Source organism: Emys orbicularis, chromosome 7 (assembly GCF_028017835.1).
Source record: "Emys orbicularis isolate rEmyOrb1 chromosome 7, rEmyOrb1.hap1, whole genome shotgun sequence".
NCBI lineage: Eukaryota > Metazoa > Chordata > Testudines > Emydidae > Emys > Emys orbicularis.
The window spans coordinates 12,989,562-13,061,650 of record NC_088689.1 but is presented as its reverse complement, the minus strand read 5'-3'; the positions used below and the strand labels follow the sequence as shown (position 1 = coordinate 13,061,650).

General features: G+C 43.3%; 1 protein-coding gene across 1 annotated transcript; it reads right to left on the bottom strand.

Moving 5' to 3' along the window:
• Positions 1-23,556: 23,556 nt before the first annotated feature.
• TRUB1 (TruB pseudouridine synthase family member 1) lies at positions 23,557-68,866 on the bottom strand. Its single transcript, XM_065407947.1, has 8 exons — positions 68,594-68,866; positions 66,198-66,293; positions 58,331-58,386; positions 36,055-36,136; positions 29,512-29,584; positions 26,771-26,910; positions 25,495-25,551; positions 23,557-24,513 (listed from the first exon to the last, which is right to left on the bottom strand). The coding sequence occupies exons 1-8, from the start codon at positions 68,748-68,750 to the stop codon at positions 24,299-24,301; spliced, it is 876 nt and encodes a 291-aa protein (XP_065264019.1). The 5' UTR covers positions 68,751-68,866; the 3' UTR covers positions 23,557-24,298.
• Positions 68,867-72,089: the final 3,223 nt, after the last annotated feature.

The following is a 72,089-nucleotide window of genomic DNA, read 5'->3' as shown; positions in this document are numbered from 1 at the left end:
TTGCTGAACTTAAGACCCTGAGGGGAAAAGGACACTGCCAAACTTACTTGGGGGGGGTGGGTCTTTTGCTCATGGTCTGTGTTATGAATCCTGTTTGTGGTGTTTCCCCAAAATAATGCTGCATTGTTTCCCTCCTTTATTAAAAGGATTTTGCTACACTCGGACTCCGTGCTTGCAAGAGGGGAAGTACTGCCTCTTAGAGGCGCCCGCGGGGTGGTATGTAATTGTCCCAGGTCACTGGGTGGGGGCTCGAGCCGGTTTTGCATTGTGATATTGAAACAGAACCCCTAGATGCTGAACCCAGCCCTTGTTGCTGCCAACTCAGACAGGCAGAAGGGTTACGTATGTAAATATCTCCCACCACCACATCCCGAGTTTACAGATAGAGAAGCTGGGGAAGAGAGGTTAGATGACTTGCCCAAACTCATGAAGTCTGTGGCAGAGGTAAATAGAACTGACTAGTAGTTAAAATAGGTCGAAATGATCAAAAGAAGCTCCCAGCCAACGCACTGGGCCCGGGTTCTCCTAGGCAATTCACTTGGCACTTCATGAGGCCTCAGCCTGCTTTCCCTCTTGTGAGCGCAGTGTCACAGTTCAGCTTTAGCAAATGAGAGAAGCGGGCCCTATGGCCCACTGGGAAAGGGGGAAGCCACAACAAGGCGGCAACTGGAGCAGCTACCTCAGGAACCTTTAAGTTCACCTATTCTGTGTTCTCAACTAAATCACTTCTGTCCCCTCCGTTCAGTTTCCCCTTCCCCGCCTGACCCAAATACCCTTTTCTCGCTCTGGAATCTTAACTGTTCATCCCCGGTCACTGTGCACAGTAGTATGAACACAGAACACTGCAGGCCCACCTAGAAATGTTAAGGCTGCCCTAGTTCAGAAGACCAGCTCTTGCTTCCCATGAGATGCTGAGCACCATTCTCTAATCCTCAGGTCCCTGGCAGCTGACAGTGCCTGGCTGTATTAGACCTCAGACCTGCATCCACTTTGTAGCAGAGTGGAGCATTCTCCCTAGAAATAACCCAAGACAGGTGAGAGATGACAATGCAGTTGAGACTGGTTCTGCTTTCAAAAACACAAACTGAGACAGACATGAGCCATTCTTTTGGCTATAAATCATCATGTGAATTTGGCTATGTTCAGAAAAAGACACTTCACAGCTGCTTGATTAGAGGTCTCATTTTGAACATAGCAATAGCAGGCTTATTAATAAAACATACCAAATAAAAATAAAGGCTAGGATTTAAAAATACACTAAAGAACAGTGCTTACCGCCACAGTTTTAGGTACCAGCCCTGCAATCAGATCTACTAGCTAAGCCTCATTGATTTCAAAGTTGCATTACAAACATTGAGAAGAATTAGAAAGCTCCAGTATCAAAATTTACACAAAAGCAAATTAACAATTTTTTTTTTTGTCAGTGATGACAAAGCTAAATTTTCCAAGCATGCAAAATGACAATTTATCAGAGCCAGAGCCACAGCTGGAGAATTCACAGTTCCTGGAATGCAAACAATAAAACCCTTAATGGAGACAAGGACAACAAATAAAGCTACAGATTCAGAAATATCCTGAATGTCCACACTTACCCAATTAGTCATCTGGCAGGAATTTGAGCAGCTTTCTTCAGCCCACTCTGCAGAAGAAAAAGTAGCATTTAGTGCATGGAGAACAATCACTTAAAGTCATTACACTAGGCCCTAACTAAATACACACACACAAGCAGTCTCTCTCTACCTCTTAGCAAAGATCAAGCAAATGCATTTACATTATGGCTTCCATTATTTTTATAAGAGATATCCCGATACTATTACTTGTGTACTATAGAGTACTGCAAATAATGACGCCTAACTGCAATTGACAAATGAGAAAAATACATACGCCTTGTTGTTTTTGTTTACTTGGGGGCAAATCAATCCCTACACCTCCGAGATTGAAGTACACTTTTTTCTCCACAACAGTGCAGGATTTGGGAGCCTCCATAGGGGAGGCCCCCAGCCCTGCAGTGAGGCAAGGAGTTATTTCATGCAGACAAAACAAGCAAGCAATTTTTCAGTGATACTGTGCTGTGACACTTTTGTATTTTTAGGTCTGATTTTATAAGCAAGTAGTTTTTAAGTGAGGTGAAACTTGGGGTACACAAGACAAATCAGACTCCTGAAAGGGGTACAGTCATCTGGAATGGCTGAGAGCCACTGCTCCAGGCCACTGTATAGACATCACTCCAGACCACTGCAGGCTTTGCTCCTTGCTTCCTAATTGACAACATCCGCCCTGAGCACAAATTAGCAACATTCTACTGCATCTTTAGCTGCTACACACACAATTAAATGCCATGTATTTCCCAGAACTATAGCTCACTGTCTCCAGCACTGTTCATGGGGGTGCAGCTAACGTATAAGCCACGGGGCATGTGGAAGAAAAATGCCGGTCCACACCACTAGGGGGAATCTGACATAGCAGCCTGAGGACTTCAAGATGCCAGGTGGGCAGCATAACGAAATGGAATTAACTCACAAGTACTTTCTGAAGTTACTTCTGCAGCTGCAAGGCATATTAGATCTAAATAGCCACCCACCTTCTCAACCTTCTTTCTGCTATCCCTAGGACACTGGATGCATGCTCCTCTCCAGCAGATCTTATGACTTAAGCATGCATAGGTAACAAGAGATCTTCCTCCCTCCCCCTCCCAAAAAAACCCTTGTGGAAATGAAATTCAGGTAGAAGCCTGTAGGAGGGGGCAAGATGCCCTATTCCTGACTCCCCCAGGTCCCACTGTCCTTCATTTATCCTCTCCACTCCCCCAGTGGCTACATTTGGGGGAGTTCTCTAGAGGAATTGCTCCCTGGCAGAGGGCTGGTTCTTCTTCCTCCCTTCCCCTTACAAGGGAGGAGAACCTGTCTGGAACTGAAGCCAGCCTATCAGTCAGCCCCTAGAAAAGGCTTTATGGGCTCAGTCTCTGAAAGCCTATTGTCCCTTCATGGGGTTTCCCTCCTACCCAGCTTCCTGAGGCATGTTGCTTGGCTGTCAGCTGGGGTGGCTCTGGAAGCAGCCTGTTCGGTGGCTGTCTCCTCTTCCACTGGCTTGCCTCTGTAACTAGCAGTCTTTACATGGAGCAGCCTTCCTCCTGGTCACTACCCCCTTCCTATAATAAGCTTCCCCGTTTAGGCCCCTTCTCCTCCAGGAGAAACAAGGTGTGCAGGTGCTCTTCATTAGTTAGTGCAGCACCGGCCCAGAGGAGCTCGTTAGCCTTCCGCCCCCACCGCCAGTGGGAGAGCATGTCCTTTCACAAAGCCCCATCATTCATCAATAGTTTGAGTACATATCATCTTTCAAAAATATTAGGGTTTATAAAAAGCACAGCCCTCCCCTGCAAAAAATAGAAACCTTGGAAATTCAAGCTTAAGGTTGCATCTGTGAAATAAAGCACCTGAACTACCTTAACTCAGTCCTCGTAACAGCAACCTGAGCACATAAGAAATACAGATTGCCTTATCCATCCCTATCAGTTTCATATATCTGTGATCACAGCAGTTAGATCACCCTCCTCTTAGTCATGTAAGGGTTGAGCTGCTTCCTGGCTTTCTTTATGAGCAGCACTTCGCAAAATATCTTTATGAAGTCTTAATTAAACAAACTGCATGCAGAAGGCAATTATTACCCACTATTCATTAAGGCTCTAATTCTGCAAAGCAACCAGCTCTTCACAGGATCAGACCCTATGTGGCAACCAAGTATCTGTCATTAGACACATTCTGTTCTATATAGGTTCTTACATTATGTTCATCACTGGAGTATCTGAGCACCTTTCAGTCGTGCATTAATCAATGTGACTAATGTCACATGTTGTTTATTCTCTCATCCTCTCCCCAGGGAGGAGAAGCATGTGCAGTGAAGTGTCATGGTTTAGTAGGGTTTTAGGTTCCCCCCATCCTTCCATATAGGTGCTGTGGGGAGCACCCATGGAAAAAAAATAGTGGGTGCTGAGCTGTTTGGTAGCACCCCCGCTTAACTAATCGGCAGCGCTGCAGAGCTTGGGGGAGGCAGGAAGAGGTGGAGCAAGGGCAGAGCGGGTGTGGAGCACCCCTAGGGAAAAATAAAAGTCAGCGCCTATACTCATATGTCCAAATCATGCTAGTAGGGCACTCACATGAAATAGCAGAAGTTAGTGTGGTACAAAATCATCACACTGGGGCTATGTCCACAATGGGGGGGGGGGGAGATGTATTTTATCATGTTTTAGTTAACCTATGTTTAAATCTTAGTGTAGACAAGATAACTGTAGTTTTAATATGTTAGTTGATTGAGGTAATCCCTGGTGGATCCTTTGGTTGACCTTAACTAGCTAAACATATTAAAACTACAGTTTCCTTGGCTACACTAAGATTAGTTTTAGCTAATGTGTTGAAATATACTTTTTCCTCATAAAGACAAGCCTTTAGTGTCAGAGACATCCATGTAAGCAAACAATTGTAAAACCAGTGTTCGGTGGTACATGTTTTTGACACTTTGCATCCAGATAAGTAGGAATTATCACAATTTTATTATTTGTCTTGCAGTAGCACCTACCACCGTCATGAACCAGGAAGTATTGTGCTAGGTGCTGTACAAACAGAACAAAAAGAGGATTCCTGCCAAGACCAGTAGGGTAGAATTAAAGTAGTTGGGGGAACGTTTTGTGAAGGACAGCCTTAGCTCTGCATTTCCTAGATTTTTCATCTACAATATAATTTTTAACTCTCAATTTTCTTCAGTATTTGGTGTGGGAATGCATTATAAATAGCTTAACCTCCTAGTTTCTAGCAGTGAGATAATCTTTGGGGAATTACCTGGTGAGAACAACTGTTTATTTCTTACTATTTTAAAAAAAAGTATTTATTTACGGGACATTAAATAGGGAGTATCAATAATTATCCTGTTACAGCAATTACGTCACTCAAGTATTACAATAGCATTGGTTTGTAATTCAGTTGACTACTTTCCTAAATCAAGGTTGCAGGTTTGGACCCAACTATCTGCCTGAGGACCCAATTTTATCCCCACGTTTTAGGGCTTTTCTCTTATATTATATACCAAACATCCATTGGTTTTGCACTGTGATGCTTTCTCAATCTATTCCTGTGCTGTTGGTGTATTTCCTGAAGATCTGATATGGTATTTGATGAGAAGTGTTACTAGTATAATTTTAGAAGTCAAGTTTCCCTGGCAACCGTTGCTGACATCTCTAACTCAAACAAAATTTAAAGAATGCACCTCTCTGGAACGGTCATAAGAGACAGAGACCCACTGACATCATTGCAGTTAGGGAGCTTTTCAAACTCACCTCTAAAGATGCAGCAAGTTGAATTTTTAAGATTGATATCCTCAAGGCAGAGGGTCTTGGCAAAATCCCCTCCCTTGTCAGGTGTGCAGAGTGATTGGGGGGAAAGGAGGTAAAGGAATGACTTTGGGGACTGACCCAGGGAAGATAAAGTGAGATTGGGCAATGGGGGAGAAGGGGAGGAAGAGTAGAATGAAGGTTAGAGAAGAATTATGGAATAGAGAAAAAGATAGAGGAGCTCCAAGAAAAGGAAAAGGATAAGGGAAGGGATGGGAGCAGTATGAAAACTAGAGAGAAAGATGGGCCCCATTAGAAGAGGGAAAGAGATGGTAAAGAGTCAGGCAGACAAAGAAGATAGAAAATAAACAAAAAGGAAAGAAGAACAGAGAAAATGGAAAATTAGAGAGAAGGGAGTAAAGAAACATAAGGGGGATTAAAAAAAGATAGAGCACACTTTACAGTTATTAAAGACTACTTTCGCTTTAGAGTAAGTAAATACAGTATTAGGTTAGTTTTTCATGTTCCTAGATACCAGGCTGAGTTTTAGGAGCAGCTTTTGGGGATGATTTTATCTATAGCTTTTTATTGTTGTTGTTGTTGTTGTTTAAAGTTTCCAGGGAGCCATGTAAGTTAGCAGGCAGTGAGGTCTTGTGGATACAGCATTGGCTTACATGTCAGGAATCCTTGGTTCTATTCCTAACTCGCCACTGACCAGTTGTGTGACCTCAGGTAAGTCACAACCTCAATGTACCTCTGTTTCCTCTCCTACCATGTATGTCTTGCTATTTAGAATGTAAGCTCTTTGCAACAGGGATCACTTCCTACTATAGTCATACTCTGGGGGGAATTCTAAACCAAGAAATTAAAAATTCAGCGCACAATATTTTCAAATTCTGCAAAATTCTGTATATTGCCAAAACACAATATAATCACACCAGCTTAAATTATTTTGGTAATTTGTTTCAAATACCTGTCAGCAACCATGTCTAACAATACAGATGACAAAAAAGATTCAGGAAATGTTTTTTGACAAATAGATTTCTTACTAGGCACATTAATACAGAACTTTGAGTAACTATTCATTCAAATTACAATACATAAATTTATTTCCTGCACCCCTAAGAAGCAGTGCAAAGACTTGAGGGAGTCAGGGGTCACAGAGGAGCTGAAGGAGAGGGAAGTAATTGCTGGGAATGACCCCGGGAGTGAACCTGGAGGGTTGTTAGGGGGTTTTTTGGGGGGGGGGAAGGAGTGTGAGTTGGGGAGCCTCCTCCATGCAGACCCTGGCTGACCCCAGCCTCTCCCATTCAGTCAGGCATATATGCCCTGTCCCAGGTGTCCCTGCACCCCCACTCCCATTCAGCCCCTGGCTCAATGCTGTCTCCCCACTGGCTCCCGTGCCCCTTTCCCAATCTGTCCCCCCATTAGCCCTTCTGTACCTGTCTGTGTGACACCCCTGTCCTCTCCATATCCCATATCTCCATATCCTTCACCTCACCTGGTCCTGTGATCAGGGCACTGTGAAGAAGACAGCCTCTGCCCCCTTCCACTCTGTGGCTGGCTGTTCTGGCCTGTGAGCCTGCTGCCCTCTCTGGTGCCATCTGGGGGGGGGAAAGGTGTAACTGCAGCTTCCCTTCACCTCTCCATCAGAATCAATTATTCTGCAAGGAGGAAAAAAATCTGCAGGGGACATTAATTCTGCAATTGCACAGTGGCACAGAATTTCCCTAGGAGTAACTCACATGAGAGATGCTACTCAAGTACACCCTGTTATACAACAATAGTCCTTTATGTCTTAGCCACCGTTAGCAAAGACGGAGAGGCGGACTGGTGGTAGGAACACGTTAAGGAATATTTTGTTCTCTTGGTAGGTGGTTTTCTTTCTGTTGAAGGGAAAAAAACTTGACAGATTTTAAAATTTCTTCTGGAGTTGTGAGGAGAAACATTTTTATATCAGAAATGACACTGAGCTGGAGCACTTTAACAATACCAGAGCATTGCAATTTAAGCCTTGCTATGTCTGAAAACAGACAGAGGTCAGGACTGGTTGTATTAGCATAGTGTTCATTGAAGTGCAGGAATCAATGACAGAGACAGCTTTGCAAAAGACACTATATATTTAAACCCTATCCTTTGATATGCTTTTATATGTATAAGGTTTCTTTAACAGGATTGCACAAAATGTATCTCTCTGAGTTTCATTGGCAACATCCATGCCTGAGAATAGACTGATTTAATGTAGCTCTCGCCAACAACCTGCAGAGATTAGTCAGTTGCTAGAAAGATGTTCCTGGAGGCTCAGGACTTCGTTTTTGAAGTAATTCTGAAGCGACAACTAATGGGGTAGCTTTCCAACATTCTGCAGCTATAGCTAGGTGTAACAGGAGAACAGCCAGTCTTAAGGGAAATTCAATTTTAGCATCATTTTTTAAACTTCATTAGTGGATGTCTTTGCGGTTCAAAATTCTCTGTGCCAAAATGCTGCTCTCAGTTATACCACTGTAAGTCTGAAAGAATGTCACTATACTCAGTGGAGATACTCTGAATTTATACTTATCTGAGGCCAGAATGGGCCCTTGCACTGCTGTTGATAAATACAAACACAAACATCACAGTTATTTTGTATTCAGTTAAATGCAGTAAGACAGTGTGATGCTCTGTATCTTGGGGGGACACCTTGCACCCCCATGTTCATCCTTATAATATGATTGTGTGGTATCCAATGCAAAGTTTGTCATGTCGGGTGTCTTCGGAAGGCTCACGATGCATTAAGCATTGTTGTTATAGTAATGTTATAGGTTGTAATTTCATGTATATAGTTATGAGGCTGAAAATGTGTCCTCAAGGCTTAAAACAGGCCCAGGCAAAAACTCTCCAGGAGCAGAGGGCCAGTTCACACCTCATCAGGCATGTATGGTACAAACCCAGCCCAGCCTCACAGGAACAAAGGACACTGGCCTAGGCAGCAACAAAGGATCTGTTGTACTTTCGAGTTAGTCGCCCCCCTTCCCTTGGTCAGTTTGGGACTACAATGAGGTAATGCTCACCTGACTCTGAAGGGGGGGGCAAAGCCAAGAGGGAAGAAAGGACATGATAAAAGGAAGACATTTGCCGTGCGCGCTCACTCTCTCTCTCTTCCACCTCCATCTACAGACACCACCACCATGCGACTTAAACGCTGATCAAAGGGGAGAGCCTGGCTGAAGGGCAACCAGCCTGCCTGTGGTGAGAAGCATCTAAGTTTGTAAGGGCACTGAAAGTGTTAAGATCAGCTTAGAATGCGTTTTGGTTTTATTTCATTTGACCAAATTTGACTTCTTGTGCTTTGACCTATAATCACTTAAAATCTATCTTTTGTAGTTAATAAATTTGTTTGTTTATTCTAAGTGAAGCAGTGTATTTGGTCTGCAGTGTGTCAGAGACTCCCCTTGGGATAACAAGCCTGGTACATAACAATTACTTTGTTAAACTGACAAACTCATATAAGCTTGCAGCATCCAACAGCATTAACTGGAGACTGCAAGACGGAGGTTCCAAGGGTCGTGTCTGGGACCGGAGATATTAGCTAGTGCTGTTCGGTTGCACAATCCAAGCAGTGGCTGGCCAAAAGTGCTCACTCACATAGCTAGGAGCAGCTTACTTGCTAGAGGCTGTGCGTGAACAGCCCAGGAGTGGGGGTTCTCAGACCAGAGCAGGATAAGGCTGGCTCCCAGAGTCGAGAATTGGAGTGACCTAGTAGATCACCGGTCCAGATAACACCAGGGGAACATCACAGACAGCCACACACATTCCTGGAAAAAGATGGTATTTTGATCAAGCTTGCTTCATTGTTGCTTTAAAAGATGAGTAATAGTGTGTGAACACTTCTGCTAAAGGCTATTTCTGGGGCTTAACATTCCTAATCCTAAAAATAATGGGAGGCAGTATCGTCTAGTAGCTAGTACAGTGGTTTGTAACTCAGGAGATCTAGATGCTCTGACTAGGTCTGTCACTGGCCTGCAGGGTGACCTTGGGCAAATCACTTCCCCTCCCCATGCCTCAGTTTCCTGATCTATAAAATGGGGATCACAACACTGACTTCCTTTGTAAAGCGCTTTGTGATCTACTAATGGAAAGCATTATGTGAGAGAGGTATTATAATTTACCTTTTAAACAGAGCATTATAACTTGCTCTTCAAGGATTCAGTGTTTGCATAACTGTTTACGGAGATGTTACACACCAGAACAGATGCAGTTATGGAAGAGGATGAGTAGACCAGACCTGCATATCATGTCTGTTTCTGACAAAAAGTACTCAGCAATTCTCCACATTGTTACATTCCATAGCTTCAAGTTCGGTCAACCACAAGGACTTAAAACATCGCCATTTCCATCTCCCTTCCGCACCAAACTGAATGGGGGACTGCCAGGCTGGGGCAGTTTCAATCAGCAGGGTTAAGACTAAGTTATAGCTTAATAAATTTTAAGCACACAACAGAACTCCCACTCTCTGCTTCACACCTTCTTCCATGTAAAGGTTTCTGCGTGGAATGCTGTGTGTTCTGATTAACTACCCTCATTAACGTGAGTTATCTATAGCCAGGTTAACACCTCTCAAGAGCAGCCACACTGCGAAATAACACTTGAGCTCCACAGAGCTGATATGTTAGCGGCTTACAAATTGTGCTAACTGGAGCTGTAACCCTGAGCCCTGATGGGCAGCCACCTCCAGTTAAATGCACCACCTCACTCAAGGTAATGGTTTTTTTCTGTGTGGATGGGACTCGAGCTGGGGCAACCCTCGTAAGATAACTGCTATGAAGACAGGCCCATAGGAACACAAGAACTGGGAAACCAAATCAGACCACTGGGCTATCGAATCAAATACTGCTGCCCATTGGTATCAGAGGATTCAGAAGATGGTCCAAGAAATGATGGAGAAGAAATTTTCCTTCAGGAAAGTTTCCTCCTAACCCCAAGAAGTTAGTGTTTGTCTTATTTCCTGAAACAAAGGTTTATATTCCTTATAATATTTTTTTTGTCCTGAAGTATCTATCTTCTCTCTTTCAGATCCCTCCATGAAGTTTGCTTCTTTTTTGAGGCCTGCCATTGTTAAATCTAAATAAACTGCACTGCTTGGTTTAAACCTTCATTGTATGAAATTGGGATCTTCAGTGCAAGTAGCATATGTTTGAACTGTACGCTCTGCATTTGATTCAGATTGTAAGCTCCTTGAGGCAAGGACAGCACAAAGCAGTCACTCATAAAATAAAACCTGCTCTCTTTTCCTCTGTACAGCACAGGGGGTAGGGTCAGTACTATACAGCGTTTAAAACACAGTATTTTAAAAGGCATTATAACACGGAGGAATCATTAACTAGCGACCGTGTTCCAACAGGGTGAGGAACTGGTAAGAATTCATTAACAGTTGTAACCTACAACATTTCAAAGCTGCACTGAGATGTGCCGTTAAACTATATACTGCCACTGCAATTCTCTGGCATCGGAAGGCACTTGGCTTTCAGCCTTCTCATCTCAAAGGCAAGAATTTGGTATAACTGCAACGGTTTGTGAGATATTGGTTCTATATCAGGGACCACAGCCAACTCCCACTGAAATCAGTGGAAATTCTTGCCTTGTAGACTGATATAGGCAGAGGTAAAAGCAAGCCGGTCCAGTCCGGCATACTGGCAAGAGCCAGTACGCCATGGCGGACCGGACCAGCTTCTCCAGGCTGGTGATTTAAAGGGCCCGGGGCTCCGGCTGCTGTGGGGAGCCCCAGTCCCTTTAAATCACTCGCGGAGCCCTGCCGCCGCTACCCCGGGGCTCCGGCAGCGGGGCTCGGGTGGCACTTTAAAGGGCCTGAGGCTCCCCGCAGGGCTCTGGCAGTGATTTAAAGGGCCGGGGCTCTGCTGCGGTAGTGGCAGCTGGAGCCCCGGGCCCTTTAAATCGCCCCTGAGCCTCCCAGTCACCTCTGCAGCTGGTAGCTCCGGGGGTGATTTAAAGGCCTCGGGGCTCCCAGCTGCAGCCGGAGCCCCTGGGCCTTTAAATCTTGATTTAAAGGGTCCAGGTATTTAAAGGCCCCGCCTCTTCTGGTTGACGCCATGCCTCTTCCAGCTGAGGCCACACCCCCTGCTCAGGACTCCGGCGAACCGGTAAGTCCTTTAAGTTACTTTCACCCGTGGATACAGGAGATAAGACAGTGGAGCCCCTGGTTATTTGTGCCGGGATGTTGGACGGCAGTAAACTGGTCCCCTATGGAAAAATTCCTAGCAAACTATGCAAGCTGATATGTGCAGTCTGAGCTTCTTGTCCCCTGCATGGGTGATCTCAGGGAGGGGGGAAAATGTGGCCCAAAGTTTCTTCCACTGTAGACACATTTCAAAAATTTTGCTTACTCAAAATGAGGGATTTTGGAGCACAGGAAACTAAGAACTTTCCCTGTCTACAGCAGCTCATTACTGGTCTCTGTGGATCAGAGTTTAAGTTTCCACAACTAAAAAGCAAACATTCTACTTGACCTATAGATAACTTACCCTTGTCCTTACCTCAAACTAAACATTAAGGCCATTTCAAGAATTAAACATGCTGACATAAAAAAGTCTTGAGATATTTTCTCAACAGTGCTATATTTCCTGGCTAAAGTATCCTTTTCGTCTTGGGAAATTATCCTAAAGTCACAAAAACAGTCAATTTTCCTTAAAAGTCAGACCTTTTTTTAAAAACCCAAAACAAAAACCCCAACAATATTTCAGACAGCTCTTCTTGGCACATCACAAAACATTTTAAGCCCAGATTCTGCTATAAGATCCACACAGTTGGCTTTTTGTACCTGCCTGCATAAAGCACGATTAAAGACAACAGGTCATTACATGGCTACAGGGGGCAGTCCGCTAGGATGTCATTGAAGGAGTGAGGACCTTGGCAAATTGCACTAAAAAAATGTAAGCAGAATCTTTATTTGAATACATTTGAATTTAAACTTTATTAATTTCCCACTACATTTTATTAGGAAATTGCAAACACTCAGGTTTAACCCTTAAAACAAAAGTTTTAAAAAATGCTAAGCTCAGTCAGTGTAAACAGTGAGTGAAAGCTACACAGAGCCACCATTCAGGAACTTGCTAATGTATAGAATCATAGACTATCAGGGTTGGAAGGGACCTCAGGAGGTCATCTAGTCCAGTGGTTCCCAAACTTTAATAACCTGTGAACCCCTTTCACTAAAATGTCAAGTCTCGTGAACCCCCCTCTAAAAATGAATATTTCCAGGGATTTTCTCCTTTACCTGAGTATAAATGATAAAAGCAGTGATCTTGGGAATATAATTTTTTTTATGACATGCTTACTACACACTGTTTATTATTAATTATCATTACAGTATTTTTCTTATATTATGAAAACGGCATCACTCTTCCAAAATCTCACTTTCATAGCTTGTCTCACTTTGAATAAGCCTGTTATAAGACAAGACTCCTATGTTTCATCAAGGAATATCAGATGTGAAACAGCATGAAGGTATTTAAGAAGCCAACTCAGAGTTCCTCCTACACAAGCATTCAGGTCTTGAGCAAGCCAGGCAAACAATGCACGTTACAACAAAGCTTAAACTTGTTCTTCATAATAATTTTAAAAACAATACTAGCTGCCTATTAATTTTAAATACAGCAAAAATTATCCACCTCCCTATCCATTTCTTATAAGGAGTCTTGAAGTTGAAGCTCCTCAGTGTGGTAGGAATTCTTGTGTTGATCTACTTAGCTCTTGGAAGTCCAGGGGCTCTGGGCTGCTGGCCCCGTGCTGCCCGGGGTCCCTAGGGACGGCTCTGTCCGCCATTAGGGAATATTTTCCTGAGAACCCCCTGTAACATTTTGAGAACCACCAGGGGTTCATGAACCCCAGTTTGGGAACCACTGATCTAGTCCAACCCCCTGCTCAAAGCAGGGCCAATCCTCAGACAGATTTTTGCCCCATATCCCTAAATGGCCCCCTCAAGGATTGAACTCACAACCCTGGGTTTAGCAGGCCAATGCTCAATGTATGTATACTCAGTCCTTGATTAACACCAATAAAGGTCTGATACTCTGAGGGACCTGTGACAATATAAGGTCCAGATTTTCACAATCTACTAGGACTGAAAACAAATGCTATAAATTTCTTCTTTCTAGCCTTGTGCCACAATGTGACTGGACAGTCTTTTCAGACCCTATCATTTTTCTTGACTCACTGAGAGCTCCCAGTAATGTCGTCCTCCTGACAACTGGTTGCTTCAAGCCAGTCCTTTCCAGAAGCTCAGTCAATAACATTCCCAGATTGTAGCCTTGTTTCATAGAGCTGTTAATCACAAACTCAATGGATTGTTGCAATGACACAGATATACATCTCGTAGATTCTGAGGAGAAGGATAGCTCGAGGAAAACATCCAGCTCCAACCTAATATAAAGCAGGAATCTCAGAAACAAAAAAAATCCCCAAGTTCTCAGACTTGCAGAAAACTTTCAGAAACAAGAAAATTACTACAGAAAACTGATGAAAATCCTATGCCCAGTACCCAGACATGGGTGCTGGCAAAAGGGAGTGGATTATTTGGCAGGAAACCACTGGAGCAGCTTCTTCCATCTATAATCATACAAAACTTTCAGAAACAAGAAATTACATAGAACAACAAAATCCTGACTAAATAAAAGAATAAAAAACAGGTTTTTGAGAAAAGTTTGCAAAATGTGTCACAAAGGACGAGAGGCCAGCAGAAGCTCTGACTCGGACCATGCGGCAGTGAGAAGGACCAGGGAAAAGTGAAAGGGTAGAGCAGTCAAAGGAACAGGGCCATCTTGCTGGTGCTGTTAGTGATGGCCTCTCTCAGATATGCATGTTGGAGTTCAGTGGGGACGCCCAACCTGTAACATGCCTGTAGGCAGTCATGGCCATCCCTTCGTGTCCACCTCTGGGAGGCCACGCCTCCTCGCAGTCAGAGGATGCTCAAAACAAAGAGAGGGGGAATTAGCAGTACTCAACAGGCCCCGGCCTTCAAGTAGGGAGGGGCCGCAAACAGTGTGGGTTCTAGCCCATGGTCAGGGCAGAGCAGGACCAAGTTATAAACCCAGCCCTCACGCAGGCAGGGCCGGCTCCAGCATTTTTACTGCCCCAAGCAGCCAAAAAAAAAAAAAAAAAAAGCCGCAATTGATGGCAGCTCTACCGCCGCCGCTTCATTCTTCGGCAGTAATTTGGCTGCAGGTCCTTCCCTCCGAGAGGGACTGAGGGACCTGCCGGCGAAGAGCTGGACGTGCCGCCCCTTTCCGTTGGCCACCCCAAGCACCTGCTTGCTGCGCTGGTGCCGGCCCTGCACACAGGGTGGGGCAGCAAACAGCCAGGACTCTGCCCTTCAGTCAAGCAGAGCTGTAGCAAGTATAAGCCCCACCTCAAGCAGGGTGGGGCAGTAAACAATCAGGACTCTGGCCTGCAGTCAGGCAGAGCTATAGCAATTTATGCATGTAGCCTTTAAGTAGGGTGGGGCAGCAAATCGCAAGGCTCTGACCTACAGTTAGGGTGGAGCGCCTGCAGTCTATGATCCCAAGCCCTCGGTCAGGGCAGGGCAGGGCAGTCAGTCATTAGGGCTCAGGCTGGGGTGAAGCACCCAAACAGTGTAGCAGGCTCAGGCAGGGGTCACAGTCTAGTGTCTTAGCTCAGCGGACTGTAGGCTGATGCAGGCCTCCTGGCCTAAGGGCGGGGAGTACTGCCACCCCAGGGGCGAGGTGGCAGGGGGGGATGCAGGCCTGCCCAGCTCCACCGTGTCCCAGCCCAGGGCCCTAAGAGTAACGGAGTGGTCCGCCACTGGGTCAGCAGGGATCCGCCCACAACATGCTGACCTTGTATAAAGCCAGCTCTTAACCAGACTGTTGCCTAGTTTCCCTAGGCTTCTTCCTACTCTCCCTCCCGGGCATACCTGCTCCCAGGATTCATCATGTATCTCCCCAGGATATACCACCAAGGGTAGCAGTAACAGCTCCTCAGAATCGGGAGTGGCAGGGGTCTCGGGAAGCTCATGCAGGCCCTCGGGGCAGCCATGGTTCTCCTCGGCATCTCACTCCAGCAGCAGGTGTAAAGGTGTGACAACTCACTGCTGCGGCACCTCCTGCTGGTTGTCCAGAGAATTAGCTTTTCCAGCCTTGGAGCGCCCTCTGCCGGCCAATGTCTCGCTTGCCGCTGGCCTCGGTGTCCCTCCCAGACCCCAGTGCTCCTTCCCTCAGGGTTCTGCCCCCTGCAAGACCCCGCAGTGTCACTGGGTCTCCCCTCCCCAGGGAACCCTCAACCCCCACCTCACCTCAGTCTTTGGCTACTGCCGCTCACTGGGGCGGACTGCAGTGTAATTGCCACTCATCATCGGCAAAGAGGGTTTGGACCTGCTGCCTTTGCCTACCCTTGGGCTGCCCCTCTGCAACCCCAGTACCTTCTGGGCCTTTAGCAAGGCCTGCAGCCTGGGGGGTTTCCAGGCCGGAGCTCCCCAGCTCCTCTGGCCTTTCCCCAGCTCTGCTCCACTTTAGGTACCCTGCTCAGCAGCCAGGCCCATCCCTCTCAAAATGCTAGAGAGAGGGACTCTCTGTGGTTTCTGGCCCCAGCCCTCTTATAAGGGCCGGCTGGGCCCTGATTAAGCTGGCCACAGCTGTGGTCAGCTACCCACTCAGCTTCCCCAGCTGTTCTTAATCCCTCTTACTCTGCTGTAGCCCTTTCCAGGGCTGCTTTCACCCTTCCAGGGCTACAGCAAGGAAGACACGTGTGTCTCCCTCAGCAGCTCTCTCCCAACTAAGCTGCTGGGCCAGCCTTTTATACGTCCCCTTCCTGTCCTGCCCCTCTGCTTCCGGCATGCAGGCGTGGTCCTCCTGGCTCCACCACAAGGCGGCTTGCGACGTTCCCTCCACGTCTGCCTCTGAAGGAGGCCATGCCTCCTCGCTACAATGCCTCTCCTATACGTGCTATTACTTGTTTTGGACAGTAACAGACTGTTTTGGTTATATAAGGACATTTTTTTCCCAAAAGGTTGGTACTACAAATAGATGAATACAAAGCAGACCTCTGTAAATATACTTTCCTTCACAAATAACATAGGTTTATGTCATCACTGTCTGGTACTTGCCTCTCCCACCTTAGAAAATATTTACAAGGGGGTGCAGGAGGTTGGAGCCAGGGATCTCTAGACCTGTTAGCAGCAGCTAAAATCCACAGATCCATGTGGAAAGGACAGGAAGCTTTATCTACAGAGATGGGATATCGCTCAATAACAGAGTTCATAATCCCAACTGCAGAAGCCCATCATTAAAATAGTCAACAACCAACGTTTCTCTATTTTGCACAGTTTTTAGAGCATCCTTCAGAGGACATTAATGGATCTACTAGGCAAACACATTTTTGAAACATTAATTCAACTCTGACAATATTTTTTAAAGCAAGAGCCATTAGATTTTCATTGGGCAGAGAAAAAAATAAAATCTGATGCCAGACAATTAGTATTCATTCTACTCAGAGCATGTTTCTGTTTTCGTACCATATACATGTATTGTTTCAGTCCAGCAACTCATGTCTGTGAGAAGAGAGAATCACAGATCTGGACATGAAATAATTAAGGCCCCAATTCAGCAAGGCATTGAAGTATGTGCCTACTTTTGAGCACTCAGGTAGTTCCATTGAAGTAAATAGGATTCATCACATGCTTTAAAGTTAGGCACATGCTTACATACTTGCTGAATACAGTCTAAAATACTTGACCCAGAGTTAAACTAGAGTATAAAAATCAAGAAAAAAGGTATTCTTCTATTGCTGTGTACATCTAACATTAAAATGGAAGCATGAATGTTACACTATATACGGTATTTATATACAAAGAGTACATAGTGTTCAAATTACAGTACATCCAGTATGTGTGAATGCATATTATTACTATATAAAAAGAACTTAAATAAAGCAACTGTGTAAAGCAATAAAAATTCTAATGTGAACTAAAGTATCTTTCTGTATATGCACACAGAAAATAACTATGTTGTAATTAATATTTATTTCAATTTGATAAAAAGCCAGAGTGGTACATATTGCCTTTTGAAGGGCATCATACAATAGGATCTTTTAAATAGCTGAAATGGAAAACAATGCTTCTTATAGGTAAAGAATGCAATAAGAATTTGTATTATGTATTTTCATATAAAACTCCTCAAGCTTTTGATGATAACAGTGACTGCCAGTGAAAATGAGATAGGATCAGTGGCTAAAATAGGGAAAGAACAAGTTAAAAATTATTTAGATAAATTAGATGGTTTCAAGTCATCTGGGCCTGATGACAGACATCCTAGAATACTCAAGGAGCTGACTGAAGAGACCTCAGCCATTAGCGATTATCTTTGAAAAGTCATAGAAGATGGGGCGGGGGGGAAAGAGAGATTTTCCAGAGCACTGGAAAAGGGCAAATATAGTGCCAATCTATAAAAAGGGGAATAACAGACCAGTCAGCTTAACTTCAGTACCTGGAAAGATAATGGAGCAAACACCTAGAAGCTAATAAGGTGCTAAGTAAGAGTCAGCATGGATTTGTCAAGAACAAATCATGTCAAACCAACCTAATAGGTTTCTTTGACAGGGTAACAGGCCTTGTGGATGTGGGGAAAGTGGTAGATCTTGACTTTAGTAAGGCTTTTGATACTCTCTCGCATGACCTTCTCATAAACAAACTAGGGAAATACAACCTAGATAGAACTACTATAAGGTGGATGCATAACTGCTTGGAAAACTGTTCCCAGAGAGTAGTTATCAGTGGTTCACAGTCAAGCTGGCAGGACATATCCAGTGGGGTCCCGAAGAGATCAGTTCTGGGCTCGGTTCTGTTCAATATCTTCATCAATGATTTAGAGAATAGCAGAGAGAGAGTACACTTATAAAGTTTGTGGACAATGGTTATTTGGGATGCACTTAACTACTGGCACTCTACTTCATCAGGAAGTTTCCCAGAGAACCCATTGGAAACAATGACTGCTTCTTAATGGGGACAGTAATTCAGGCTGGCTGAATTCACACTGTCCTGCATGATTTTCCTATGGCTACTCTATACTGGAAACATGTGCGCACACGCACACACACAAAACTTTCTTTACCTTGGCCAGTGAAAAGGAACTGGTACTCTAGTAACCCAGTACTGAGAATTTTGAAGTAAAGTATACTGATGAGTTGTGCAATTAAACTATCATACATTTAAAGTAAACAAAAAATTTAACTATCCAAAAATTTTGGTCTGTTATTGAAAATTTGGCTTTTTTTCCCCTTTTTTTTACTTCCCCTATTATAAATAGTAACAATGTAAGTTGAGAAGAAAAAAGCTAAAGGATAAGAGACTAAATTCTAAACTACTGATGAAAACAATTATGGAATACATGGACAGAATCCCACGGTTGATAAGGATACATAAGACGCCACTGATTACTTTAAAAAACACAAATCAACAATGCAACACTAGAAATAATCAAAAATGCAAAGGAATACTGGAGAATTGTTGCAATAAGATGACTGGAGTTTAGGAAGAGAACCTCACATTTAAAAGCTGACCTTGTAAGAAAAGTAGGATTCCAACTGTGCAAAAACATGAAACAGCGATAAATTATAAAACCCTTGGCAAGAACATGGAAGCAGCTGTGGCAAAGGTGCATGCCCAACAGATGCAGAGACTGACAAGGCTGGAACATTACTGTGTACCAGAGATGACGAGACTGAGCTCAGTGTGATTGTATTCAGCTTGAAAAACAAACCATACTTTTCCAATCAAGCCTTTTCCTGGTAACGATGCCCATAAAAATTACATAGTGCCTATGTATTGCATATCATCTCTACATATGTGGCATGTTGCAGAGCCATACAATAGATTTAGCATGCAATTCTGACCACCTCACCTGTCATCTGACCACTAACACATCTCATTTGTGTTCTTGGTACTTCTTATGTCAACCTTCACAAAAATACATTTTCTTTCTTCCCAAATCATCCCTAACCAATGCCCTGGACAGTTGTGCTATTCAGCTCTGGAAAAGAGGCAGCTCTTCTAGACCTAAAGTGTGAGTTTAAAGTCTGCCATCCATTAAGTGTTTAAAAGAAAATAGGAGTTACCATTGGGCAGAAAGATTCCAAGGTTCCCAATGGGACTGAGCACTCATTTCCAGCCCTGGAAAGTTCCAAGATATTGGACTTTAAGGTCATGAGAATTTTTATTTCTAGAAAAAGGTTTTAGATCCTTTTTTCAGATCTCAGCAACTTCCTCTGGTCCCCATTCAGCAGGGCTCACAGTAGCTAAGGCTCTATCTGGTCTTTACAAACAGAGGGATACAAGGAGTCAAGTATCAGGGGGTAGCTGTGTTAGTCTGTATCCACAAAAACAACAAGAAGTCCGGTGGCACCTTAAAGACTATCAGATTTATTTGGGCATAAGCTTTTGTAGGTAAAAAAACCTCACTTCTTCAGATGCCACCAGACTGCTTGTTGTTTTTTTAGGGATACAAGGAGTAGTCCCAAAATATTTTGAACAACTTTTTAAAGCATCCCTGAAGTAGCTATTCTGAGCTGTGACATTGACATTATGAGCTGCACCTATGCCAGGTGTAGCCTGCCCCCCTAAGTGTACAAGAGAAATGTGACAGTAGCAAGTCACTAGGGCCCAGGACTGCTGGGAGATATAAGGGTAGCCTGTGTTCAGGGAGGGGAATCTCTGCAGGGAGAGTAGACCTGGTAGGGAGTGGTCCATTAAAGAACATGAGAACAACCAGGAAAGGACCAATAAAGAGACCAAGCTGAGCACATAGGAAGCGGCACAGGGAAAGAGATAGGGTAGTCTGAGTTATGGGACAGATAGCCCAATGTTGAGGATCAGTTCCCTCTACGCTACCACCTTGTGAGGGGTTGTATGGACAAGTCTTTGGAATGCGATGCATACCTCATTCATGGCTTCACCGACTGATACAGTCCTGTCAAGCTCACTCTTTACACAAACGTCTTCTAGGTGCTGCTCCCTACTGTAGATACTGGGCACCATGCAGATATTTTAAAACAGGAACATGTGCTTTCTTCCTTCTTTCCCAGATTGGAGAGGAAACTATTATCTTATAGCTTTTTATCTGTGGGTCAGAGAGGATGAAGGAATGAGGAACTCGCTGAGGGAAAACTAAGCAGAAGAAATAAGTTTTTTATTTAGTTCTGAAAGTGAGAAAGTTTTCATGGTTGTTCTTCCCTCTGGTGGGGGCAAGGCCCAGAGTTCAGGCCCCAACCCCTGAGAAAGTTCTGACCACTGCCCTCACAAGCCTACTCTGTGGCTTGACCATGTGTCACAAGGAAACAAAACTTTTATGGAAAGTCAAGTTTGTAGAGGGAAAGGCATTCTCTCAAGTAGCAGGGTCACTCCTATGCAGGGCTTGAACCGAACTCTGTACTCCTTAGACAGCCTATGGCAAGATTTTTTGTCTACATGCCTCTTCACAAACCCTCAAAGATGACGCAGGAAAATGCCTGATTAGACAGACAGACACACACACCCTCTCTTTCTCTGCTTTCTGTATAGATTTTGCTTAGCACTTTGGGTCTTATCCAAAGCCCATACAAGTCAATGGGAGCCTTTCCATTGATTGTAATAGGCTTTGGAACAGGCCCTTTGTTACGAAAATTATAAGTACATTGGTAATGCCTGCAGCAGATTAGACAGCATCAAACTCACTCAAAGGCAGAAGAAAATATAGGTCACTCTGCTGAATTTAAGAATATTTAGAAAGCTTAAAAAGAATACTGAGAAAAGTGGTAAACACCAAGCAAACAGATGAGACGAATGTGTGAGACAGTTATAGCACTATGTACATATGTTACCTAACAACAGAAAAGGAGATTTTCAGTTCCAATCCTTTCCTCCGAAACAACTCCCTGTAGATATAACAACTAGACTGGCAGACTATTCTTGCTGGCTATTGGAAAAAAAACCAGAAAGATATCCCCAGGATATATGAACAAAGTGAAAGCTTACCATTCAATTCTACAGGACCACTGGGATAACACTAATTAGGCTTTTGCAAGAGCCTAGGAAGATTGGGATAGACAGTTTAAAAAAACCAGGGCTTTAATCCAAGTCTTTGATCATTCAAGAGATGTATACTGAAAGGTGATTGTTTGCTATTTCATTTGGTTTCCTTTGGGGAGACAGAAGAAAAAATGCTAACTACGTTGCCTGTTGTAGACAGAACTGGGAAAATAACTGATTTTTTGGGGTCTCTGGGTAGTTCCAGAAAAAAAGATGTGGTTGTGGTGGAAGGAGGAGGAAGAGGTGGTGCCACCTCCCTTATAAACCTATGGCCCAATAATTAGCACTCACCTGGGATGTGGGAGACCCAGGTTCAGTTTCCTACTCTGCTAATGTGAAGCAGGGAACCTACCCCTCACAGGAGAGTGCCTGAACTGCTGGGCTGTGGGGTATTCTGTAGCAGGTCTCAATCTCTCCCGTTGAAGCGGTTCCAGTTTGTATAAATACTTCAATAGTCATTGGAGCAGGGACTTGAACTTGGGTCTCTCACCTCCCAAATTGGTAACATAACCACTGGGTAGCTTGAGATGGGTGTCTCTCAGTCTCTCCTGCTGAAGCTCTTCTACTTTGTATAAAATACTTGAATATTCACTGGTCCAGAGAGAGGAAGGGAAAATGACTCTATAGCTGGTAAGTAGGGTGCTCATCTGTGAGACCCATCACTGGGACAATTTTCCAAGGGAAGTGGTGAATTCATCAATCACTTGGAGTCTTTAAATCAAGGTTTAATATGTGTCTATAAAAAATACACTCTAATGCAGCTACAAGCTACTGGGCTTGGTAGTGTTCACTTGCATAGAAAGGAAGAGTAATTTCCTGCACTTCAGGAATAACCAGATGATACTCTATGCCCTATGTTATAGTAGGACAGAAGGGCAGACCAGAAGATCATACGCTTTGGCCTTAAAATGGTGGTCTCCTGTAACAATGGCCAATCCATCCCACTTAGCTGACAGTTGCCTTCAATCATTAATCCTTCAGGCAACATGAAGCAAGAGTTTATCTCAGTGATTACTTCCTTACTAAACTGCACATCCCCAGTACTCACTACAAGAGGGCTGGTGACCCTCTGCTAACTTCTTCTAAGTAGGGTCAATAATGCTCATCTTCAGGCTGTTACTGTGCTACCCCTTCTTCCAGAAGGAAAGTATGGTGGGATAGAACTTATGTGGAAAGAACTTATGATAGTAGTGCTTTCCAACGGTCTCCAACAACCTTCAGGCTGTAAGTCAGTAGGGGTCTGATCTAAATACAACTCAAATCAACTGAAAGGCTCACATTGACTTCAACGGGCTTTAGATCAAGCCCCAGCTGAGCAACTTAAATCCTTTATGGTGGGTCACTTTGTCACCAACACAACTGCTAATGGGGGCCTGTAGTGGGGCAGCTGCCCCACTCCTGAAGAACAGGGCTTAAAACAGCCAAGCTAGGCTGATTGGAGTAGCAGCCACAGCTGTGGCCAACTCAATTAGGGTCCCACTGGCCCTGATAAGAGGGCTGTGGGCCAGAAGCTGGAGGAGTCTCTCTCCAGCTCTGGAGGGAGAACGGCTAGCTGCCTGAGAGGAAGGTACCTGAACCAGAGCAGTGCTGGGGAATAGGGCAAAGGAGCTCCAGCCTGGTAAACTCCCAGGCTGCAGGCCTTGATGAAGGCCTATGAAGCAGTACTGGGGTTGCAGAGATACAGCCTGGGAATAGGCAGAGGCAGCTGGTTCTAACCCCTTGCCAATATGAGTGGCCATTGTAGACTGCAGTCTGCCCCAGTGAGTGGGGGCTAGATGATGACTGGCAGTAGCCACTGAGGCAAGGTGGGTTTAGAGAGTTGGGGGTTCCCCTGGGAGGGGAGACCCAGAGTGTGGGGACTGCTGGGGCAGAACCCTGAGGTAAGGGGCACTGGGATCCAGTAGGGACACGGGAGCCCTAAGGCAGGCAAGACACTGGCCAGTAGGAGGCATTCTGTATGCTGGAGTGCTAATTCCCGAGACGACAAGCAGGAGGCGCCGCTCCTGTGAGCCTTTGCTTCACTACAGGGCCTCACTGGTCAAAACCCAGCACTACACTGGCCTCAGGCCTCCATCCAAGCCACTGGAGCTGATTAGGGAACCTGAGGCAATACACTGGGACAAGAGGTGAATCCCTTCCATCCCATAAAGAGCACAACAGGTGACTATAATCTCAATTTATTTGCAGACAGAAATTATGACATTTTACCAATATGAAGATCTGCGCATCTCTATGCAGAGAGAGAGTCAGTGACAATATTGTGTTTCTTACTGTTTATATGCATAAGCAGTTCAGCTAAACTGAAATGTCCATCATGGTATTTATTATATTACAACTCATTCAGGGCAATGCTGACCAGCCCCTCAGTGAAATTCCACTGACAGACCAATCCATGTAATAAGGACTACAAGGGGATCATTTCTATTTCAAGAAATCTCATAAGAACTCAAAATAAAAGTGCCATTCCACATGTTTGCATCTTTCAAATTGGCATGGAATTCGGTTTCCATTTTCCAATATCTGAATTTGAGTAACAGCTACAGAAAGAAAACCAATTATTTCCCCCCTTCCAGGAACATTTCGCAAAATTTAAACAACGTTTTTATTGCAAATGTAATATCAAAAATGTATCTTGCAAGGTCTTTCAAGAGTACAAGGAGGAGTTTACATTAGTGACAGACCCATTTACAGTGTGCAGTGCAGAATATGAGTGAGGAAATAATAAATGCTGGACACTGGGTGTGCACGTGCATGTAGCTTAACACAAGAAAAAGATAGAAAGGGATCATTTTCTTTGCCTTGCAATTTGTCATCCTCAATGCACAAGGTTGTAAATTTACACACCAAGGCAAGACAATCCCACTCCAATCTTAAGAGGTCTCAATCATTCAGTCTTTTTCCTTGACCTGACATCACTTATCTTCACAATTCACAGTGGATTCTTCAGAATGTTCAGTCTTTAATTTTTTAAGAGATGGCTCTACTGCAAGAAAAGACATGCAATGCTCCAAGGACTGTGCAATTTCATCAATTGTCCATTTGTCTTCATGAAGTGCATGCTCCTCTAGTGTAAATGGTCCTTGTTTGGTCCGGGTCAGCTCTTGCACATTGGCACAGGAAGAGAGTTCTATAGTATAAAAAGGAGAAAGCAGCCAGAAAAGGTGAATATTCAAGTTAAAAACGATGGATCTTGTTCAAAATCCCTAGTGAGCTAATTATATATAATTTTTTTCATATATTTTTAGTTGGAGAAAAGGGACTCCTATTCAGATTCTCATCTCACTTACATCAGTGTAAGTCTGGAACAATTTCAACAGGTTTACTTCAGAGTAAAGGAGATCAGAATCTGATCAAAGGTCTTCAGGAGATTTTGCATATTCATATCAAAATACAAAAAGAAAATTAGTAATGCAAGTTAAAACAGATCCAGGGTAAAATTTTCAAAAGTGACTTTGGGATTTTGGAGCTTAAGTTCCACTGACTTTTAAAGAGATTTAGGAGCCTCAATCCCTTTTAAAAATAAGGCTTAGGCTTTTCTAAAATTTTACTTTATATCACTTACTAGAACAGTATAAAATGAGGAACAATCTATGATAAATACCAATGCAGTAATTAATCACCACTGAGACAGAAGAGATTCCGAATCAGGTTCACAAGGATACAGCACACACAGAGTTGGCCTTTGGACATAGGAGTATATTTCAGAGACTGTTCTTCATCCTAATCTCCTCAGGCGTGGGAGGATTTCAAAATGAATTTGAAATGCAATCAAAAGGAGAAATTTGGGGCAGGGACCATGTCTTTGTATTTGTCCTTTAAAGGATCAAGCGGTGAATAAATAAATAAAAATCACAGGGCCTTGTATTTTTTTTTTCCTGCCCAACACTTTCACCTTCTCCATTTTTATTCTCTCCCTTGTGATTCCTTTACAATTATTTACCCTTCTTTCCTTTATGCTCCAGAGGCAACTACCTTAGTACACGAAAGTGAATGACACCACTGCAGCCCAGCACATTAGGTCTGGTGACCAGAGATATGCAAAAGGAGAATATTCTTCTATTAGCAGAGATGTACATTCCGTACGCAGTCATGCTTTTTCCATGCCTACCTTTTCCGATGTCACTGACCAGGCTTCTCACATAAAAGCCACCTCCACATTCAACATCTGGAATGTTAACAGTGACATAGTAAATTCCCAGCCCAGTATGAAATCTACTTTACATAGAAACAGTGCTCCCAACAAATGTAAAAATGCACTAAGCAAACAATCAAGTGATAAAATATTTATAGGATACAATATAAATTATTCATCCTGTAACATATGTGCGGGTGAGATTGCAAAGCCAGAGAGGAGAGAAAGCAAACATAACAGTGACTGAACAAATGCATTATAAATTAACTATTGGCCTTGGCATTTTAATAAATACTTCAGTCTCGTTCATTTGAAAGGTTTCAAAAGGTCATAAGTTTCATCTTTCCAGTGATGAAAAACAGTCATTTTAAGTGCTACTCCAAACCAACAATGAACACTTTAAAATATTGACTGTACTTAAAGTGCACAGCTGACACGAGCTGTGACATTATAAAAAACATCTTTACTATTCCTGTCTTCCTTAACTCCCCCTCCCTTCCCTTCCCTGCCTCCCACAGTGATCAGCTACTAATCTCCCAACCATAAAATAACTATTTAAATAACATACACCATTGAAATATAGTGGCCATACCCACTTTTAACAACACGACATGTAGTACACCAAAGGGCTTCCAAGGGAGCAATCGGGGTAATTCCAGAAGGCATACAACTGTCCTGCCTTCACTGTCAATATTAAAGGAGGATAAGATTTTCAAAGGCTTCTCTAATTCATTTCTGTGCGTCCTAATGCGTTAACTACATTTCTTTACATATGGAAGAAGGGAGTGTGGATCTCCTCTCCGCAAACTGGAAACAGGGTCATATCATTGTTCTTCCCTGCCCCCTTTCAGGAGGGAGTGAGCCAGGGGTTGGAATGCAATTGTGGTGGGTGTGAATAATTCCCTTCCCAGCCCGGCCAACTTCGCCACAGAATGAGAATACGAAATCAGCTTATGTCAAATCGAATTGGGGCACTCTTATTGCGAAATGAAGCGCCCACGTGCAGACTCGCACTGAAATAATCATAGAATATCAGGGTTGGAAGCGATCTCAGGAGGTCATCTAGTCCAACCCCCAGCTCAAAGCAGGACCAATCCCCAACTAAATCATCCCAGCCAGGGCTTTGTCAAGCCTGATCTTAAAAACCTCTAATAACTAACCATGTGAACTGAAACCCACTTAGTTATTTCATTTCCAGGTTGAGTGTAGACTAGCTGGGAACATCAGCCTACATCAAATCTTTGGCCCTTACCCAGCGTGAACAGTGGTGGCTGGAAGTTTTGGAGAGAGAGGCTGTACACCGTAACCGGCCTAGCAGGCTTTGCTTCCACTGCTTCTCCTTTCTTCATCAGAGATGACAGCCTTTGTCCATCTCTCTTCAGAGCAGAATAGCTGATGGGATAGACGGTACAAATGTGTGTCATACAGCTGTAATGCAACAAGCCTCCCATCCTCAAATCCTATTAATACTGCACTACAGGAGGATATATTTTAGCCTCCTAATCCTCTCCAAGTGCTCATAAAAAAAAGAACTATTGAAATCATTTGTACACAGGAGCCTCTTTATACGAGAAATAGTTAAGCGCAATAAATGTTAGTCACCTATTCAATACTTGCATTTAAAAAGGGTTCATAACTGAATTAATTGCTTATGAAAGTGAGGAATCAATAGTGGGTATGGTAACGGACTCAAACACATGGCCCCACTGAAGCCTACGGGACCAACACACTACCGAATGTTATGTTGGGCCCATGATCAGTAGGCAGTGCAGCTGATGCTGTACAGACAGCTTCCTTCATATAGCTCTTCCTTTCACCTTGACCCTGACTCAGAATATCCCCACTGCTTCAGTCTTGAGTCTCTCATGAGAAGCAATTGCCAACTACCCAGCCTTGTTTCAGTACGTCTAACTGACCACTATTGATGAAACTAGATTCATTTAATTGGTGACAAAGGGCCTTATCCAAAGACCACTGTAGTCATCAGCCCAGGACAATGTTAAAAGAGAAAAACTACCCAAGTTTACCAGAAGTGATTTATATGTAGCTTGCAGAAAATAGGCTTAAGTTTTCAGGAAGCTAGTATTGAAATCTCAAACTTTTTTTTTAATTTTAAACACAGAAGTTAAAGTACCATTCTGTTTACAGAACGAAGTGAAAGTCTCAAAATATTCTTCGCTAACTGGCAGATAATGCAGGGTCCTGACAAACTCCTGCAAAAATAGTATCAGATTCCTTCTCTATGTTAAAATTTTGCCGCAAAACACAGTACAATGTGACAATTTATGTCTGATGTTAAAATCAACGTGACCGTCAGCTCTGAATTTGTCAAGTTAATAAACCCTACAGCCTGTGTAACCCACGTGCCTAATAGAAGGATCTCTCTTTAAGCGATCTATAGAGAAGGATGGGTAGGAAGGAGTTGTGTCTGGTTCACTGTTGTTAGGCAGATGCACAATTAACACTCCACCTCAGAAGTTTCTGGAATTGGGTATGGTAGTTTTGGGTCTGGTCAGTACCTTCCCAGTAACTGGACTCAGACTCCATGAGGGTAGCTGCTTTACAAAAGGTCATATGCAAGTGTGTAGGTTGGGAGAAGCGGAGACACAGCAGCAGAAAGCAGGCTGTTTCCCCCTGACTCTGAAGCCTTTTGCAGCAGGTCAGTGATACTGTTAACCCTCCAACAGGGAAGCCCTGGAGGTGTTAACTGCAGAAAGAAGAAATTGGAAGGGAAAACTAATTTCTTTCATTTTAATTGTATACTTGGAAGGTTGCTTGATTTTAGCCAAACTGTTTTAGTTAAATTGTCTCAACTTGTATAATTCACCAACTTTTCTCTTATTTGAATGACGATGGGGAAAGAGTCATTTATGTTTTGCTTTTCTTAATTTTGTATTTTTCTTGTAACAGGTTTTTTTTTTTTTTTTAAATCTATATACTTAAACTGGGCAGTTGGTTAATTAGTTACCTGACTAGCAGAGGAGGAAGAAGAGTCTGCATGGATTCCAGCTGGAGATTTTTGCAAGCAAGTGGAGGGAAGATGATGTTGCAGTGCTTTTGACTCAGCAGACTGTATACATTTTAGTGATCAAAGACTGTAGCTGAGACTCAGGTGAACTTAACCTACGTCTTTGGGAACTCTGAGTTACTTCTCACTGTGTTTCGGTTGAGACTCACCTGTTTATATTTTATTTGTTTTCTTTACTTATGTTTATGTATAACTGTGAAGATAACGTACTGTATGTGGGTTATAAAGGAGCCGTGTTACAGAAATTAAGGTATTATTATTATTGTTTCTTTATCATAATATTTTATAAAGTTGGTACTTAAGAATTAAACTCATTCCTTTTTTTACTTGATTGTGGGGCGGCTGACCCTGTGCAAACTTTGCTGAATATCCTCAAGGAGTGAATTCTGAGTCTCCATGTGCTTTTCTATGGGAGTTGGTTTTAGGCACTAGGACAGGAGTTCTCAGACTTCACTGCTCCGCGACCCCCTTCTGACAACAAAAATTACTACAGGACCCCAGGAGAGGGGACCAAAGTCTGAGCCCAACCGAGCCTCACTGCCCCAGGTGGGGAGGGGGCCCAAAGCCTGAGCCACACCGCTCTGGGCGGGGGCGCCAAAGCTGAAGCCCAAGGGCTTTAGCCCCAGGCAAGGGGGCCTGTAACATGAGCCCCGCCGCCAAAGGCTGAAGCCCTTGGACTTCGTCTTTGGCCCCAGGCGGTGGGGCTTGGGTTTCGGGCTCAGGCCCCAGAAAGTCTAAGCCAGCCCTGGCGACCCCATTTTAATGGGGTTGTGACCCACAGTTTGAGAACCACTGCATTAGGATAAAGGCAGTAAAGTAAACTCTAGCCCACCCAAAGGTTGCACCTGCCTTGCCAATATCTTCTTGTCAGAAGAGAACTCTATTTATGGCAAAACTGGCTTCTGCTGAAAAATGCTCCAAGTGGGTTAATGCTGCTGGCAGTGCCCGCGTACTACACAACTTACAGTGGAGGAACTTGCATTACGTCCCCTGTGAACTTTTGCAGTACACGTTCAAGATCTTCTTTTGTTATCTGATCTGTCAAAAGGAAACAAGATATACATTAGCACTGATTATTTATATAGCACCCTCGGTGTCCGTGGCACTTTACAAACAGGTACAAAGAGAAGGTCCCTGCCCTTTGGATCTTATAATCTAAACTAAGAAAAGAATCTCACAGAAGATGGTGGGAGACCACAGTGGGTAGAGGAGGAGGTAAGAGTGAGAGTAAACACAAGCAGAGGAGGGCAAATTGTCTGGGTTGATTTACACGTTTCTTGCAGTTTAAAACATTTAGTTCAATAGTCCTATTTTAGGCACCAATACAGAAAGATGCTCCAGACTGCAAATATTATTGTTACCTCCTTTTTGTTCTGTGCTTGCACAGCACCTAGCACAGTGGGGGTCTGGTCCACTATTACGGTCTTAGATACTATAGAAATACAAATAATAACTAAATCCCATTGAAGTCAGTGGGACTACTCATGTGCTTAAGCATCTTGTTCAACTGTGGCCTTAAAAAAAAAAAAAAAAGAGTAAGTAAATACAGTGGGCCTGATTCTCTGTTCTGATATTGTCCCTTTTCCAAAGAAAAGGGTCTGGAAACCCAGCAGACCTGGCCAGCTGGGAATTTCCCTTGAACAGGAGGAGCCCTGGGTAGAGAAGACCAGCATAGCTGCTCTGTGCCATACCACGTCACAGCCTCTGGCATGAGGGGGAAGGGAGTTGTAGTTAGGAAATCAGTTCTAAGGCCTGGTCCACACACTGTTTTTGTACCAAATTTAATTATTTCAGTTAGGGGTAAAATTTCCTACTGAAATAGTTATACCACATCATCCCCTATTTGGACACAGTTACAGAAGTATCTTATACTGGTGTAATTTAGCCCCTACCCATACAAGAATACTGCCATCACTGCATCCATTACCAGTACAGTTAAAGTGACACAATTTATGCACGTAGGGAAGCCCTCAAGGGAGTTTTCTTCCTTTCCCTGGATCCTCTGCTCCCCTCTCTTTTTTTCTTTCTGCATAACTGAGTTAAACTTGGAAGGAAAGGGTGAGAGAAATGGAACAAGTTAAGCCTTATCCATGTCCTCCCCCAACCCCCTCTCCCTTATCTTCTTGAATTAGGTAGGGGCACCACATTCATCCCAGAACTGAATGGACATTGTGAAAGTTAATGCTCCCTCCCAGCAGATGAAACTGGTAGTCACTAGCAGGAACTGGGGGCGGGGTGGGTGTTGTACCCAAGAGCTGAAAAACCCCAACGTACGTGATTTTATTAATACTTTCCAATTTCCATTCAGGCCTGAGCATTCATTTTTTTGGAAAACTATGTTGCAAGACTATGAAAACCTTCCTAGTTTCGATTTTGATAAAGGAGGGAACTGCTTGGCTAAACTAAGCAGCTTCTCTTAACAGTTAATCCCATAGCTTTAGGGGAACGATCCTACAGGACATTTGAGATGTAAAGCACACATTTTCTTTCCAGTAAGAGAAGAGAGTGGGAAAAACACATCAAATTTCCCTAACTATCAAGATTCAAATATCTAAGCCATTAAAGCTCATAGAGGCATCATTATGTTTCTTTATGCATTCTAACTATTGCCATTTTATTGAGCAAATACCCTTATTAACTATCGCTTCTCTCTAGAGAGACTGCCCCCAGTGTACTGAGTACAGTTCTGCACTATCTTTATTAGAAGGCCGTCTTTTCAGTAACCAGTTTTGTTGGTTGCTTAAGAGGGGTTTCAATATGACAGTTGCCTCTTATCTGTTCAGAAAGCAAACCTCAGATCTGTAATCTACATGCAAATCAATGAATGACTAGGAATTGGCTGGCCCCATTTCTCATAAAATAGATTTGGTTCATGTCACTCCAATGAAGTCAACAGAGTTCTGATTAAAATGAAATAAAATGGATAGCATTCTCAGGCCCTTTATTAGGTTTTATTCTGCACTCTCAGTAGTTCTTCAAAGCAGATGGATCTCACAATATGCATAAGGGTTTATTCCCCCAAAAACAAACAGTCTCCTCTCCGTTGCAGCATCAGAGGAGAGCAACTTATGCCTCACTTTTGTAAACCAAACACTGCAATTTCAATAGCAGATGCTGCCATTATGCCCAGCAGCTGTCTAAAAGAAGTGTCATTAATGGTAATGCTGCAGTGATTCATAAATCAGTCAAGGATGTTGGGGAAACCAATGCACATTAGCATGGGGGGAGGGGAATGGCAGAATCTTTTATACCATAAATTCAGAGCTTCCCCTAAAGAACCTCATGTATGTTATTGTTTTGCAGTCTTGCTGTGTGCTGCAGTTTAGCCAGGTGTCAGAGAAGAAACCATACGGCAGTAAATACTATCCTTATGAGCTTGTCAGCATGTCCACTGTGAACCCATTTGCTCCAGCTGAAACTTGGTATGTAAACTGAGCAGGAGTGTCACTTGTTTTCTTTTTCAATATTCACTCCCCGGACTGAATCGGTGGTTAGGGCACTTAATGACACAGCTGGGTTCAATTCCTGTTTTGATCTCATACTCCCCAGATTGAGAGGGGAATAGGAAAAAGCCCACTAAGCTCTGGAGAAAATAATTTGTGGTACAGCTAATTTAGTAACCTTTGAAAAGAAAAAAAAGAAAAAGAAAAAGTGAGGCATAATGTTCAGTCATTAACAAACAACGTTGTGCAATGTCGGTTTATCAAAGTAAACATTTTACAAATTAGCCTGATAGGACCTAGAATAAATAATGTTTGTCTTCTGCAATTTCTCACGGTTTGAACAGGCTGGTATTAAAAATGACAATCCTGTCTGCTCCTCCCCCAGTGTCATTACAGGCTGACATGACAGTTTGGATTTTTTTGCTTTCACTTGTAAACCCACAAAAGCAAAGGCAGCTTCATTAGATTCGTGACTTTGCTGAAACATTGGGTACGTCTGCACTTACCGGAGGGTCCGGCGGCAGGCAATCGATGTTCTGGGATCGATTTATCGCGTCTGGTTTAGACGCGATAAATCGATCCCGGAAGTGCTCGCCGTTGACGCCGGTACTCCAGCTCGGCGAGAGGAGTACGCGGCATCGACGGGGGAGCCTGCCTGCCGCGTCTGGACCCGCGGTAAGTTCGGACTAAGGTACTTCGAATTCAGCTACGTTATTAACGTAGCTGAATTTGCGTACCTTAGTCCGAAGTGGGGGCTTAGTGGGGACCAGGCCATTGTGTAAGCTCTGTACTCACCCTGCTCGGATTAGCACATACACATACTCTACATAGTTCAGATTTACCCCAGTCCTGAGGTTTGGTTTTGCTGATAATTCATCCAAAAGCCACCACAATGCTCAGCCTAAACTTTCTCCCCAAGATTGGCTGTTCCTGAGGTTTTCCCTGCCAGGTCTCTCTTTTTCCAGATCTAGTTTTTTCTGCTATAGAGAAATATACTCTACCCCTTCTTACATTCTGGGGAGAGATAAAAGCTATAACTGCTAGTAGGTCTCAGCACAAATTACACAGTACCTTCATGCAGGCTTCAAGCTGCCGATAAAAGGATGATTTAATAAAGGAGCCCTGTATTTCTATGCAGGCTTTTAGAGTTTGCCACCTGTTGCACAATGGTTTAAAATACAGCAGTCATGTCCAGTTTGTGCTTGGAATAGGCACTGCAGACAATTTGCCAACGGTTTCTACACTAATCACTGAAAGAAATAATGTGACCAGTGACCTCTACACAGGCCAGATTCTGATGGAATAGTCCCCAACTGCAAGTCCATCAAGATCACAACTACTGACTCAAGAACTTCTAGTCTTATCTATACTGGTGTAAATCAAAATAACTCCTTTGGCTTCTGAGACCAGAAATTCTCAGGTCAACAGTGCAATGGGATGCTGATAAGATTACAGAAGGAAAACAGGTCAATGATTAAAACCAAGCAAAATAATACGTGCAAAACAAAATGGTACAAATTATTGTAAGAGCACTCTAGTACACGCTAAAGAGTGACATTTGTTCAATGTTTATTTGCATAAACTATTCATCAGATAAACATAAACAGCACATAGATCACCAAACAGTGTCAGTTTAATGGAGTTATGCCAGTATATATCAGTTTAGGATCTGGGATAAAGTCTGGTTGCAAATGATTTGCAAAGAGGAAAAAGAGGGGTTTTGTTTCTCTTTTATAATTATTCAACCAGTTCTATTAATGACATCCCTTCGCTTAAGTGGTAAAGGTCCTTGCAAGTTCTGTTCCCAATGCCTGGATTTAGCCAATAAGAGGCTGGGGAGGGTCATGGGTTTACACCACTATGGATCATTATCAAAGGAGCCACAAAATGTAAACGGCTCTCTCAGAAAAGCATCAAAGGAGCACTAAACCAAGTTCACAGCTATTTTCAAAGTTCATTTTCATTTTCCAACAGGAAGGCAATAAAGTGATTCTTGCTTCCTCAAGTGGAAATTGTTTCAATCTGGCTGTACAAGGTGCTTTTCCCTCAAAAAACAAACAAACAAACAAATAATAATAATTTAAAAAAAAAGATTGGGAGGGGTTAAAATCCAAGCAGACCTTTTCAGCACATCCTTGCAGTGTGTAACTTATATTTACAATGGTTTGTTTTCTTAACTTCTGTCTAGAGACTTTTCTATAAAATTTTAGTGCTTGCTTCTGTTTCAGACAGTGGGCAGCTTTCTGCAAGTGCTCTCCACTCTGGACCCAGTGTGGTCCCTGAGGAAGAATTCTGCACATCTCGTAAGCCGCTTTCCCTCCCCCACACTTAGGGCTCAGTCCTGGATTCCATGGGAATAGGGGGCACTCGGCACCTCACAGGATTAGGACCTAAAGCTCAAAGGGAAGTTGAAATTCAGCTCCGAACCTTAGCAGTGTATAACTACGCAGGAAGCTGAAACCAGCGGTTTGGGAGGTTGTTAAGAGATGGGAAGAGAAGGAAACGAGTCGGGGGAAGTAAGAGTAGAGGAGAGCACATGGTTCTTGTGCTCTCCCCTTTGGAGAATTCACAATACAATCTCGCTGGTCTGCACTAATGGTGGCAAGCCCCAGTAAATTTCTGAACGCAAGAAGCATGAAGACAGCAAGCAAGCAAGGCTAATGTATCATGAAACATACCTGGTTCATCCATTCTGGCAATGGGAATTGAGTTTTAATTACTAGCGATAATACTTCATCATGGGCTGGTGAATGTGCAATGTATTTTGTCAGCATAACAGAGTGTTCGCACAGAATCATGCCTTCTGCCTTTCTGAGAAGCAAGTAGAAACCACTTTGATTTGTACCGGTTATAAAACTGTGTGGTTTAGCAACTCAGATGGGCAACCTTACAAAAGCCTAGATAGATGGATAAGAAGATTCTACTGTAGCCCCTGACCATTCGGTATTGAAATGGAGGCAGTGTGAGCAAGTTCTCTGAGCAGCACCAGGCAGTCAAAAAGACATTACCAGCCAGCACTGGCAATGCAGTTCAGGGTGAAACAGGAACTGGTGCTTGCCTGCACCAAGTGTAAGGAGGAAAATTACAAGCAAGAGGGAAGGGAAAAAATTCAGCATACCTTTTTCATCACAAGATAATGAAAGGTAATTTTGTTGTATTTACCTGTTCCTAGGTATCAGAAACAGAGTGGGGCCTGTAAGAGTTGCTAGGAGACGAGCTATCTATAGCATTCTTTTTATGTTGCGAAAGAATTAATGGCAAACACTTTCAGGTGGGTTCCCAATTAGTCCTGCATTATTTCTCAGACATACAGTGGTTTCTTTACCCTATCTGTGAATGCACTCCAGAACGTGTGAACTGACAAAGCAGTAAATAGAATTAGTTCAAAACTGTCAAACCTATGCACCATGGTTTCTGTGTAGGAGAGGCTCATTTATTTAGATTGCTAGGAGCCAGCCTGCAAAAGAGAGACAGCATGAACAAGTGAAAAAGTAAAAAGGTGAGTCTATGCCAGCCCCATTTTAAAATAAAAAAGCCTGTACTTAAAGGGGCTTTTTTGGAGGGGAGACTGAAGTACTTCTTTCCTTCTGGGTTTCAAGGGCAAAGGCATCCCGCATGGGATTGTGCACTGACAATTTTATTGGTGATGCCAGTACACTGAAGGCAAAACAATACAGTTATGCCTGATTCTATTTTTCACCTTACTAGTTTGATGCTAGTTTCTTGAAAAAACTGAAGTCAACCACTGTGCTGGACCCAGCTGTGAGATCTTAGGCACTCAGGTTAAAGCTGAAATAATCATGCAATTTGATTTAGAAATTACATTTAATTTTCAGCATCATATGAGACACAAAGCTCCAAAGAGCTATGTCCTCTTGTCCCCAAGAAGGTATTTTTCTTTTTAATATAAACCGTCGCATCAGGTCAATTGTTTTGCTTTCCCACAAATGCAATGCTGAAAAAATTAAAGAATGTGAAGTCCAAAATCTCTCCTTCGCTTTGGTAAGATACAGGCCATTTATTGCACTTTAATCTATATCTATGATCTAATTAATATAAAGTTACCATAAGGCTTTTCTTCGGTTACTTTTCCTGTAGCATCTAATGTATCAGTAGCTTTTCCCAGTTCCCCAATGGCCATGTACTTCTGTGAAGGAAAAAGAAGAGATTAAATGTCTTTAAGAGTTTTAACTGAACATCCAGTGAGAACTTCAGATGGCACTACTAAAGCTGGATCATGAATAACCAACCACACAACTCTGGGGAAACAAAGATGGAGATATTAAGATAGGAAACTCACAAGAAATTAAATCCAGCATTACATGGACATATCCATTCATTGATTTAGGATTTTCAAAAAGAGTTAAGTAATGTGGTAGCTAAGCAACATTAAAACTAAGTTGGTGTGATGTAAGAGCTTAACAATAAAAATATTTTAGTGAAATAAAAGAATGAACAAAATATTTGCCATAATATAATCTTAAAAACAGTAGGATCTTTCATCCCAAAGGACTGCACAGTGCTTTACAATCTTAATACAATATGAGAGAGAGAGAGAGAAGATGAAGGACTTATCTACCACTGTAATGCGGCCATCTCTGAGGCAAAGCAGGACATCTGTTCAGCAGTGGAATAGAGTACCACACAATAGTTTGGACGGGAAAAGAAGAATTATTGGATTATCAATGTTATAAAATTTATTAGCACAACAAACAGAATCACACACCCTGTAGTGTGGCAAAGGAGACAGCGCCAATACAGAACGTCCAGTACTCCATGCATTATTCACGTCATCCCTCGCAGGGACGCCCAGTGCAGGCGAGTTGGCTCACACATAGTCATCAAGTCAGTGTTTTCCAATGTCTCCCACTGCCCACAGCCTGGGTATCGACTTTTATAATGGTTTATGCTAACACCCACTGGCATTATACATATTTAGTAATGGTTTTAGCCACATGCTTCCATACCTCAATAATATTGGGGTTCCTAACATCTATAGGTTAATTAACCATTTACCTCATAGTTATTAGTATTTAAGTCAACTAGTTACCAGAGTACACCTGCAATTAGTATATATAAGTTTTGATTAAACTCAATATCCTCCAAACTTTCTCTAAAATCCCAAAAGCATATATTTGCGGTTCCTCACGTCACCATTTTCTGTCATGTACCACTGTAATACACACCTTGTGATACAAGGTCATCTATGAGTTAGTCCCTTATGAACAGCTAGACCTTGATTATGCTAAGCTAATTGTCATACAGGTATCAGGCGTGTATGCCCTTGCATTACAGCCACCTACACCTTATCCATATGGCCTATCAGTGTCCTTGGGTGCCAGGCTACAATAATCTCCATCAAACAAACAAAAAAAGTTACTAGTTTACAACTCTCTCTCTCTCTCTGTAAATAAAGCAATAAGGAGAACAGTCTTCAAACTACTGTGGCACAGACAGAGAGAAAGGAAGGACTTTTGAACAATAAAATGCAAAATAAAATACTATATATTGGACAACTTTTTCAGATGTTCCAATGAGTGCGTGAACAGGTCTGAACGGTTCTATTATTTACTAAACCTTTAAGGTCTTTCATTAGATTTCAGGCTGAAAGAGGTTCCAATGGAATGAAAGTCCTGCCCTCAGAAACATCTACTGAGTCTGACTCTGGTGACCTTTTCCCACCTCCACTGGCTATCTCTCTCTCCAATTTTTAAAAATACACCTACGGGCGCCAATCCAGCACTCTCATGAGTGATAAATTACCACATCGACATAGAGAAACAGCCACTCTTCAATATCTCCACCTCAGCTCACACCCTCCTTAACAGAAACCGAAAGAGGGTGAGCGCTGCAGCGCGCTCCAAAGGGTAACGAAGATGGGTTTGTGGACCAAGTTCCAATGCTGAAGATTCCTCACAGAGAACATGCCACCAGCAGCTCCCTCTCATTTCTACTGAGCAAACTCTGGCCCAATCACCTCTGCTAATCTCCCCCTGGGACATACAGTTGAGAGTTGATCTCTCAGGTAACCAGGGCCCAAATCATTTAGGGATTCATGCGTTAAAACCAGCACCTTGAATTCCAACCAGAGGTTTATTGGGAGCCACTGCACGTTATGGAGCATCAATCCAATGTGTAACCCTCCTTAACAAGCAGGCTGCAGCATCCTGCACTAGCTTCAACTTTCAGCCCCACCTACAGCGATCTAATCTGGAGGTGACAACAGATGGATAACTGTGGCAAAGCCTGTATCAGACAGAAATGGTCACACGTGCCCTGCTACTATCTGGAGAGGGAGGCTCTTGCTGCTATAGCAACTGGTGTCAAAGCCAGCGTGGCAATCAGAAAGTTGTGGGAATTGACAAACCTCTCAAGTGCACTGCTTTACGTGATACATACAACATTGGTGCTGCCTCCCTGTCCTGGTGTGCTGAGAACTACAGCAGCATTTCACAGGGTAGGGACCAGCGATCAGAGGAGGAAGAGAAGACCCTCCTCTAGGAGCTCAGTGCTTTCTGCCCTGTCTTTCTCTCCCCTCCCTGCAAAAAGCAGAGAGGTGTCTGAGGGAGTGACCCCATGAACTAACAACTGTAGAGAGGGAGGACTTAGCAGGCTAAGCCACTACATCTTTCCACGGGAGACAGAGGGGAGGCCAGCCCTGAGCTGCTCCCAGACTAAACTGATTGGATTGTGAGGCAGACCAGGCAGCACCCACCACCTCCTTCCTCTCTAAAATTGCCTCCCCCCAGGCATTCCATGTGAGGTTCAGGCAGAAACCCTCCCTCTAAGCCTCCCGGTGCCCAAGCAGCTGTGCAGGGATTTTCCCCCACCACTTCTCCACACTGCAAGAGACTGTAAAACTGGTTTGTTTCATTCACACAGTGAGGAAATATCCCTAAAAACAGGTGTTAGTTTCTAAGCATTGGGCACTCCGTCAATTATGATGGGATGTGGAACAAAACCCAGGTGTTCCATACTTTGATCATTCGTGACACATCTCGATGGCTTGTGTCACCCACTGGCAGATTTGCAGGTTAAGAAGTGTGGGGCAGCTTTTTTTCTGGAGTCACCACTGCAAATGGGACCCTGGTAACCTGAGCCATTCCCTTTGGCTGGCTCTGCAGGGAAAGACTGGTGGGATTCACACACAAATGGCAAACCCTAGATAGATAGATAGATAGATATAGATATGTTATATAACAATGATGTTTCTTTTGTTAAAAGAATAGCCACTCTAAATAAATGCTTCCAGTTTTAACGTCAACTGATATTTACCAGTTAAACCCTGATTGGGGGTGGGGGGGGGAAGATACTCTGACTTAATATGTAGATTTACTGGAGGGTTTGTAAGAAACTGTAGAAAATGTACATGGGTTCTCTGAACTCATAGCTAGGAACCTTAAATTCTTTCTAGTCAGTTTCACAATGGTAAGAAACCCTGGGTTGACTGCAGGGCATGTCCATACCACTTGTCAGTGAAAATGCCAGAGAGAGCATGGGAATAGTACTTCTCAGTTTTGTTTTATTTTATATATCAAAGTTTTATTGGGAAAAGGGCCAGAGATCTGAAATCCTAAATTATAACCTGTTTTAAAAGCGTCTCTTAAAAATGGAACAGAAACTTTTAGAAGAGAGACTCAATCTCTGGGATGCAATTGTAAAATAGGGTCATTAGTAGCTGTCTTTAAAGTTGCAAGGTGGCTCCCATTGTGGGAATTTCCTGGAAAGGAAGGACTGTAGGAAGTAGGACAAATGGTTCCTAGAGTTCATTTGAGGACAAGGTATTTTCAAATCAGAGCAGCAATTGAACATGGGACTGAAAAGGGGGGGGGGGGGAAGAGAGCTAAGAACCCTAGTTTGACAGACAGAATCATCAGAGAAATCAGATTTGACATAAATAGAAGATCAATATATGTATGTGCCTGACACAGGTGAGGCACAGAAAGCCTACAAAGGTTGCAAGGACACAGGCAGCAACCAGCTGGAGCACAAAACGGGTAAGTGTGCATCAAAACTGCCAAGCTGGTGCCTAACCATGTAACTGCATGCTTTGTGCATACAGTTACCAGACCTGCAGATGCATCTTGGTTGCAAACTTGGGCCTCTGTACATACTGAATTGACCCTATATGGTTATTTATAAAAGTACATTCAATTTGTGTCCATAGATTCATAAAATTTATTACTAACTCCTGACCAAGATTAGTTATTTACGTAACTTGTTACATGTATTTCAATAGCACCTAGAGGATTCAGGCAAAACCGGGGTTCCATTGTGCTAAGCACGGTTCAAAACAAATAGCAAGAAATAGTGCCTGGCTCTAAATAGAAAAGACAGCCCAAGGATAGAAGAAAAGGGATGATTATTTTAGTCCCAATTATTTTACAAAACAAAAAGGACTTCCAGCAGCCATGATCAGACATATTAAAAGCAGGAGGCCCCCAAACAATTTGAAAATGTTACCAAAAGACAAAACTGAGATTACAGAGGGGACAAAAAGAATTTTATGACAAAGCAAGTTCAAAATTAACGAACAGCAAACATGTCCTCTTAATACAGAGAAGCATTACAATTCCTCTCCTCTAGCATCCATTTTTCTCCTGAGTGAAAAAGCTGACTTTGTGCTAAAGCTGCACTAAATTTTATTTACTGCTAGATGCTATAATTGTTCTGTCATTGCTGAAGAACGATCTGATCTTTACCCTAGGACTAGCTGGATTGTCTGACTCCTTATGTCAGCCTCTTACTTAAAATGCTCTAACGCATGGGGTGACCTGATTTTCAAAGTGAAAGACTAGCATCACTCATCAGGGGGGAGCCTGCGGCCGAAAGTTCTGCCAGAGATCAGGGAGTGATTTGATAACTCGGGGGATGTAGCCAGAGACTCCAGGGAATTCCAAAAGCCAGAACAAAATACTGAAGTTTTGTAAAAATATTAGGGACGTCAGGTCATCCCCCAGATTTCATTGCTACATGGTCTCACAGCTAAGCACAAACAAGGGCTTACAACACGCAGACCCACTTAAGAAACCAGCTGCTTGCTAGTACCAAGTCTCTTAATTCAAAGCTTCCAGACACCTTCCCCACTGGAAACTCTCTGCAGTCACTGGAGGAAAAAAATCTCAACCTTGGTCTTGTATAGAGGTCAGTTTTATTCTGACACAAACTCATTCCCTCCTTCCCACTCCCAACCTCTTCCGCCTGCGCAATGGATTACACAGGGGAAACACAAACCCCCACCCCACACCCAACTTTTTGAGGAATCCAGTATTAAGGAAATTCCGGATTTTCTTTCTCCCAGAAATAGAGCAGACTCTTTACAGGGGTGAGAGATGCCAAGAAAAGAGATTGTTTTAGAATGGTGCAATGGGGTATAACTAGGAATGTCAAAGTAAATTATGAAAATTAATATTTAGGTTGAATCCAAAGAAGTTTCCTCATGCTAAGATCTAGTAAACTCCAAATGGCAGCGGTACAAAAATCTCGGAGTGACTAAAAAGGGGCACTAGAGGGAACAAAGCTGCTTTAGCGTGGGAATAGACAGATCTGCTAACAGATCATCTGTTTCTGACTCCCAGGATTTCATAATTAAAAAAAAAAAGTTGACTCAGTATGTCAGCACTGTTATTTATTATTTTGTTAAAGTGGGAAGGAAGAATTGTATATGTAGCGAATACAAATATGTAATTTACAAAGGTCAGAAGGAGTGGGTGGGTGGAGGAGAGAGAGCGAATACAGAAAAATTCTAACTGGAGCGGACTCTCCATTTTGTGAGGCAATAGTTCCCGCAGCACAATAAGTGCAGCCTCTTCAAAATTTTCAATACTGTACTTTTAAAAAGTCTGAATATTAATAGAGCATGAAGCAGAGATATTAATAGGTTAGGCCCCTGGGGTTAACATAAAAGAGAGAGACTTGAGAAATACGCAGCACGCAGAGCCAGCTCACTAATGGTAAAGCAGCAGGCAAATTAATACCTGCACTACATCGCTGGGGCCCTTTTATAACCTATATTTTGGGGGGAAGATGCAGGAGGAAAAAAGAGGGAGAGGAAAGGAAACCAGAAGAGTGTTTGAATTCAGTAGCTCCAGTACCTATGTTTTAAAAAATATATATATATTAGGGTAATACACATCTTCCAGTGCAGATATAAATCACTAGAGTGGATTGTCAGAGACTTTAAGGTTGCAGAAGCATTTCATTCTAACCCCATTTTCAGACTTTCCAAAACTATCACATTTTCCTCTGAAATCTTCCATGTGAATTTTTTCCTTAATTTAAGCAAACACAGTTGAGTTGTTTTTAAGATATGAGGAGAGGGATGGTGTGGGGGAAGAAGTGGGAGTATGGGAAGCAGCACTTTCCCCATTATACACCTCTATCCCGATATAACGCGACCCGATATAACACGAATTCGGATATAACAGTAAAGCAGTGCTCCGGGGGGGCGGGGCTGCGAACTGCGGTGGATCAAAGCAAGTTCGATATAATGCGGTTTCACCTATAATGCAGTAAGATTTTTTGGCTCCCGAGGACAGCGTTATATCGAGGTAGAGGTGTACAAAGAAGATTCTGTCTGACCTTCCCTCTAATAAAGGCATCTCTAGAAATTCGTTCCTGGGTGTCTGGCTGGTGAGTCTTGCCCACATGCTCAGGGTTTAACTGATCACCATATTTGGGGTAGGGAAGGAATTTTCCTCCAGGGCAGATTGGCAGAAGCCCTGGGGGGTTTTCGCCTTCCTCTGTAGCATGGGGCACGGGTCACTTGCTGGAAGATTCTCTGCACCTTGAAGTCTTTAAACCATGATTTGAGGACTTCAATGGCTCAGACACAGGTTTGATACAGGAGTGGGTAGGTGACATTCTGTGGCCTGCATTGTGCAGGAGGTCAGACTAGATGATCATAATGGTCCCTTCTGACCTTAAATTCTATGAGTCATGATAGAAAGATCAAATTTGCCACAGGAGTAGCTCCTATGGGGAAAGAGTGCCTTTAAGAGTTCCAGTGAAAACTGATTTTGATTTGATCAAGTTCTGATCTGCTGGAAAAAACTGCATAGTTGGTATACACAGTATGTTTTGCATTGCGTTCTCTCAATAAACTCATACAAGGATTAGCAGCTATGCACCTTTTGCCTTGCAAAATGTCTCACTGGCACAAGTCATCTTATCAGGATCAGTTACCTAGCCCTAGTCTACACTACGAGTTTAGGTCGAATTTAGCAGCGTTAGATCAATTTAACCCTGCATCCGTCCACACCAAAGCCATTTTTGTCGACTTAAAGGGGTCTTAAAATCGATTTCTGTACTCCTCCTTGACGAGGGGATTAGCGCTGAAATCGACATCGCCGGGTCGAATTTGGGGGTAGTGTGGACGCAATTCGACGGTATTGGCCTCCGGGAGCTATCCCAGAGTGCTCCATTGTGATCGCTCTGGACAGCACTCTCAACTCAGATGCACTGGCCAGGTAGATAGGAAAAGCCCTGCAAACTTTTGAATTTTATTTCCTGTTTGGCCAGCGTGGCAAGCTGATCAGCACAGGTGACCATGCAGAGCTCATCAGCAGAGGTGACCATGGAGTCCCAGAATCGCAAAAGAACTCCAGCATGGACCGAATGTGAGGTAGCGGATCTGATCGCTGTATGGGGAGATGAATCCGTGCTATCAGAACTCCGTTCCAAAAGATGAAATGCCAAAATATTTGAAAAAAAAAAAATCTCCAAGGGCATGAAGGACAGAGGCTATAACAGGGACCCGCAGCAGTGCCATGTGAAACTTAAGGAGCTCAGGCAAGCCTACCAAAAAAACAAAGGCAAACAGCCGCTCCGGGTCAGACCCCCAGACATGCCGCTTCTATCATGAGCTGCATGCAATTCTAGGGGGTGCCCCTACAACTACCCACCCCTGTACGTGGACTCCTGCAAAGGAGTCTCACGCAACAGGGATGAGGATTTGGGGGACGAGGAAGATGAGGAGGAGGAGGTTGAAGATAGCGCACAGCAGGCAAGCGGAGAAACCGTTTTCCCCAACAGCCAGGAACCGTTTATCACCCTGGAGACATTACCCTCCCAACCCGGGCTCCCGGACCTTGACGGCGGAGAAGGCACCGCTGGTGAGTGTACCTTTGTAAATATAATACATGGTTTAAAAGCAAGCGTGTTTAATGATTAATTTGCCCTGAAGACTTGGGATGTATTCGTGGCCAGTAAAGCTACTGAAATGCAGTCAAGCAACATCCGTTCTTTATCTCTCTCTGTTATCCTCAGGAGAGTGATATCATTCATGGTCACCTGGTTGAAATAGGGGAATTTTATTAAGGGGACATTCAGAGGTGGCCGTTCCTGCTGGGCTGTGTGCCTGTGGCTCAAAAGAAATCATCCCCACTGTTAGCCATGCGGTGGGGGGAAGGGGGAAGCGATCATCCCAGGGAATTGGGGGGGGGGGGGGTTTAGTTGGGTTTGTGCTGCATGTTAACCGAAAACCTTAGCCCCTCCTTTTAAATGGCCAACCCATTTTAAATGGTCAACCCAACTCTCCCTTTTTTCCTCCCGCAGCTGCAAATGTTTCAACGCTACCACTATCATCTCCGTCCCAGAGGCTAGCGCAGATAAGAAGGCGAAAAAACCGCACTCACGATGAAATGTTCTCTGAGCTCATGCAGTCCTCCCGCACTGAAAGAGCCCAGCAGAATGCGTGGAGGCAGACAATGTCAGAGTCCAGGAAAGCAAAAAATGAATGCGAGAACAGGAGGGATGCGCGAGATGAGAGGTGGCGGGATCGAGAGGAGAGGAGGCAGGAGGCAACGCTGAGGCTACTGGAGGATCAAACTGATATGCGCCGGCTTATGGTTGAGGTGCAGGAAAGGCAGCAGGAGCGCAGACCGCCGCTGCAGCCCCTGTGTAACTGCCTGTCCTCCTCCCCAAGTTCTCACCCAGACCCCCAAGAACACGGGGGGGGGGGGGGGAGGCCCTCCGGGCACCCAACCACTCCACCCCAGAGGACTGCCCAAGCAACAGAAGGGTGGCATTCAATAAGTTCTGAAGTGCAGTGTGGCCTTGTCCTTCCCTCCTCCACCACCCCTCCCGGGCTACCTTGGCCGTTATCCCCCTATTTCTGTGACTAATTAATAAAGAATGCAGGAATTTGAAACAATGACTTTATTGCCTCTGCAAGCGGTGATCGAAGGGGGGAGGGGAGGGCAGTTGGCTTGCAGGGAAGTAGAGTGAACCAAGGGGGTGGGTTTTCATCAAGGAGAAACAAATAGAACTTTCACATCGTAGCCTGGCCAGTCATGAAACTGCTTTCTAAAGCTTCTCTGATGCGCAGCGCGCCCTGCTGTGCTCTTCTAACCACCCTGGTGTCAGGCTGCGCGTAATCAGCGGCCCGGCGATTTGCTTCATCCTCCCACCCCGCCATAAACGTCTCCCCCTTACTCTCACAGATATTGTGGAGTGCACAGCAAGCAGTAATAACAATGGGAATATTGGTTTCGCTGAGGTTTAACCAAGTCGGTAAACTGCGCCAGCGCACTTTTAAATGTCCAAATGCACATTCTACCACCATTCTGTACTTGCTCAGCCTATAGTTGAACAGCTCCTGACTACTGTCCAGGGTGCCTGTGTATGGCTTCATGAGCCATGGCATTAAGGGGTAGGCTGGGTCCCCAAGGATAACTATAGGCATTTCAACATCCCCAACAGTTATTTTCTGGTCTGAGAAGTAAGTCCCTTGCTGCCACTGTTCAGACAGATCAGAGTTCCTGAAATGCGAGCGTCATGTATCTTTCCCGGCCATCCCACATTGATGTTGGTGAAACGTCCCTTGTGATCCACCAGTGCTTGCAGCACCATTGAAAAGTACCCCTTGCAGTTTATGCACTGGCTGCCAAGGTGGTCCGGTCCCAAGATAGGGATATGCGTTCCGTCTATCGCCCCACCACAGTTAGGGAATCCCATTGCAGCAAAGCCATCCACTATGACCTGCACATTTCCAATAGTCAGTACCCTTGATAGCAGCAACTCAGTGATCGCGCTGGCTACTTGGATCACAGCAGCCCCCACAGTAGATTTGCCCACTCCAAATTGATTCCCGACTGACCGGTAGCTGTCTGGAGTTGCAAGCTTCCAGAGGGCTATCGCCACTCGCTTGTGAACTGTGAGGGCTGCTCTCATCTTGGTATTCTTGCGCTTCAGGGCCGGGGAAAGCAAGTCACAAAGTTCCATGAAAGTGCCCTTATACATGGGAAAGTTTCGCAGCCACTAGGAATCATCCCAGACCTGCAACACTATGCGGTCCCACCAGACTGTGCTTGTTTCCCGGGCCCAGACTCAGAGTTCCACAGCATGAACCTGCCCCATTACCACCATGATGTCCAAATTGCCAGGGCCCGTGCTTTGAGAGAAGTCTGTGTCCGTGTCCTCACCACTCTCGTCACCACGCTGCCGTTGCCTCCTCACCTGCTTTTGCAGGTTCTGGTGCTGCATATACTGCAGGATAATGCGCGAGGTGTTTACAGTGCTCAGACACTGAGCGGGCTCCATGCTTGCCGTGGTATGGTGTCTGCAGGAGAGCAGAGTGGCAGCGGAAGCGTGACGATGGTTTGCAACCCTACTGCACCGTCTGCTGCCAGAGCAGGAGAGCAGAGTGGCAGTGGAAGCGTGACGATGGTTTTCAGCCCTATTGTACCGTCAGCAGCCAGAGCAGGAGAGCAGAGTGGCAGCGGAAGTGTGACGACGGTTTGCAGCCCTATTGTACCATCTGCTGCCAGCAGCACCCAGGACACAACAGCGGCGGCTGAGCTGAGCGGGCTGCACGCTTGTCGTATGGTGTCTGCGTGGAAAAAAGGCGCGAAACGGTTGTCTGCCGTTGCTCTCACGGAGGGAGGGGCGACTGATGACATGTACCCAAAACCACCCGCGACAATGTTTTTGCCCCATCAGGCAGTGGGAGCTCAACCCAGAATTCCAATGGCAGTGCAGACTGCGGGAACTATGCGATAGCTACCCACAGTGCAACACTCCGAAAGTCGACATTAGCCTCGGTACTGTGGACACACTCCGCTGACTTAATGCGCTTAGTGGGGACACACACAATCAACTATATAAAATCGCTTCCTAAAAAATCGACTTCTATAAATTCGACCTAATTTCGTAATGTAGACATACCCTTAGTAGCCATATACAACACATTTCCTTTTCACAATATAGGGCAGGCTTGCTTAGGCGCAATTCAAGGGACAAGACAGTTAGCTTAAAATATAACGGCCTGTATTTGCCAGCAGCATTTCACTATTACTCTGTGTTTTCACTTAATCTGTACAATACATTATGACAGCAACATTTAATGTGTGGTTACCATTTAAATGGCTATTGCAGAATGCCGGGTATACAACAAGATGCTACATATTGGTATCTATGGTTGTTATCTACTGTCACTGACATGTTAAGACATACACATACTCCAGGCAGGCCAGAACACTAAGGCCCATACTTCAAAAGTTGCCACTGATTTCAGGTGACCATCTTGAGACAGTTAGCATCCACAACATATATATGAATGAAAACAATCAGGCCTTGTATGTCACAGTGGGTACACAAAAATTGAAGCACTCAAAATCAACTTTTGAAAAATCTGGGTTTAGGTGATTTTCTCAAGGTTTACTCAGGAAGCCGGTGACTAGAACCCAGTTCTCTTGATTTCAGTCTCTTGCCCTGATAAGGCTATTCTTCTGCCCCGGCCACTTCCATTTACAAGAACTACACTTGTTCTGTGTTTGTACAGCACCTACTGTATGGGTCCTGGTCCCCAACTACTGCTCCTAAGCATTACAGTACAACAAATAATAAACAGCGGCAAACTCCACCATTTATTTACATATTCTTTGAAGCAGTATTTCCTCTTACTGATAAGTTTACCTGCTATTAATTTCATCAGTGAATCCTTGTCCTCCACTGTGGAACAGTGTAAAAGAGAGGGACCGATCATTTCTTACTGTACCCTCCATAATCTTCAATTGTTCCGTTATTAAAAAAAAAAAAAAAAAAAAGGAAACATTTGTCAAGGTCTAAAATAAGTAGTGTAGACATGTATCATTTTTCAAATGTGTGTGTTATATTCTTGGAAGTAGGTAGCAAATATTTGCTCAATTCACTCTTCACAGCTACAGGAGCATCTGCTTTTTACACAGCCTCACAGCTCTTTCTGTTCATCATTTCAATGATTAGACTCTGCTCCATTCTTCTTGTAAGATTCTTTAACAGATGAAGCGTCAGATCATCTCTCTTTCAACGGAGCAAGGAAACAGGAGAAGATACAGTGCAAACATAGGGTGTGTGGGAGGGGGAGTATTTGTTTGTTTTATTGATTCTTAAATTTAGGGAGGAGGTGGTTCTTCCCACCCAAGATTAGAAGCTTCCCAGGGAAACTGGCCCTTATTTCAGCGTGTTTCATAGTGCTAATAGCACAACAGTCAAGGGATTCTTTTTCACGTTTTACCTCCCCCCGCCCCCCAAGTGCATGCTTTTAATTATTAACCCTCACCAATGATGAAAGGCCAAAACCAGAAACCTTTACTCATGATGAATAGCATTTTAGTCCTATTAAAATCTAGGGGACTACTGAGGAGCATTTGTGGAGTAAGGTGCTATTCAATGTAAGGGCATCAAAAAATTCTAGTCCTAAAGAAAAAATTCCCCTCCCGACCCCAAAGAGCCAGTCATATCCTCATATGCGTATATGTATAGGCAAAATAATGGCAATAATAGGAAAGACAAGTGAAAAATTTATCTCCTCCATCAATGAAGCAGCATGTCACCCTGTAAAGCATGTCTAGGCCTCTTAGTACCACAGAAGATCTACTTTGCGGAACCATTTGAATATATTCCTGGCAACTTTCATAACTAATTGACATTTGTTTACAATAATTACTTCCACACTGTAGGTGTTTAATTCATTTAGGACAGTGCTATTTTGACTATGCAACAATAAAACCATTTCAGACACATTTATAATCACACAATCATGAAAGAGGGTGAAGTCCTGACTCCACTGGAGTTAATGGGAGTTTTACCAATGACTTCAACAGGGCCAGGATTTCACTCCGGGTTTGTCTACACTGCAATTAGATACCCGTGGCTGGGTATCTAACTCGGGCTTGAGGGACTGTTTAATTGCAGAGTAGATGTTCAGGCTCGGGCTGTGGCCTGGACTCTACAACCCTGACAGGTGAGAGGGTCCCAGAGCTTAGGCTGCAACATGAGCCCGAACATCTACACTGCAATTAAACAGTACCGCAAGCCCGAGTCGGCTGGCATGGGCCAGTTGCGGGTGTCTAATTGCAGTGTAGACATACCCTCACAACGTTTTGCTTAGGCTGTATTGCACTGTGTATTGTTTTACTGGAACAGATAGCTGGCTAGATAAAATACAAGGCAAGCAGTAAAGATGTGTGCCACATAAAGATTCCTCTGAAAAGAAAGTCAGTTATTCAGTTTCTTACATTTGAAAAAATTCACCACACGCATGCACTAGGATGTTTTTGCAATAAAATTTAACAGATAAAAGGAAACAAAACAAAAAAAAAGCATAATTACCCCCACAGAACTCATTGCCACAAGATGGTGGCCAAGTATTTTGGAGGCAAAAAAGAATTAGATATTCATATGCATAATTATTATATCCACAATTACATTAGATAGTATACAAAAACTAAGGGATCTAAATTCTCACGCTTCAGGGCATAAGACAACCCGTTGTAAATTACTGGTTAGGAAATAATGTTCCCTATGAGACATTTATTTCATTATAGGCTCTTGCATCTTTCTCTACAACATCTGGGACTAACCGCTGCAGAAATGATTCTGGACTAGATGGACCATGGATCCAATCGGCCACTTCCCAGAATGATGCTACAATAAACTTACAAGTTAGTAAGAACTTCTCATATGACAAAGGAAGTTGGTCCAGTTTCTCCTTAAGAAGCAAGCTCTGTATTTTTGAGACAAAACATGATGAAGCTGCACTTTAAAAAGACTAGATAATTGAAATGGTTTCCGTGCCCCATTCAGGATCCTCAGGAGTTCAGTTTTTTAACTATAAAGAATCCACGCTGTTCCACATCAGGCCACTAACTCAGCATCTTCGTTCTCCCCTTGATCCCTTTTTGTCTCTAGTCTTTGAGGTGATTTGGAGTTTGGGTTTTATATTATCCAGATGACATTTTGATAGTGAGCCCCTCTGGAGAGGCTGCAACCTTTGAGATCAAATGCTCAATTCACCTACTCTCCACTCGAGCATTTGCAATCAATGCAGGGAAGTCAATTCTAATTCTCCACAAGTCACTGGAGCTCCTGGGGCTTCAGATAAAAAAAGAATGACTAGAGATTCTACCTTCCAGAAAAGAAAAGCAGGTTTCAACCTGTCAGTATTTGAGGATTCAGAGCACAGAATGCTCATGATGGCCCAACTTCTGGTCTCATTTACCTCGGTATGACCCCAGTGAAGACTCAGGGGTCACCCTGGTGCATGTGACCCTGCTGAAGAGAATGTGAGCGAAGCCAGAGTTGCGCTCTTTATAATGCAATTAACTAAATATGAGTGAACATGCTACCCGGGTGTCTGAAGTTTTGATTATCTTGTTTTATCCCACTTCAGTAAAGGCTTTCTGTGCTAGAGACATCCCTCCCGCACACTCTCCCCCGCATTGGGAATTATTAGAATAATGCAATATCTCATTGCCGCCTGCTTAGGCTGCCAAGCCTCCTACCTCCCTGATGAGCCCACAACTTCTTTCTGCATAGCTACATTATTACAGCACATCTTAGTGGGGAAGAGATTTTTCCAAAGCAATGATCCCCTTTAAACTTTCCGCTGTTAGCAAGAGCACTCTAAATTATCTGCCCACAAACATCATCTCCACATTGTCTCAGTCTTAGGAACAAGAGTTACTCTGATCACCGACTACCCCACGTCTTTCAGAGGAAGCATAGCATGCCAGTCTTTGAGCCGTAAGAGTAGCCCATTCACATGCTGTAATTTATCCCACAACTTTGCTGGAACATTTGAAATAAAAAAACCAAAACAGACACATCTATTTCTGGGAAAATATTAAGAAACTTGATAAGAAGCTTTGAGAAACTTGGCTGGACATTCCTATTTCTTTTGAGTTAGTCCTTAAGGAGGTCACACACTTGATTACAGAACTGACAAAACACGATAATCCTTACAGAGGCTGTATGAATTACAGATCAGGGAATCATGTTGATGGCAGCCAAATCATCTTATGTTTGATAGGACGTTTGGAAAAATTCTGACATTCATATTTTTGGCAGAGCTGCCATATAGAGTTCACAGCAACAACGTTAAGTTTTGGGCCATTAGTGTAATTATGCGGCCAATGTTGATAGACTGGATCTAATTTCTCTAGAAGCTAGCTTTAATGTAATTAAAAAGAAAATCCCTAGCAGAAACGCATATTGAATGTAGTGGAATCGAAGATAAAAAGGAGCGAATCAGAACAAAAGTAACAATTATTTCACCAAACACGTGATGTATGATGAAGTAAGAGACACTCCAATCATAGTAGACGGCACAACACCTAAAAGGCAGAAAATTTTTCAACAACTTTAGAATAAAGAATAGTCATGGCTAACTACTATTAGTCCCAAGACCTCTGTAGTCACCTAGTTAAACCTATGAGTCTATCTACGGAGATTTGCAAACTGGTTTAGCCCTCACTTAAAAATAATTTTAACTTGTGTCAATAAATTAAACTAACCCAATTGGATTTAGGAGCATCTACATTAAGGATTTGTACTAGTTTAGCAAGAACTATAAAGCTGATTTAGATAATATGACAAAGCTTTTCTGTAATGGATAAGGTATTAAAAAGGGGATGTCAGACTATAAACAGTTAAAATCTCAAGTAACAGGGACTCAACCTCAAGAACTATAGTAAATTACATGAATACTATCAGCCTAATCCAAAGCCCGCCAAGGTCAATGGAGAGACTCCAATTAGAGTCAGAGGTTAAGGCCAGAAGGACCACCAGATCACCTAGTCCAGTGGTGGGCAAACTATGGCCTGGGGGCCACATCCAGCCCTCCAGATGTTTTAATCCGGCCCTCGAGCTCCCGCCAGGAAGTGGGGTCCAGGACTTGCCCCACTCTGGTGCTCCAGCCAGGGAGCAGGGTCACGGTCTTGCCCCACTCCGCATGGCTCCCGGAAGCAGCGGCATGTCCCTCCTCCGGCTCCTACGCGTAGGGGCAGCCAGGACTCAACATGCTGCCCCCACCCCAAGTGCTGCCCCCGCAGCTCCCATTGGCTGGGAACCGCAAACAATGGGAGCTGCAGGGGCGGCGCCTGCGGACAGGGTAGCATGCAGAGCCTCCTGGCCACGCCTCCGCATAGGAGCCGGAGTGGGGACATGCCGCTGTTTCTGGGAGCTGCTTGAGGTGAGCACTGCCCGGAGCCTGCCCCCCTGAACCCCTCCCATGCCCCAACCCCCTGCCCTAGCCCTGATCCCCCTCCTGCACCCCAACCCCTCATTGCCAGCCCCACCCCAGAGCCCGCATCCCCAGCCAGAGCCCTCCCACCCTTCAACCCCCAATTTCGTGAGCATTCATGACCAGCCATACAATTTCCATACCCAGATGTGGCCCTCGCGCTAAAAAGTTTGCCCACCCCTGACCTAGTCCGACTTCCTGTATATCAGAAGCCACTAACACAACCCAGCACCTTCACACTAAACCCAACAACCAAAACTAGGCCAAATTAGTAAAAACCACAGGAGACTAGATGGTTACGTGCCACAGTGAGGGAATGAGATGTACCAACGCCAAGGCCCCTGCAAGGTCAGGGAAATGATTGAGAGATATAATTGGATGATCCTTGCAAGTGATTCGCACTCAGACACTGCAGTGGAAGGCGAAAGCCCCCAAGGTCACAGCCAATCTGACCTGGGAGAAAACGCCTGAGCTTGTGAGCAAGAACCAGCAAGCCAAGCATCTGAGGGAGAGAATGCTTGGTACTACCTCCAAGCCCTGGCCCATCCTTTCCAATATCTCATCTCCGGCTGTGGCTTTCTATGATGCATCAGAGGAAGGAGACTTAAAAAAAACCCAGAATACACTGGGGAGAAGGAGTAACGGAATCCATTCCTGACCCCCTCCTGGTGGCCAGGTGAAGCCCTGAAGCGTGAGCTTTTAGGAACATATGACAAACTGGAAGTAACCCCCAGCGCTGCTGTTCACTACTAGCACAGGCAACCCCACCACACAATCACACTCATAAATTTGCCCAGCTCTAACGAGAGAGAGGTTCTTTGCCCCCACAACTGTTATTGGGAGGCTGTTCCAGAACCTCACTCCTCTGACAATGAGAAACCTTCTTTCAATTTCCAGCCTGGCCAGTTTGTTCTTGTGGCAACATTGTCCTTTATCTTAAATAGCTCTTCCCCCTCTTTGGTTTTTATCCCCCCCGATGTATGTATAGAGAGCAATCATATCCTCTCCCCGCCTTCTTTCTGCTAGGCTAAACAAGCCAAGCTCTTCCTGTATCTTCTCATAAGATAGGCCCTCCACTCCCCTCATCAACCTTGTAGTTCTTCTCTACACCTGTTCCACTTTGTATTCATCTTTCTTGAACACGGGAGACCAGAACTGTGCACAGTATTCTAGATGAGGTCTTACCACTACCTTCTGCAATGGCATTAATACTTCTCTCTACTGGAAATGCCTCACTTGATATAGCCTAGGATCACATTTGCCTTTTTCACGGCCACATCACATTGGTGCCTCGGTCATCTTGTGATCAACCCCTGCACCCAGGTCTTGCTCTTCCCCCGTCATGTCCAACTGATGAGCCCCCAGCTTGCAGCAGAAATTCTTATGGCTAGACCCTTAGACCTTGCACTTGGTACTGTTGTATTTCATCCCACTGGGGGAGGGATAGCTCAGTGGTTTGAGCATTGGCCTGCTAAACCCAGGGTTGTGAGTTCAATCCTTGAGGGGGCCATTTAGGGGTCTGGGGCAAAATCAGTACTTGGTCCTGCTAGTGAAGGCAGGGGGCTGGACTCGATGACCTTTAAAGGTCCCTTCCAGTTCTAGGAGATAGGACATCTCCATTAATTTATTTCTGTCACTCCAATCTTCAAGATCATCCAGATCATTAGCACACACCTACTTTTTGTGACAAGGTCATTAATAAAAATAGTGAATAAGATTGATTCCAAGACCAATACTTATGGAACTCCACTAGTAACCTCCTTCCAGTCCAACAGTTAACCTTTCAACAAAACCCATTGCCTTCTCCCCTTTAGCCAATTCTTTATCCACCTTACAGTGCTTGTACTAATCCCATATTCTCTAATTTACGTAATAATTTCCCATGTAGTACTGTACCAAATGCTTTATTAAGTCCATGTATGTTAGATCTATTGTATTCCTCTTAGTGAAAAAAATTAATTAATTTCCAAAGAAAGAAATCAGGTTAGTCTAGCATGATCTACCTTTGGAAAACCATGTTGAATTATATCCCCTTTACTGTTTGTCTCCATGAACTTAATTATCCTTTCCTTCACAATTTGTTCTAAGGCAGAGGTTCTCAAACGTCATTGCACCGTGACCCCCTTCTGACAACTAAGTTACTACATGACCCTGGGAGGGGGGCGGAGCCTGAGCCCCACCACTCTGGGGAGGGGAGAGGGAACCACAGCCCAAGCCCCACCGCCCCAGGTGTGGTGGAGAGGGGGCCACAGCCTGACCCCTACTGCCCCAGGTGGGGCTGGAGCTAGTGCTTCAGCTTCAGCCCTGGGTCCCAGCAAGTCTAATGCTGGCCCTGGCAACCCCATTAAAATCGGGTCACGACCCACAGTTTGAGAACCACTGTTCTAAGACACACTACTGAGGACAGACTAACAGGTCTTCAATTGCCAAGATCACTTTTTCCCCTTTCTTAAATATAGTTACAATGTTAGCTATACTCCAGTCATATGGCACTAGCCCCAAATAGATAGATTTATTAAAAATCCTTGCTCCTAGGCTAGCAATCTCATGTGCCAGTTCTTTCAGTATTCTGAGATGGAAATTATCCCCTGATTTGACCACATTAAGATCTTCACATTTTCCGACCACCTCAGATGTGGTCATTTCCATTTCTATACACTCATTTCCATCTGCCATCCTGCCTTCATACCCATGTTCCATATTATCAGCCCTATTGCCACAACTGCTTTTATTTCTTCTTAAACCTGGGATGGATATCAGTCAGCCTCTAGTTCAAATCATCATCACCAGAGCATCTATAAATAGTTTACTGGTCATGGATCAGAGGTGAAAAAAAAGGAAGAAAAATAGTCAGCATGAAATGCATTAGAGGAGCTGTCAATTGACTTGAAAAAGTCAATTATTTTTAAGTCATTATTGACTTTCCTAAAGTAACAAAATCTGGAGAGCACTTGACTGCTGAATTGATTTCTTCATCTCTTGCCCATTTTCCCATTTTAAAAGTATTCTCTAAAACAACAGGACTTTACATTTTCAGCTTTCAAGATAGTGTGCAAAACCTCAACACCGCGGGCTGGAACCAACTGTGACGGGTTGGATCACAGAAAACCCCTTGGGAGCTGCCACCCGATGTGCAAAGACTACCCCTGCTTCTGTTTTCCCTGCCAGCTCAGGACTCCAGCACCCTGTCTGGCTCCAACACAGACCTAGGGTCTGAATCACTTGTCCTAAGGCTGCAAGTTTACCTGAAAACAGCTCACAGTAGTGTGCTTGTCTTTAGCACTCAGATGCCCAACTCCCAATGGGGTCTAAACCCAGATAAATCCGTTTTACCCTGCATAAAGCTTATGCAGGGCAAACTCATAAATTGTTCGCCCTCTATAACACTGATAGAGAGATATGCACAGTTGTTTGCTCCCTCAGGTATTAATACATACTCTGAGTAAATTACTAAATAAAAAGTGATTTTATTAAATACAGACAGTAGGATTTAAGTGGTTCAAAGTAGTAACAGACAGAACAAAGTAAGTCACCAAGCAAAATAAAATAAAATGCGCAAATCTATGTCTAATCAAGCTAAATACAGATAATCTCACCCCCAGAGATGCTTCAATAAGTTTTTCTCAGACTGGACACCTTCCAGGCCTGGGCACAATTCTTTCCCCTGGTACAGCTCTTGTTCCAGCTCAGGTGGTAGCTAGGGGATTCTTCATGATGGCTCCTCTCTCTCCTTTGTTCTCTTCCACCCCTTTATATATCTTTTGCATAAGGCGGGAACCCTTTGTCCCTCTGGGTTTCCACCCCCCCCCCCGGAAAAGCACCAGGTTAAAGATGGATTCCAGTTCAGGTGACATGATCACATGTCACTGCAAGACTTCATTGCCCACTTGCCAGCACACACATATACAGGAAGACTAACAGGTAAACACAACCATCTGCAGACAATGGTCCTGGTTAATGGGAGTCATCAAGATTCCAAACCATCATTAATGGCCCACACTTTACATAATTACAATAGGCCCTCAGAGTTACATTTTATATTTCTAGTTTTAGATACAAGAGTGGTACATTTATACAAATCGGATGATCACACTCAGTAGATTATAAGCTTTGTAATGATACCTTACAAGAGACCTTTTGCATGAAGCATATCCCAGTTACGTTATATTCACTTATTACCATATTTTCTCTAAAACTATCCCAGTTACATTATAGTGACTTATTATCAAATTTTTATAAAACCATATAGACTGCACAACGTCACACCAACCCTGCTGGATTAACTGGAGTAGGTCCATGTATCCACTTACCCAACATCTACGGCCCGGAAATGTAAACACACAAGCCAAGGTTTTGATGCGACTAGCCAGAAAGTACAAGCAGAGGTGAGTCAAGCTCCCATCTGTTAACTATGCAGAATGAGAGCTCTCCAAATCCACTTGTTGTCTCTTGTGCTTTGCATACTAATGTCTCAATCCTGCAAATACTTATGCATAGAATTTATTCATGTGAGTAGCCCAATTGACGATAAAGGAATTCCTCACAGGACTAATGCCACTTAGGTAGGTAAATGTTTGCAGGATCAGTCCTTAAGCTGGTAATACATGATGCTTTTCTCTTTTGTGTGATTGTACACCCTGTTGGTTAAGTTTACTAACTCTTTTACTACATATATTATGATAGCTCCCAAAATCCCCATTCAGGACTGGAGTCCCACCATGCTGAATGCTGTACAAACCCAGAAAAGAGAGAGACCATCTGTGCTCTGAAGGGTTTATAATCTAAATGCGTGTATGTTCCCCTGATCAAAGGGTCCAAAAAAGTCTAGGAGCACATAATGTCCCAAGTGCACAGTGTGTTTTGAATAAGCAAACATTAATAGAAGGTTGTTTATTAGCCTTGCAGGTCTGTTTGATAGCCACTCTTAGAACCATCTATGCACTATATGTCATGGTGCCTTCGATGCATGGAACTCCCCAATGGAATTAACCCAGAACACCAGTACCCGCTCCTCCTCCAATTCCTTCCTCTTGACCAACTTTTGCTGTGATACCTACAAGGAAGTCAACCAACTAATGATCTGGTTATACATCCATGGGAAACTACTGTTTGTTTGTTTGTTTGTTTAAAATCTAAGATGATTTGGAAACATCAGGAACCACATATATAAGTTTGTGTGATTACCTAGATTACTTTTGTCACCTTTATCCTCCCTTCTTAATTCTGGTCACACTTGCTTGTTACATTTTGTGTCAAATGTTTTGGGGTGGGGCCTATGCACAATGGAGCCCTCATCCCCACTTGCATCTAGACATTATAGCAATACTAATAATAAATATTTTTTTTAAAAAAATCTAAGGGTTTCGTCTTTTAAGACTGCATGGAATTTTTTTAAAAGAAGATGTGAAGAACAGATGTAAATTCATAACAGCTTGTGATGGAAGAATCATAGTATTACTCTTTTATATCTACTTGAAGGAAAGGATAGGGAGGATGGGATTTTAAAGTTTTGATTTAAAAACAAAAGTTACCATATTTACAGGACATCATTCATTATTGTGTTTCTACATCTCATATTTAAAATCTACAAGGAATTGAACATTGAAAAAAACCTTCCTACCAAATGACCCTGATCATCAGTAAGCTCTCTGGGACATCATCAGAGAGACAAGGGTTTTTGACAGACAGTTTAGTATTCTTGTAATAGCAACACTTTGGGTCCTTGCAGGAATGAAGCCATTCTGAGTCCTTGCTTAATGTTGGATGTTTTAGTTGCCTGTATCACGATTCACCTCGACACTGAAAAAATATTAAGACCAATAACTTAGTGTGCCATACCTTGGAACCTGCCAAAATATTGCTCAGCATTTTAGTTCCTTTTCCAATACCGATCACTACAAAGACAGAAAGAGAAATATTACAGCATTCTATTCCAATAACTAGATTCACAATCTCCCTCTACTCACTATCATACCTCAAGCTAGTCAGAAATAACACATTTCCTGCACTGCTAGCATATAAATGGCCTCAATTATGATGATCAGCTGAATGAGTCTTTTAAGAGGAGGATACCAAAAGATAAAGATATTGCCTAAGAGAAAATACCTCTGATGTTGTATCTACTGGGGCTGAGGAAAGGACAAGAAGCAGAAGACAGATAAGCTTTGCCTATTGTTAAAATGCTTTAATTCTACCCTGTGATTTGATTTATTTTGCTGTACTTGCAGTCATCAGTAAAGAAAGACATAGCACAAACCATGGCTCTCAGTCTAGCCTGATAAAGTCTTTGGCAAGGTTCATTATTAGTGAGCCAAAGCCATCGCTGTAACTAATGGACCATTTAAAGGTTATTAGCGGCCTGTAGTAACACAGCTAAGGTAGCAGCAAATACCATAATGGAATTAGTTTGGCACTGATAGGACCAGGGCAAGAAAGTAAAATAATCATGAAGTCCCCGAGTCTCTTGCTAGGATCATTTATAAATCAAACAGGCAGGCTCATGTGTTTGTCTGGCCCACTGGCTTTTTCAATTTTAAACTACATTTTGACATGTCAAAGCGATTAACAATCAGATTTTCAAAGTAAATGGGTAGAAAAATCTCTTTACTGTGTTAGAATTCTCATTAAAACTTCCTACAGTAATATGCCTTTCTTTACTAACTTTTTCCATTGGTTTTCTGCACAGTGTTCAGAAGTAGTAGATACAACAGGAAGAGGAAAACAAGAAAAACAGGTACATTATAACCACGCATTTGTAAAACTGTCATCGCCATACAAAGAGTATACGGTAGGATTCTCCAGTACTACCTTGTGTAGGGGATATACCTCAATATTGATGCAAAATGGTTATTAATAAAATTATTATAATTCTCTTTTATACGGTTAGATTAGTATAATCTTGCCTTTACTCAGTTTTAGGACATCAAGTATTGTGTGTGGAAATAATTGTAAGAATATGATAGCTCACGGGCTTAAGTTTTTAGTTGCTAATTAATGAAATCAAATGCTAAGGGAATCCATAGGAAATCTCTGCTTTCCATCAACCAGTAACAGGCACCAAAAGTGTCGAAGAGGAGGACACCTCCTTAGCCATACAACCAAATATATTACCGCCAAGTGTGTTTATACATGCTCTGGAATGCAGCTTTACAACTTCTGTTTTGCTTTAACAGTCTATATATTCTTTTACATACATCTTTCAAAGTAGTATAAAAGTGTTAGTTATTGTGATCTGTCCCTTGTATAGACTATTTGATAGAAGTTAATTACAAGCTGTAAATGTAGGAACCATTTGGTCAAAAGACAAACAAACAACAAGAGTGTCTCTTTAAAGAACAGGACACTCGTTTGGTATAGACATGATCTTTATCTCAAGAAAACAAAACTTCTTAAAATACTTGTGTTTTAGAAAGAGATCTATTTGTGTATTCAAGATATTCCAAAGGGGGGGTGATATTTAGTTTCTAGCTCTGATAATGCATCCTAAGTAATAAAAGAGGCCCTCTTTATCCCTCCCCTTTGCAAAGGGAAAAAAACCAAAGAATTCTAGAATTATCCTTATTGAAACTGATTTCTTTTACAATTGCTCTAAAGTCTTCAAATGATAAGAAGAACGTTTATGGTTGGACAGTGTTTTATGGACGATGTTAGTTATGTCTAACTCTATGTTTCCTCTTGAAGGTGAAAACCTCTGTTGTCCCTTAAATGCTTTGAGATGTGTATTTGCAAATGTAATAACTGCCTCAATACCACTATTATGTGAATAGTGGATGTATTATGTAAAAAATGGAATCAAATGACCTTGCTATAACAGATTGCTAATATAAGAAGCCATCTGAGTATAAAATCATTCATATTAATTGGAAAATTAATTAGTTACCTAGCAATGGTTAACCAACTCCTTACCAAACTCAGGAAGGCAAGAAAAACCTCTCTATAGATTGGTAAGAAATAAGACACAATCTCGCTGCATAACCATTTAAGTTGAAAGACTTTATTTAAGAATCATTTAAGTTTAAAATGACTTCTAAGAGTTTAAATACTTTTATATGCAAAATAGGAGTGTTTGGACTCATTTGAGATAAAATTTCAACTTCTATTAAACCTTGATGGAACTAAAGGGATATCTCAGAAAATTGACTGAATAAAACAAAAAGTTAAAGCTCTAACTTAAAGATGTTCTGAGAGTTTCCCCAACACAAAGACAAAAACAATTTAGCCAGCTGAAGAATTATTTTGCTAGTCTTTAAATCATAGTTCCCCCTAAAGGCATGGCAAGAACCCCATGCAGCTGAAATAATGGAACTCACATCCCTGAACTGGCACTAAGATTGGACCTACCATTTTCCTGTCTCTCTAAACTATATGATTTTTAGCAATTTTTGTGATAAAATTACTTGACGCTCAACACCTTAAAACACCCCTTTTTACCCACATTTGTAATAGGCCAAGCCTACAAGGGTATGTCTACAGTGTACACTAAACCCATGCTCTGACTCAGGTTTGAGTCCAAACCCTGCTTCCAACCACACAGAAATCAGTCTGACTCAGGTGAGCAAGCAGACAGGACCCAGGTCCTAGGAAGCTGCTAAACGGGCGGGTCCCACTGAGACTCAGGTCCAAGCCCTGTCATTTTGCAGTGTGGATTCAGGTCAAGCCATAAAACCAAGATGGAAGGTCTGTGTCGTGCAGTATGGACGCACTGGCACAGCTGAGAGACCTGGATCCAGCAATGGTAGACCCCGGTTTACAATGCCGTGTGAATGCTCAAGCAGGGGGTTGGAAACACTAAGTCCGCAAGCCTGAGTCCCACAGACTGAGACACACCCCAAGCATGAAATAAAGAGTCATAAAAATGCATCTTTTGAGAAAAATATTGTCTATACATTTGCAATGCGCTCAGCTCCAGAGTATCCAAGCACCTTATTAGAACTGGATAGTAATGGAGAATAAAATGACTCAGTTATTCAAAGGGAGAAACCTGTAAAGCTGTAATGCAGAAGGGTGCAAACACTGAGGAGAAAAATTCTTTAGAGGGGTACAAGATGGTAAAACAAGGAGTAAGATGATGAAACTAATACAGGGAAATTTTAAGGTGGATGACAGGAAATACTCCCTGACAAGGAGAACGAGTCTGGGAGAGAGGTCTCTCAGGGTACGTCTGTGACGGGTTTGGTCACAGAGACCCTCTTGGGACTGTCACCTGATGTGCTGCCAGTACTACCTCTGAGCCAGTCTTCCCTGCCAGCTTGGGACTCCAGAACCCTGCCTTGTTGAGCCAGACACACAAGTCTGCTACAACACAGACCCAGGGTCTGAACCACGACCCCAAAGCTGCAGACTTTAACTAAAACAGCTCAGCAGGTTTCCTATCTCCAGCACTCAGACACCCAGCTCCCAATGGGATCCAAACCCCAAATAAATCCGTTTTACTCTTATACAGGGTAAAATCATAAATTGTCTGCCCTCTATAACACTGATAGAGAGATATGCACAGCTGTTTGCTCCCCCAGATATTAATCACTTACCCTGGGTTAATTATTAAACAAAAGTGTTTTATTAAGTATGTAAAGTAGGATTGTACAATCCTTGTTAGTTCCAGCTCAGGTGATAACTAGGGGATTTTCATAACTGGCAACCCTCCTTGTTCTGCTCCACCCCCTTTTATAGCTATGAGTCTCAGAACCTGGGTCAACTGACTTGAGCTTGCACTATGGAGTTAGGTGTAGTAACTAGTATAGTAAATAGTAGTGTAAATGTGCTCGGACACCCCCTTCTCTCTGGGTTTCAAAGCCCGGGCTCTAGCCTGAGCCCAGACTTCTACACTACTATTTTTAGCCCCAAAGTGTGAGCCCCTCGCACCTGAGTGAGTGGACCCAAGCTTTAAAAGTTGGTACCACGGGTTATTTATTGCAATGTAGACATGCCCCATGAAGTCTTTATCTTCTAGGTCACTGATTCAAATACAGCTTAGGTAAATAGTGATTGAAAGTTGTCATAATCTGATAGTCAGTGATCTATACCAAATGAAACACTGGTTGCAGAACGTATGCCAGGTTCAGAAGAGAGGCTGAAGCTCACATGGACATTCAGACTGAACTGCTCTCACCCCTAAAGGGGAATCACTACAGGTCAGGGTAGAAGCACACTGGCAGAGTAGCAGGGGGGTGGGGGAAGCTTTTAGGGCTGCTGCTGACACTTTGAACCTATTTCGTGGCTAACTAGTGAACATCAGCCACTACCCAAGTGGGGGTATCTTATCTCAGAAGACTTCCATGCACCAACCATTCCCCAGCCTGCACTCAATTCTAAGAGGATAAATGGTGACTTCTGCCTTGTCAAGAAGGTGACAAACTGATTTTCATATCAAAGTGCTTGTACAATTTTCTGCTTTCTCTTCTTACCTTCCATCATGCAACCATCACACTTCACGTAACTACAGTCTGTTCAACTCCTATTCTGGGGCAGAACTCCAGCCACTGAGGGAGACTATCAGAAATGTTTGGTCTAAAGTTTTCCAAAGCTTTTACATTAGAGCCAGGCTGCTCCTTAATAAAAACCCCAAACTGAACTGTATTAGGCCTTCTCAAACATTGCCTAGTGATCTCTCAAATGCTAGAATGTCAGTGGAGAGAATGCTTTTGCCCAGCTGTTACAAATAGGCAGAAAGGTCTGATATCAAGCAGAGAGAAAGAATCAGAGCATAGATCTTGAAATTTGAGGCCACAGATGCACAGATCAAGAGAAGAGGTTTAGTAGCCTCAAAGACTTCTTGTGATGCTGCTTTGTAGGTGGAAGAAAGCTTCCCCCACCACCACCAATACGCTGGAGACAACAGAGAACAGTTAACTGAACTGTTAGGAAAAATAACAAAGAAAAAATTATTTTCTTTTATTTCTTCCCTTCCCCCAACTATTTCTTCTCACATCTTTAGAAATTTTAAAGCATTCACTCCCACCCTCCTACCAATTTTGTCCTTTTCTATTTGGCTTGCATTGATTTTTCTCTGTCACTAGAACAAAACATCCTTTGCCCTTGTGAAGCATCGATCGGAAACATATTAAGGTGATGCACTTTTCTGTCTTTACCAGACATGCACCAAGCTTGAATACATTCTGTCATGCCACAGATGCAAGCTCTGGAGCCCACTGGCTGCCAGAAGACAGTAGGAGAAGCAATTAAAAAGCCTCAATGATTTTTTTTTTTGTGTTTTGTTTTCTGGATCAATGCTGATGACTTCCCACAACAAGAAATAACGTGTTCAATGGGAACATCTGTGCAAGAGAAAAAACCTTCTGCTTCAGAACCAGACAATGTTCTTCATCAAATGGCAACTGAGTAAACAGGAAATTGGAACAAGCAGAGCTAAAGTTTACTTCTAGTCTATGGGAGTTACATTTTATAATGCACGCAAGCCACAGAAAGACAATTACCAACATATTGGCAGCCATTGGGAACAGACACTGTCTCCTTGAAGCACAGTTCTACTTTGAGGCGTGACTATGTCAAAACTCAGTGGATCTGTTCCCTATGTATATTCATATTCAGACCTGTTGAATTTAATTACAAAACAGAATTTTTACTGTTTTTATTCCTTTTAGCCCTGCAGAGCAACACAGCTAAGATTATGGAAGCTGCAGATTCTGCTCTATGTTGTTCTTCAACAAAATGATTGATTCATAGATTCTTGGACTGGAAGGGACCTTGAGAGGTCATCGAGTCCAGTCCCCTGCCCTCATGGCAGGACCAAATACTGTCTAGATCATCCCTGATAGACATTTATCTAACCTACTCTTAAATATCTCCAGAGATGGAGATTCCACAACCTCCCTAGGCAATTTATTCCAGTGTTTAACCACCCTGACAGTTAGGAACTTTTTCCTAATGTCCAACCTAAACCTCCCTTGCTGCAGTTTAAGCCCATTGCTTCTTGTTCTATCCTTAGAGGCTAAGATGAACAAGTTTTCTCCCTCCTCCTTATGACACCCTTTTAGATACCTGAAAACTGCTATCATGTCCCTTTCATTCTCTTTTCCAAACTAAACAAACCCAATTCTTTCAGCCTTCCTTCATAGGTCATGTTCTCAAGACCTTTAATCATTCTTGTTGCTCTTCTCTGGACCCTCTCCAATTTCTCCACATCTTTCTTGAAATGCGGAGCCCAGAACTGGACACAATACTCCAGTTGAGGCCTAACCAGTGCAGAGAAGAGCGGAAGAATGACTTCTCATATCTTGCTCACAACACACCTGTTAATGCATCCCAGAATCATGTTTGCTTTTTTTGCAACAGCGTCACACTGTTGACTCATATTTAGCTTGTGGTCCACTATAACCCCTAGATCTCTTTCTGCCGTACTCCTTCCTAGACAGTCTCTTCCCATTCTGTACATGTGAAACTGATTGTTCCTTCCTAAGTGGAGCACTTTGCATTTGTCTTTGTTAAACTTCATCCTGCTTACCTCAGACCATTTCTCCAATTTGTCCAGATCATTTTGAATTATGACCCTATCCTCCAAAGCAGTTGCAATCCCTCCCAGTTTGGTATCATCTGCAAACTTAATAAGCATATTTTCTATGCCAATATCTAAGTCGCTGATGATATTGAACAGAGCCGGTCCCAAAACAGACCCCTGCGGAACCCCACTTGTTATACCTTTCCAGCAGGATTGGGAGCCATTAATAACTACTCTCTGAGTACGGTTATCCAGCCAGTTATGCACCCACCTTATAGTAGCCCAATCTAAGTTGTATTTGCCTAGTTTATTGATAAGAATATCATGCGAGACCGTATCAAATGCCTTGCTAAAGTCTAGGTATACCACATCCACTGCTTCTCCCTTATCCACAAGACTCGTTATCCTATCAAAGAAAGCTATCCGATTGGTTTGACATGATTTGTTCTTTACAAATCCATGCTGGCTATTCCCTATCACCTTACCACCTTCCAAGTGTTTGCAGATGATTTCCTTAATTACTTGCTCCATTATCTTCCCTGGCACAGAAGTTAAACTAACTGGTCTGTAGTTTCCTGGGTTGTTTTTATTTCCCTTTTTATAAATGGGCACTATATTTGCCCTTTTCCAGTCTTCTGAAATCTCTCCTGTCTCCCATGATTTTCCAAAGATAATAGCTAGAGGCTCAGATACCTCCTCTATTAGCTCCTTGAGTATTCTAGGATGCATTTCATCAGGCCCTGGTGACTTGCAGGCATCTAACTTTTTAAAGTGATTTTTAACTTGTTTTTTTTATTTTATCTTCTAAACCTGATGATGATGTGCAAGTTGGGAATCATCCATCTTGACTCTCAGACCCAAGGCTGAGTTTACACAGCTGGCAATTATCATTCCAATACCAGTAAATTGAACACACTTGATATAGAAATCATTGCGAGATAGTAAATGTAGAAACCTCATTGATGCCTTTGTTATTAGATGGGTTATTTTTCACTTCCTATCCGGAACTATTGTGTTGCTGCACTCCATAGCTGAACTGAATCCTACACATCTCTAGTTTCTAAAGCACTTTGAGATCTTTTGAGATAAAGACACAGAAATATAAAGCATTATTATAACAAACTCTACAGAAAATTACAGCAGCTACAAAACACCAGCTTAGCCAAACAAAAGTATCTGTTTTTTAGGCTATTAGAAGTACAATTCATTAAATAAAAACGAAGATATTGCAGATATTCATATTTTAATTACCCAGAACTCCTGCAGCTGCACTATCTAGAGTCCCACCATGTCCAATCTTCAAAATCTGTTTTTTCCTTTTTCTTGCACACTTTTGTATACCAGCTTCTGCAAAAATAAATTGACAAAATGCATTACAGAACAACCTCAGAACATGGCAATATGCAATATATTAAAAAAGACAAAACATTCAATGGAAATAATTTTTCTCCATGCTCTGATTAAATACCTCTACCTCAGTGGTTTGAGCATTGGCTTGCTAAACCTAGGGTTGTGAGATCAATCCTTGAGGGAGTCATTTAGGGATCTGGGGCAAAAATCTGTCTTGGGATTGGTCCTGCTTTGAGCAGGGAGTTGGACTAGAGGACCTCCTGAGGTCCCTTCCAACACTGATAGCTAATTATGAAATCATAGAATATCAGCTAATTATAAATAATCTTATGCACCATTATAAACAGAAGTGTTAAAGGAATATACAAGAAACACCAGAGTGGACAGGTTACCTGATTTGTTTCATTAATGAAACATGTAACACTATCACCAGCTGAACACACTCACAGAAAGCATCACTGAGCCTTCTTGCTTTATTTGATTGCACATAATGGGCCACATACCACTCAGCTCCATGAATGGTTTCAATAGAGATGTCTATATGCAACTGAGTGGAATTTGCGCTTTGTTGCCCATCTGCTGTTATGGCATATGGGGAAATGTGACTAGCCTGTTACAATCCCATCTAGGAATTCCACAGCCTTGATCACTCCCTGAAAAAGAAACATTCAGCAGACTCTCTGGACCATTATAAACTTGAAAGCAAGTCAACTGAATATACAATTGAAAGAGCTACACATGCCCCCAAGTCCCCTTTCCAATTTCTATAGCTTTATAACAACTTTCCTGTTATTTCAAGTGTTTCTCTCTCTTCTGTTACAGTGAGAGCCCCATACAAACAAGGGGAAGAACTTTGAAACTAGCTGTCAACAAAGTGCTACAACTGTAATTATGCTACACAGACATTAATCCAGCACTGGGACTCACATGGGCAGACCCCTGTGCCTGCATGGAGCCCCACTCAATAGGTATCTATATGGGACAGACCTACTGCAGTTTTCCATGCAGGACTGGGGTCTTATACTGCAGGAGACTCTGTAATCCCCAATCAGGATCAGGGCTTCATCATGCTATGTGCTGTATACAAGAAAACATGGTCCTTGCCCCTTAAGGAGGTTACAATCTTAAACCCCAACCCTGCAATTCACTATAGAGAGGTGGAGTAAGGAGTGGCATGGAGCCCAACTGAAGTCAGTGGGGATTGGTTCTGTAGTGTTCCAACCCTGTTATTCACAATCCTTAAATTCTGTTCCACTCAGACAAACTCATGGGCCTCTGGGTGGGACTGAAATTATTTCAGTGGGACTTGATGGAGGCATAAGAATCCACCACCATGGACCATACTGCAAGAGCGGGACCCACCGGAGTAAACAATGTGAAAAATTAAGGAGAAAATATATTTTTCTGGCTTTCTCTTTCCATGACAGACAACAGTGATATGAACTTTGAAAAGGAAGAGGTAATATGTTCCTAGGAGTTGTGGTTTTCTGGGATACTAAATCACAAAAGAGGAGGCCCACATACCAGAAGCTTGAAAAAGCCTAACTAGGTGAACACAAATGGATAATGTATTTGTGAAATCAGACGTCGGAATGAAAGCGGCACCTTCATTTTGAATTTAATTTTAGGCCAGTTTTTAGCATCTCCCTCCTGTGACTAAGGATTTTTGTCTATATGTATTTTAACAGACGTTTTACAAATCTCACTTCCCTCTAACCAAAGTATCCCTCATTTAGACTTTTCCAGCTCTGCAGCCCTGGAAAATCTGGATTTTTAAACTTGCTTTGCAACTTCCAGGTGCACCTCAGGTATCAGAATTTGCATGTCAGGTAAACTCATGATTATCTTCATGCGCAAAAGAAGGGGTGGCCACAAATTAGGTGTGGATTCAAACTACGCTGATTAGGGCATATGAACAGGTGAAGGTGCAAACTGCACAGCAAGGAAGCTACACACAGGCAGTAATTTGCACACACAAAACCCTTACTTGGGCCTGGGGTAACTGGAATGGGACAATTACACAGGCAAGGGGTCCCCAGCCACCTGCAAAGGGGAAACTGATGGTCCAGCAATTGGATTTGCAGACATACATTTAGAGGGCAAAGTACTGTGTGCAGACTGATACTCTCAGCACGAATAGTGTGGGACTCCCACAACTGTAGGAAGAGCATGAAGTTCCCACCATGTGTCATCCAGACCTGCCTCCTCCCAACGTACCCGCAGTCCCTGCTTGAACCACCCGCCGTGGCCTCCCGCACCCAGCCCGAGGGTGACATCCTGCCCCTTCCCTGCAGTACCTGCCAGCAGCTTCTCCTTCAGCTGGTTGAGCACGTTAGCAGAAGTGGGCCCTTTGGGTTTATACACAGCAAACAGCCCGCTCAGAGAGAGCAGTTTAGCTGCTGCTGCTGGGTTGGCCATAACATGCCCCAACTTCCCGTGCACCACCTCAGCCATGCTCCGGGCCGGGCTCGCCCAGGCTAAAGATGCACCGAGGAGACCAGGGGATGGCGGCTCTGGCCCGGCTTTCTGGGACCGGGCTTCCCTTCTACCCACGTGGGGCCCGGGCTCGTCTTCTCTCCCCGCCCCAGGCTGCAGCCAGGAAGAGCTCGGTGCCCCGGTCACGCGCAGGCTCGCGCCGCAGGAGGTGCTGGGAGATGTAGTATTCGCCACGCACGGCTGGGCTGGGCGGAGGCTTTGCCCGGCCCCGGGCGCTGCAGCCTGCGCGGGGTAGGCGGGCGAGCTCGCGCTCGGGAGCAGGCACGAGCGGAGATGGCTGGAGAGGCCTCTGCGGGTGGGCACCCGGCGGTGCCGCGGTGTCAGGGCAGCCCCGGGATGGGCCAGGATCCCGCGGTGCACAGGCTGCTGCTGCTCCGGGCATCGCATTGTGCATAGGGGGAGCAGCTTGTCAGAGAAACACCTGGTCGCGTGGAGGGGAGGGGGTCACAGGAATGGCACCGCGCAGCTTTGCTAGGGGCGCATGGGATTGTGCATCATGGGAGAGGACAGAAAACTGCGTCGTTCTCCTCTCGGCTCTATTCTCCATGAGTTGTTCTGCTCGTCCCTATCGCACGCAGTTTGCGTTTTTTATTGCCCTGACTCACTTTTTCTCTCTTCAGAGTCCCCAAATTTTATATTTAAGGAGTTAGAACCAGTGGGGAGCGTGGGGTAAACAATTACAGCTGTTGACCCAGAATGATTAAACTCCCAATTAAACTGAAGACTCTTAACAGCTGAGTTGATAGAGGAGCAGCAGGGAACAACTTCGTTGTTGTTACAGTTATCACACATTGGTTTTTAACGTGCTGAAAGCTTGAACATTTTACTGACTAAATTAGAGAGAAACACAGGTTCTGATTCTGAACCCGATTGCATTGGTGTAAATGAGACTTAACTTCAGCAAAGTGAACGGAGTTACACCAGCGTGAAGGTTTCAGAGTGAAGGAATCAATCCTTATCTTTTTGAAGTCAATTGTAAAAAATCTCAGTGATATCAGCGGGAGCAGGAATAGTACCTAAAGAACATCAGCCAACAGTGACAACACTGTTAGACCCCTATCTTCACAAACTGGGTTATTTCTAATCAGAATTTGTCTACACATTTTTAACAATGAGGGTAATTAGCCACTGAAACCATGTGCCTTGGGATGAGTTGGATTTTTCATCACTTGAAATTTTTAAATCAAGTTTGGATGTCTTTCTAAAAGACTGAAAAGCTCAGCCAGAAATTACAGGTTTAAGAGGAATTACTGGCTGAAATTCTATGGCCTGTGGCATGCACAAGGTGAAACTGGATGATCATAATGGTCCCTTCTGGTTTATAATCTATGAATCCATGACCATCCACGCACATGCATAAGTATTTGCATGATCCAGGCCTAAATTTTGGATAAATGTATTGGAATATTATATGGTAGCTGGCAGTAATTAATTAGAAAATAAATGTACCATTCTTTAGTGAATGGGATGGAACTCCTTCAGTTTCTGTTAGTATAGAAAGAAGATGCTATAAATCGTTCCCTATCACGCAGGCTCAGATTTTAGATCAGTCATTTCCCGGGCAACTTGATTTCGTGAATATCACATTTAGATGTGATATTTACACATTTTGTGCTCACCATAAACATGCAAGTAGTTCAGACTCTATCATGCAGCAGATATGGGTGTGAAGTGAGGCTTTTTAGAGACACTACATCATTCTGCAGCAAAGTACACGACTTTCTGATTAATTGGTTTGGAAAGCAGCTCTCCCTCTCACCCATCACACTGTTAGTCATTGTACCTTTGTTACATGACTTTAAATAATGATATTCCACTGAGTAGGTATTAAGGCTATTAATCTTCCTGCTTTTGTGGAGTCCTGGAAGAAAGTATTACTAGGACAGGAATTTTCTAGATTTCTAAGCCATTCAGTTTAGCTACTGTAGGAAGTGCAGCACTCAGATCTAACTTTTCAGGCCTGAATCCTGCACACTCATTACTATGAAAAAACTCCCATGGGCTCTAATGGAATTTGTGCTAGAGCACGGAACGCAGTATTGGGGCCTTAGTTTTCTCAGAGACAGGACAAGTTGCTTAGTTTGCAAGGAACTGAAACCTAGCAGATAAAAACAAAGTTACACTTTTCGCAACAAATGTGTGTATGGTTAGAGAGCAATGGGTATCCCCTGTGGGGCACAGAGCTTCACAGGGGCAAACTTTTACCTGGAGCCCTCCCCACTTAAGTCAGCAAGCAGGGCTTTGTCTGCATGGAGCTCAGTGCTGGATCAGGGCCTATATCTTATCTATGTACTTCTGTGGCCTATGGTAGATTAATTGATTTGCTCAAGGATGGGAATTGAATACAGATCTTCTGACTCCTACACCCATGGCCTAGCCACTAGACCATTCTTTCTCTCCCATATTGCTATTAAGAGCCTCAATCTACAGTCTCAGCTTCCATTGACTTCAGTACCACATATGCCAGGCCACAGGTGAGTAATTTGTTGTAGTAAAATAGTGTGTGTCAGTTGTAGAGTAGTTTGGTTTTTTAATGATCCTCTCCCTCTTAAAAAACAATGGGTGTAAGGAGCTTTGAAAGTGCTAAGTAGTCTTTTATAGACTGGTCTCAGGAAAAATAAACCCTCTGGAAGTAAAGCAGGATTTAATTATACACATTCTTTGCTTAGTGCTCGTTTACATAGCTACACTCTGACCATAAAAATATTGGCTGCTACCATAGGGTTAATTTCCTAAGCATTGGTACATGTGGCCATCATTGCTGATGCATGAAAGTGAGGTGCCATGATCCTCTCCTAAAAGGCAAGTGAAGAAACCTGGACTCATGGAAAAGGTCAATGAGACTTTTGCCATTGATTTCAGTGGGCACAGGTGTAGTAAGATGAGGCCCTGAAACATAAACCCTTGTATCAGAGGCACGGTATGAGGCCTAAGGCCTGATCTTAGTAATGATCAAGACTTTGTTAATATAAAACAAAGGAGCAAGAGGCAGGCCCTGCTTAGAGTCTGGCAAGGAGAGGGCTGATGTTGCAAAAATACACATACCTAAAAGGTACTGGACACTAGAGATATAAACATGTGCCAGGATGGTACCAAGAACACTCTGATACTAGCGCATTCCACACAGATAACAAGGAACAGGCTGACCCATCCTAAAAACAGGGGCAAAAGGGTAATATGATGGATAGATTTCAGAGTAGCAGCCGTGTTAGTCTGTATTCGCAAAAAGAACAGGAGTACTTGTGGCACCTTAGAGACTAACAAATTAATTTCAGCATAAGCTTTCGTGGTCTACAG

Coding starts and splice junctions, on each gene's coding strand:
- TRUB1 (XM_065407947.1), bottom strand. CDS start 68,750: ATGGCTGAGGTGGTGCACGGGAAGTTGGGGCATGTTATGGCCAACCCA. Junction 66,294..68,593: donor GAAGGAGAAGCTGCTGGCAG/GTACTGCAGGGA, acceptor TTATTTTTGCAG/AAGCTGGTATACAAAAGTGT. Junction 29,585..36,054: donor AACCGAAGAAAAGCCTTATG/GTAACTTTATAT, acceptor TCCTTTTGACAG/ATCAGATAACAAAAGAAGAT.